This window comes from Pelobates fuscus, chromosome 4 (assembly GCF_036172605.1).
Source record: "Pelobates fuscus isolate aPelFus1 chromosome 4, aPelFus1.pri, whole genome shotgun sequence".
Classification (NCBI taxonomy): domain Eukaryota; kingdom Metazoa; phylum Chordata; class Amphibia; order Anura; family Pelobatidae; genus Pelobates; species Pelobates fuscus.
Genome location: NC_086320.1, coordinates 15,234,033 through 15,306,121, shown reverse-complemented (window position 1 = coordinate 15,306,121; position 72,089 = coordinate 15,234,033). Strand labels below are relative to the sequence as shown.

Here is a 72,089-nt window from a genome sequence, read left to right as displayed (position 1 = left end):
GCACACCACCTGGTGTGACCCCCCAGATATGCATGCAAGGTCATTCATAGACCATTACATTGATGTGGGTGTCCTCTGGGTATTTTTCATGGCACACCACCTGGGGTGACCCCCCAGATATGCTTGCGAGGTCACTCATAGACCAATATGTTGATGTGGGTGCCCTCTGGGTATTTTTCATGGCACACCACCTGGGGTGACCCCCCAGATATGCTTGCGAGGTCACTCATAGACCATTACGTTGATGTGGGTGTCCTCTGGATTACCACGGCACGCCACCCGGGGTGAACCCCGATGGAATACACGAAGTCCTACGCCTCAACTTTATCACTGATTACTGCATACATATATGGATGTTTAAACACTGCCTGGCAGTTTTACATTAAAGCAACAGTACCACCTTGCTGGATACGATTTGCAGGCAGGATCATGAGTGAACTGAGTGTATTGCGGAGTACCCTTCACAGGGATACATATCTGTACATTTACTGTACCTGGCGTACATATTGAACGTGGGTGTCCTTTGAGTAAATTTTCATGGCACAGCTCCTGGGGTGACCCCCAGACATGCATGCAATACTTGTAAGGTGCCAAAAATTATAATGTGGGTGTCCTCTGGGTTACCATGGCACACCACCTGGGATGACCCCAGTCGAATACACGTGGGCCCTGCGGCTGCAGACCTTATGGAGACAGGTCCCACGCTCTTCTATTATAAGCCTGTATAGTTACATCCGTGCATACAGCTCTAGCGTGCATTTATGGTGAACCCGGCTAACCGGACTAGCACTACCGGTCAATCGCGCCTACGCCACAGCTCCCAATGGCCGGATTAAACCAATGGAGATGACCCCTCTACACTTGACACGAGTATTTCATACACTCAGACAATCTGATGCAGGCAATTCAAGCCGCTTTACCTGGGTGACCCCCAGTGCCACCAGGAGTCTAGCACCCCTACGTGCTGACCCTCAAACACTACTCCCACTGACTACCACTATCTCCCAACAGGACGAGAACGGGTCATGGAGAACACTCTCAACCCCCTAGGACTTCTAGGCATTGATAAACGACGCAGTAGCGGCCTCAGTGGAGAAGGTTTCTTGTTATGAACTCTGCCCCAAACTGCTTGCTGGAGACCTCAGCAGCAAGATAGCGTGGCCGAGCGGTCTAAGGCACTGGATTTAGGCTCCAGTCTCTCTGGAGGCGTGGGTTCGAATCCCAGCCCCACGAGCCTTCATGTCAAAACGGCAAGGGAAGTGCTCCAACCCCCCACACCCCCTGCCACTATGGTCTAAGGCAAGTCGCCCATCGAACAGACCAAGTAGACGGAACACTGGGAATCCGCGACCCTGTCCACCACAATCTTCCGACAAAGAAGACTACTACCCACCACGCATGTTGGACATCGCCATCTGAGGAAGGGGAACGTGAGAACGACTAGTATTCGGCCCAGAAGCACAAATCCTACTATTGGACGGCGGGAACTTACCCACCACACTAACTTTAGCCCAAACCTCGCTGAAGCAAACCCTCCACACCCCTTCGGGGAAAGGTGTTTTTGGGAGGACTGGTCGGTAGCGGAACCGAACCACCAACCGCTTCATCTACTAGTGAGTCAGCCTATCACCAAGGGAACTCCTACGTGGTATGCAAACGCTTCAGGATAGAGAAAATCAACCTTCTACTAGACCTCCTGAATGATAGCGACTGGTTTACACATCTGGACCCCAAGGACACATACTTGTCAATATCCGCTACCCTAAACTACCTAGTTTTCCTCCGATCCCAGTGATGAGGACTAACACAGCAGTTTACGACTCCGTGGTACCTACAAGGCTACTGAAGCCGGTGAGGGCTCACATCCGCGAATTTGGACGTGCGATGTCTCGTGTACCTGGAATCCAGGCTACGTTTGCGGTCAAATTTGACGTTCACGTTCTGGACTCCACGGGTTTTTTGGTAGTACGCAGACAAATCGCTCCCCCATCTGTGTCGGGTCAGTTCCTCGGTTTCGACATCGACTTGGAGAACTACGTTCCGCGTCGGTCCCCGACAAGATCACCCCTATACGGATGGATATCGGACACGCTCTAAGGTTGGATACGATTCCTCTCGGAATACTCACCGGATTGTGGGATTCCTCTCCTGCTCCGTACAATCGATATTCCCTGACCCACTACACTACAGGGCCATGCATCGACTGCTGGCTAGACACGTACACGCCGGTCACTCATGTGACCACTGGATCCCACTGTCGGCAGAAGTGAGGACGGAATTCCGATGATGACTACTTCACTTGCAAACTTGGATTGGCAAATCGATCTTTGACTCTTCCTCCGGATGCGTAGTGGTGGATGAACCCATACAAATGGACCCAACCGCTCTCCACAATGGCAAGGTGCTTCGATACACATGCACACACAGGATATCGCTCCTGCTCATGACACCACTCGGACAATGCCAACCGTGGTTCCCGGATCGCCTGGGGGTGTCTCGCGGAGACCCTCTACCACTCCCTACCTTCCCTCTACTTTGGACGGGACATCAAGGGGAAGCCCATTCCTTTGTCATGGAAGGACGACTGGCACTAGTGGACTGGACGATTTCAGGGCCTCCTGAAATGTCCACGACCTAGTACCCCAACTAAGACCTCTGATGGGACTCAGGCTCCTGGCACCAGGAAATGCTATATTTCTGCCTGATCGGCCTGGAGTGTTTGGTGGGTGGAAAGGGATTCCGATCCCTTTACCGCACTTGCCCCACCGATCCTTAACTATCTGTCACACCTGGTCTCGTTGGGGCAGTCATATCGATCCCTCAACGTGATCGGATCTGCCATATCGGTGGCGCATGTTCCGGTACAGGGCGGACCAGTAGGTCAAGATCCACTGGTTTGTCGACTACTACGGGGGTGCCGAATTATCAAGACCCGGCACCCAAGTATTCACACCTCTGGCAGATGGATGTGGTGCTGTGATTCCTTGGGGGAATAGCAGGACAATCCTTGTTTGTCACTGAAACAACTTTCAGCCAATCTAGCCCTCTTGTTATGCCTCGTCTTATTTAGACGGGTGACGGACGTTAGGGCTTTCGATATGGATGTTTTTTCTCTCTCACACCAGGCGGGATTACCTTTACCATATCGAGACGAACTAAGTCCAGTTCATCTTCGGTGTCATACCCATATTTTGTGTCAGACTCCAAACTAGGTGTGGTCGGAACGCTAATGGGGTATACCGAAATCATTCCCCCTTCGTATTCATGCGACGGGTCTACTCCTGACTTCTTACGTGGAACCTCATGGAGAGGTGTCTACCGCTACACTGGCCAGATGGATCCGCTGGCTATTGCATCTAGCGGGCGTCGAACCTTGTTTCGGAGCCCACTCGGTCAAGGGAGCGGTGGCCCCACAAGTCCTTTTCGGCCGACGCTTCCCTAACCGACATTATACGATGCGCGGTTTGAGCGCAAGAGGGTACGTTTAGAACGCTCTATTTCGGCAAACATCTCATACTTCCTTCACACTGGTCAATTCTAAGCTTTAAAAATGCAAATATGAAGCCTCCTGTCATGTGGTAAAATTGAAGATTATACTAGCTTTAGTGTACTAATAATCTCAATTTTAGTAATGACAGGAGGCGAATATTTCCCACCCTATAGGATCCCTCCCATGTTTTCTCGTGTTGAACTGAATATGCCCTCTATGTTCAGGAAGGTAAGTACGTTATGGTTGTATGTTTGCTACTTAGATATGTGGCTTCAGAGACTTGTATAGGTTGAATAATTAGACATGTACCTTGAATTACGTTGTGTTTACAGATTCTTAATTATCATTGCTTTAGAATTAATATATATTGATATGTTACTCATTCTAGTATCCATTGGTATATCAGATTCTTAATGTTTATTTTATGCGGACAAGCTACCACGCCAGAGTCCTTTCACCTTTTTCTTTTTCTTACAGCGTGAACGTCTTCTCATCAAGACAAAAACTCGCCTTCCATAACTCTACATCACGGAACTACTGGAGTTGATTATTCTAATATGTTGTGGAACTGTTGACGTAATATGATTATGTTTATTGTTGCTTGTAACGGATCACCTGGCACCCCGACTGGGTACCTCCGTTAATGGATGCTCCTAGTGCTTCCTGAGGACTCCAAGCACTCTGGCAGACACCACAATCACCGAACCGATGCAGCATATGAACCTTCTCAAGCATAGGAATGCTGTAGACCGTTGAATAGGACCCATACGAATAGGCTTGTACTCCTAGCAGTCAACTGGAACAGCACTCAATAAATCCTTCCCCCAATAATGAGACGACACATCACTTTGAGGGTAAAACAGGAACTCTGGACTGGCTCATCCAGCCTGGCTTTTATTTCCAACTCACACATACAGGCCACACCCAGGGGGAGGCATAAAAGAACCAATGACATGGATGTTACCTCCCACACATCCCCTCCCCTTAGTGTGACACATAATCCCATTATGCATACAGTGTAAAATATACTTTTACACAACTTTCATAACTTTAAAACCATACATCACATTCACATAAAAATACATATCCACAATCAATCCATTCAGGGGAACAACATATTAAAAAAATGGCATGAATCCGACCAGGGGTTCAAAAGTTACTAAAAGTATCTTTTGTTCCTTTCTGGCTGGCAGAAAAACATCCCCACAATGCACCCTGGTTTCCTCCCTTCTGCCCTGGAGTTAATTGGAGAAGTAATCCAATTACCCAGGACTAAAGGCAGACTCCATTAACCACATGGTTGCAAAACAACATAAAACACTTTAAAATACATAAAGTCACATTTACACATAACACACAGACATTTCACCTATCCCCAGATAGCTGGGATCTGCACGCACAAAACTACCGAATAGCGCGCAGATCCTACTCACACAGTACAATTGCCATGGAGCTAAAGTCTTTCCCATAGTCTTTCATTATATAAATAGGCTCCATGGTATGGCTATCTGGGGTATCACATTCCCATAAAGTCTGGTCCATAGTCCAAAGGCAAGAGGCGGGCAATCAGCCCCCTCCAAGGACACGTGGCGAGGTCGGTTTCGCCACACTTCTCCCCTTTACCCCCCAGACTAACAGGGTACTTGACCTCCTGCCGGTCAGTGCCCTTGTTAGTCCAGCAGCCCACCCACAAGACAGAAACAGCAGAGCAGCCCACCCACAATAAACAGTTACTACACCTGGGTGAGGGAGAATCTTGTCCAGGTTCAGGTGCCTCACCACGGCTGTGTGGCGGACTGGTAGGCTGCCTTGGTAGGTTGCTGAGGGGGCAGAGACCAGCGGTACTCTGTCCTGTTGCCAGCACTACCACGGGAGTAGTCTGGTTGGAGCCTGGTTGCTGGAGACAGACTGTCTCCCCTTTAAATACACCGCTCTGCTGCTGGAGACCGACTGTCTCCCCTTGAGTTACACCGCTCTGCTGCTGGAGACCGACTGTCTCCCCTTGAGTTACACAACTCTGCTGCTGGAGACCGACTGTCTCCCCTTTAGTTACACAGCTCTGCTGCTGGAGACAGACTGTCTCCCCTTTGGCTAAACAGCCCTTTTGTGGGAGGGCAGGACCGACCGTCCCTACCCCCTGTGCTGGAAGTGCAGAGACCACGGTCCCATCTGCACAAGTGTGGGGCTTACAGTCTCTCCCTGGTACATTAAGCTGCCGCTGGGGAGAGGTGGTAACCAGCTCCTCTCCCATTAGAACACTCTGCCGCTGGGGAATGGAGACTGGGCTCTCTATTCCCTGTACATTAATGATCCGCTGCTGGGGAGAGGTGGTAACAATCTCCTCTCCCATGCATACTTCCCGTCTCTGCGGAGGGAGACCGACTGTCTCTCCTCCCAGCACAGAGTCCTGCTGTGGGGTAAAGGGGGCTGGGCTCTCTATTCCCTGCTGGATACTCTGCCGCTGGGGAATGGAGACCGGGCTCCCAATTCCCAACAAATCACACTGCCGCTGGGGAGGGAGGACGGCTCCTTCAGCTCCCTGTAACTTGGGCGCAGAGACCACGGTCCCATCTGCGCTGGTGTGGGGCTTACGGTCTCCCCTTGGTGGGTTAGGCTGCCGCTGGAGAGAGGGTGTAACAAGCTCCTCTCTCTGAACTGTAACCTGCCGCTGGGGATCTGGGCCGACTGCCCAGCATCCCTGTAGGGCCGGTAGAGAGACCTCGATCCCATCTCCACCTGCCATCTGTGGGTCTCTCCAGGACCAGTCTATGAGGTCCCCTACTTCTGCAACTGGTAGTGAAGCAGGGGGTACCTCTGCCGCGTTTTCCCAGCTATAGGCTAGCAGGTCTGGGTCTGCCACCCAGTTTTCCCGGTCTGCGTCCCTGCTCTGCGGCTGGCAGGAATTTAATAGTTTTACATAGTCCATCTCCAGCTCTCGTTCCATGGCAGCGAAACGGCGGAGGTCTTCTCCCAGTCCAATAGATCTCGGGCCCTGTATCATCTCACCTCGGTAATGAAAGATAGCCCAGTACCGTGACCCTGCTGGACTGCCGAAGTCGACATCCTCCACTAAGGCTTTCCACAACAGGCCAGGGCTTGTGTAGTTCTCCCCCTCTGGCTGGATGCCCTCTGCCCTCCACGTCTCTGGCTTGACAGTGCACCACCACAGTGCCCGGTATGAGGCGTCCAGGCTCAGTTCCCTTTCCACGAGGTACTCGAGTTGTCTTACCCGCTGCCCTCCAGGTTGATCTCCCAGAAGTGTCATCCGCCAGGCCATTTGTTCCTCCAACTGGTATGCGACACCAGGAAGGCGCTGCCACCGTTGATACTGGACTTCCTCCAGGGCATCGTACCATAATTCTTTCCGGACATTATCTCTCCATTCTAATTCACTCTCTTCCTCAGGTGTGTGTGTTGCCCAGGGGTCTACGAACCCCATTTTCCCAAATCTTTGTGTAGACAGGGACGCTGTAGGCACACTAGCGTCGCCCTCAATTTGTAAATCCAAACGTACTGTGTCTCCGAGCTGCTTTACCTCGCACTAGGACGCCATCCCACCGCTTGCCACCAATGTAACGGATCACCTGGCACCCCGACTGGGTACCTCCGTTAATGGATGCTCCTAGTGCTTCCTGAGGACTCCAAGCACTCTGGCAGACACCACAATCACCAAACCGATGCAGCATATGAACCTTCTCAAGCATAGGAATGCTGTAGACCGTTGAATAGGACCCATACGAATAGGCTTGTACTCCTAGCAGTCAACTGGAACAGCACTCAATAAATCCTTCCCCCAATAATGAGACGAGACATCACTTTGAGGGTAAAACAGGAACTCTGGACTGGCTCATCCAGCCTGGCTTTTATTTCCAACTCACACATACAGGCCACACCCAGGGGGAGGCATAAAAGAACCAATGACATGGATGTTACCTCCCACACATCCCCTCCCCTTAGTGTGACACATAATCCCATTATGCATACAGTGTAAAATATACTTTTACACAACTTTCATAACTTTAAAACCATACATCACATTCACATAAAAATACATATCCACAATCAATCCATTCAGGGGAACAACATATTAAAAAAATGGCATGAATCCGACCAGGGGTTCAAAAGTTACTAAAAGTATCTTTTGTTCCTTTCTGGCTGGCAGAAAAACATCCCCACAATGCACCCTGGTTTCCTCCCTTCTGCCCTGGAGTTAATTGGAGAAGTAATCCAATTACCCAGGACTAAAGGCAGACTCCATTAACCACATGGTTGCAAAACAACATAAAACACTTTAAAATACATAAAGTCACATTTACACATAACACACAGACATTTCACCTATCCCCAGATAGCTGGGATCTGCACGCACAAAACTACCGAATAGCGCGCAGATCCTACTCACACAGTACAATTGCCATGGAGCTAAAGTCTTTCCCATAGTCTTTCATTATATAAATAGGCTCCATGGTATGGCTATCTGGGGTATCACATTCCCATAAAGTCTGGTCCATAGTCCAAAGGCAAGAGGCGGGCAATCAGCCCCCTCAAAGGACACGTGGCGAGGTCGGTTTCGCCACATTGCTATTTATTGTTTCGCTTCAAAGAAAGAGGAAGTGATGTCATAGACAGGGCCTTTTATGGGCACCATATCTTTTCTCTGATTGGTTGTTACTGTTTCTATGCTGCTGGAGTTTTCAGTAAAGAAAGATATGCAAATATTCGCCTCCTGTCATTACTAAAATTAAGATTATTAGTACACTAAAGCTAGTATAATCTTCAATTATACTGACCGTATAAAGGTTGCAATGTAATTGGTGCAAATGTGAAGGAAACTATGGAAGTGGTACCTGCAACGATCATATTTCCGCATAAATATAAAGACATAATTGATATTAATTACCAAAACCAAATAGTCTGCCGAAATGAAACCTGATTGCTGGTCTCATACGAATCATGTTGTACGTAAGTTTCAAGCGTTCATGAGTTAGGACATTCGTGAGTTAGAGCGTATGAAACATAGGTAATTACTTGCACAGGCGTTGTATGGCGGGAATAGCCCGAACCAGTGATTGTCTAATAACAAATGACAATATGCAACATTAAAAGTAATTAGCAGGGAATGTCAAATGGTGGAACGCCTGAACCTGTGGTAATACGATACATGTTTAACTGGAGTTGCACAAGCGTCAGTGTAACCTGGGAGATAAAATAATCCAAATTATACAGCGTTTAATTGTTAGATTAACCTGACCCAATAAAAACAGTACATGCATAGTGTCAGGCATTGAGTAGTATTACATGGGATGCACCAATTGTAGATCCATCATAAATAAACCTGAAAACAGGACGGTAGGGAAGCTACATATTATACAGAATAAAACAGCAAATACCATAAAACCACTAGGAGGAGATACCAGCCGAATAAACTAGGTCTTCGCACTGATACATGAAAAATGTACTGGATAGTATGAGTGAACGTTTTTTGTAATCAATATGTCGTGCATGACATAATAAAATCGCTGGCATCCCTATCCTTTACCCATACAGTAGAAAAGCATAGCCTCTATAACAGCATATATTTTTTTTTTTATCCAAGTGTATTTATATGTACTGATACCGGAGAAACTGACGGAAGCCAAGCACAGAGAGATGGACACAGGTTTCTTCAGGAAGGAAGAGATTCTTTATTCGGTTCACCGATCGGGACTCAGAGGGACTAATGTCACCAAAATACAACAAGTTCTGAGCCCCGGACAATAGTGTAGGCTCCTTATATAAGCATGTAACTCCACCCATAAGTAGCTCCACCCACACATTCTCTTACCCAATCAATCGAATAAGAACTAACTTCTTGTTTGACTGCATGGCTTGCCCAGCACAATGGAGGAGGGGAATACTACATCCGGTATTCTCGCACATGCTCCGTACACTACTGATCGTATCTTTGCCACGTGCAACCAATCAACCGATACACCAGTATATGCTGGTACACATGCCACGTGGTAATCTCGGCCTACTAAATTTCTTTTTACCGAGATTCCACCACATTCCCCCCTTTGATGCCTCTGATATTTTCACAATTACGGAGGCATCACTTAACCTTAGTTTGCATATACCTCAGGTTGCCATGAACCAGACCAGACTTTGCGACTAATGACGTGAATCACTCAACATTCTTCTTCCTGCACTAGTTCTCCCTGATTTAGAGCCTCATATCTATATATGGCCATTATCTGTGCAGCAGCCTTTCTTTCTGCTATATTTTCTATAATGCCCTGCACAGACCTAACTACCAAAGGAACAAGACATGGTAGGAGAAGACACAGCATTAAGATTAGCATGACTCCACCTACCAATGCCTTAAGTCCTCCAAACTGCTCATACCAATTACCAAACCAACTACTTGGATTATACCCTTTCCATACATGCGCTAGTTGAACCATATGGCTAGTAAGCTCAGCTATTGCTTGCCCTTCATCATCTATTTGAAGACAGCAATTACTTAGGTTAAACTTCCCACATACACCTCCCTCTACTGCCAATAGATAATCCAAGGCTAATCTATTTTGGTAAACGGCTGTCCTCATCCTAGTATTATGCTTCGCTAGGAGATTGAGCGCTTGTGATGTCTCATTGGTAATTATCTCAACCACTGCCTGTAACCTTATAATGCGGTTGAGCATATATATTGGGGTTCTATATCCGAAAGTACCATCTTCTGCCCAAGTGGCTGGCCCATAATAATCTATGATACGCTGGGGAGGCCATTCATTATCTTCCCAGGTACCTATCTCTAGGGGTCCCCTTTTCTTTCTATGATTCACATCATATACCTTAACTCCCAAAGTCTCTCCTGTTTCAATAGGCAACAAGAAGAAGGATGGTTTGAGCATACCTAATACACATGCCCCTTCCCAGTCCTGTGGTAACTCCGAATAGGCCTTCTTACCACAGATCCAGTACAAATTTGCTGGGGCTTTCCAACTAGATGTGATAGATCAAACCACACGTCCTTTAAATTGGCATAATTTGCAAACGGGTTAGGTGGTTCTGAGACATTTGAAGCCGACCACCAGGTTGTATTCTTTGTAGTATCATCATAAGCTTTTTGCCCTAGACAAGTTAGTTCTCCTACAGATGTGTTAAACATTATTCCTTTTCTTGCTATGCAAACATAACCTATGATGGAGGTCTTTAATCTCCACTCAGATTTACCTCTAACACTCATTTGATAATCGGATTGTGAAGATATTATTTGTTCAACTGTCTCAGAACTGGACATTACCTCCTTTGTTTCCCAGGGCCATTGGTCTCCCATGTTAGTACCTCCACATACATAGCAGTTGGTCACATTAAGACTACCAGCAATACTTTCAGCTAAATCTATAAACAGGTTTTTAGCATTATGGGGGATCTTATTATCTACACTCATCTCTTCATAAAAAGAATGGAAAACCTGATGAGTTTGGGATGCTACGGTATCGGTCTCTATCCCTATAAATAATATTGTCCCAGGATCTAAACCCGTCCCATATATCTGGAACCCAAATAAGTTTCCGAACCTATCTAAAAATTGTTCAGGATTATTAATAAGTATATGGACTGGGTTACACTCCATAGACTTACAATACGGTTTGGTAGGCAACTTAGTAACAATCATATCCTTATCTACTGTCTGTCCCCAAGTTGCCCACCCCACACAAGACCAATATGGGCAATAATTATAATCCCTATCTGGGCATTTTGGACTTACGTACTTATTTTTACTACTGGGACAAATATACTTATCGTTAGACCCATACGTTCTCTCCCATTTAAGATCCCCACATACATTCCACGGCTTTCTACCACTTGATATCGCTTTACATGCATCAAATAGCAGAACACCCGAAGAATGTACGGTTTCTAATACTGTTTTATTTATTAGGGTCCCCTGTGGATCTCCATTCCGGAGGGTCAACCAAATCGTACGGGGTTGATACTCTGGATTGAAGCACTTAGGTTCTCCTACTCCCAAATGGCATACACTATATTCTATACCTAGGTATCTACACCTAGACACATATCCCTTACACTCATATTGTGAATGCCAAATTAGGGTCTGGGAAATATGGTTACCTGTTATAGTAGTCTTAATGCAAACCTCACAGCTAGGTGTGTCGGTACCTCTACCTTCCTGAATATAAAAAGACACAAAAATATACATTATCAAAAACACTTCTTTCGATGTCTTCATCCTCAGTCTTCGTCCGTGCGATGGCACCTCAGCTTCCAGGATGTAAGGGCTGCAAGGAATGGAGTTCTGCTCTACCCTTCACAGAGGTCCCTTCGAGACACCCTGGCTATGACACGTGGGTGAGTGGTCAGGCTTTATTATGGCCGTCAAAACACTCACTTACTAAATCTCTTTAAATACAATTGTAATTCCAATATATCCTCGTCACTCCGACTGAGTCGTGCACTTTAACCGGATCTTGCAGGGATTCTCTGGATCTGGTGTAGCTTGCCAAGAATCTACTGCTGCTGGTTTAACCCTGGAGTGATGAATCCACGGAGTCACTTCAGCCACCTTTATTGCTGTAGGGGTAGACAAAAGAACAACATAAGGACCCCTCCACTTAGGCCCTAACGGTATACTGTTCCACTCTTTAATCCACACTTGATCTCCTGGATGATAGCTATGAACAGTGGGATAAATATTCACAGTTAATCTATCTTGTATCCATTTCTGTACCTCCTCCATAGTTTTACCCAACTCTACAACCTGCTGCCGGGTAATTCCTTCTCCCAACTGACTCAAATCCAACCTTAAGTTACCAAGTACGGGAGGTGGACGCCCATACATGATTTCAAAAGGTAAAGAGAGACCCATCCTTCTGGTAGGTGTACTACGAATACGTAACAGAGCTTTAGGCAAAAGAACATTCCACTTAAGCTGAGTCTCTTGACACATCTTTGCCAACTGGTTCTTAATAGTTCTATTCATTCTTTCTACTTTACCAGAGCTCTGAGGTCTATATGCCGTATGAAGCTTCCACTTAATACCAAGCATATGAGTCAGTTGTTGTAGGCACTGATGAACAAAGGCTGGACCATTATCCGATCCTATAGAGCATGGTAGTCCATATCGGGGTATTATTTCTTGTAACAGGAATCGTACAACTTCTCCTGCTTTCTCTGTACGAGTAGGACATGCTTCTACCCAGCCTGAATAGGTACACACAACTACTAGTAGGTAGCGATGTCCACCGGATTTAGGCATTAGTGTATAGTCTATTTGAAGATCGGACATAGAGAGTCCCCCCATATACTGGACTCCCGGTGGTTTCACTGGTCCTTGCCTTGCGTTGTTCTTAGCACATATTACACATCTTCGTACAATGGCTTGAGTCAAGTTGGACAATCTTGGTATGTAAAAATGTTTTCTGAGAGATTCTTCCATACTATCTCTTCCAGAATGTGTCCCGTTGTGATAGTTCTGGACAATTTCTACAGCTAGTGATGCTGGAATAACTATTCTTCCATCTTCTAACTGATACCATTTGTTCTCCAGGTACTTCCCAGCTTCAGTCTTTAACCACTCTTCTTCTTGAGCTGTATAAACGGGAGTCCATTGAGACAGTGGAGTCGGTATAAGTGCAGCTATATGTTCCACATATTCCTGTCTTCCTGATTCAGCGGCACGCTTAGCTGCATTATCTGCCATCCGATTTACAATGGCCGCGCTTCTATCACCTTGTCTATGGTTGTTACTGCATATCCTGCATAGCGAATCCCTTCTTTCACATAACTACTGCCGTCCGTATAATACTGGACATCAGGGTTCTGGATGGGAAAATCACAAAGATCTGGTCTACTTGAAAATACTTCATCCATTACCTCCAGGCAATCATGTTGACTTTCAGTAGGTTGTGGCAAAAAGGTAGCTGGATTTAAGGTGTTAACAGTCTCTAAATGCACTCTTGGGTTTTCATACAACATAGCTTGATACTTAGTCATGCGGCTGTTACTAAACCAATGATTGCCTTTATAGTCTAGCAACGTCTGTACTGTGTGCGGGACTCGCACATAGAGTTCTTGACCCAGAGTGAGTTTATCGGCTTCAGCTACCAGAAGGGCGGCGGCAGCTACGGCTCTTAGACAAGGTGGAAGACCACTGGCCACTGCATCCAGTTGTTTTGACATATATGCAACAGGTCTTTGCCATGATCCCAAGTACTGTGTCAATACTCCCACAGCCATTCTTCTTTGCTCGTGTACATATAAGTAGAATGGACGTGTATGATCAGGTAGACCTAATGCTGGGGCACTCATCAAAGCCTTCTTCACATCTTCAAATGCCTTTTGCTGTTCAGGTGTCCACAGGAAGGGATCGTGTTCTGTACCTTTTATAGCTGCATAAAGAGGTTTCGCCAATATCGCATAACTGGGAATCCATATCCTACAGAAGCCTGCACTTGTCTTCTATTCTTGGGTATTGGTATTTGGCATACAGCTTCTTTTCTCTCTGGCCCCATTATTCTTTGACCTTCAGAGATATGGAATCCCAGATACTTGACAGTTGGCTGACACAACTGAGCTTTCTTCCTGGACACCTTGTATCCTGCCTTCCAGAGAATGTGTAGTAGATCATGTGTTGCTTGCTGACATATTTCTCTTGTAACTGCCGCTATCAACAAATCATCTACATATTGCAATAGTACACACTCTCCTGGGATGGACTTGAAATCCAGTAAGTCTTGACTTAAAGCTGATCCAAATAGGGTAGGTGAATTTTTAAACCCTTGGGGCAGTCTTGTCCAAGTCATCTGGCGTTTCAAGCCCGTTACAGCATTTTCCCATTGGAATGCGAAGATACACTGGCTTTCCGCAGCAATTCGAAGGCAAAAGAAGGCATCTTTGAGATCTAAGACAGTGAAATAGGTAGCCCCGCCCGGAATTAAAGCAAGCAGGTTATATGGATTGGGCACAACTGGGTGTATACTTACGACCGCATCATTGACTGCTCTCAAGTCCTGCACAGGGCGATACTCATCTGTACCGGGCTTTTGAACAGGCAGCAATGGGGTGTTCCAGGGGGAAGTACAGAATTTTAGGATACCATACCTTATGAACTTATCCAAGTACGATTGTATATTCTTCTTGGCCTTTTGTGGGATATGATATTGCCTTAAGCTCACTGGATAGACCCCAAGTTTCAGTTCGATTCGAATTGGTGGGATATTGCGAGCAAGTCCTGGTGGGTTGTTCTCTGCCCACGCTCCTGGTATATTAAACAAGGATTCATCACTCTTAGGGTTTTGGCTAGTCAACGCTGTATAAAGTCACCACTCTTCTTCCTTTGGTACAGATATTGTCATTATACCTGAAGGTCCCTTGAACTTTAAAGATATTTTTCCATTTGGTAGAAACGTTATCTGCGCTTGTAGTTTTGACAACAAATCACGTCCTAGCAGTTGGACTGGACATTCAGGCATATAAAGGAATTGATGTTTTACTACGTGGCCTCCCAATGTACAGAGTCGACTTTTAAGAACCGGTTTAGCAGCACTCCTTCCAGTTGCTCCTATTATGGTGATGGTTCTTCCAGATGGAGGAGCAACTAGGTCAGTCACCACCGAATGTTCAGCACCAGTATTGATCATGAACGCACTCCTTTTCCCCCTATTGATACATCGACCATAGGCTCCGCTCGGCCAAGGGGGATAGAGCCCGGTCGGTATCAATAGTCCTCCATGACCGTGTCAGCCAATCCTACAAAGTCCCTATCTTCTCTACCGCGGGATCTCTGCGCTGCTGGATAATACCTGTCTTCTCTAACACTTCCTCTATTGCTACCATTATTCCCTCCAGGACCTCCTCTACCTCTCGCTCTGCCTCTATAATTACCATATCCTGCCCTAGGTCTGTCTCTCTCATACTGTTCCCTTTGTGGACACTCACTTCTCCAATGCCCTTCTTCCCTACAGTACGCGCACTGATTCCTACTCAGGGGTTCCCTATTCCACTTACTATCGCCTTTATCTCTCCCCTATACACCTCTTTCTCCCTTCTATCTACGCCTGCGATCGCTACCGCTAGCATATCTGCCTTTCTACGCATCTTGCACTCTTCCTCTTTCTTCGTTTCTGTTTCCCTGTTCATATACACTTTATTCGCTACCTCCATTAGTTGGGTTATGGACATCCCTACGAACCCTTCTAACTTTTGTAGCTTGCGCTTTATATCTCCGTAGGCTTGGCTGACAAAGGCAGAGTTAACCATCCGGGGATTCTCAGGGGCCTCCGGATTAAAGGGGGTATACAAGCGGTATGCCTCCAATAATCGGTCATAAAAGACACTGGGCGATTCATCACATTTCTGCAATACCTCAGCCGTCTTAGACATGTTAATCGCCTTCTTTCCTCCAGCTTTCATGCCAGCAATAATAGCGTCCCTATAAGCTTTTAAATGAACCAAATCTGCGCCATTGACATTCCAATTTGGATCGACATTTGGATAATGTGCTGTGGCCCATGCTGCTGGGTTGGCCTGATTTTGTGTACGGGCCTCTTCTTCCAGCGCTTTAATTGCCGCTTGATTTATCCTAGTCCTTTCCTCGTTATTAAACAATGTCATTAATAATTGCTGGCAATCAGCCCAAGTGGGATTGTGTGTCTGGACTATTGAAGTAAACAGATCCGTCATGGATTGAGGCTTTTCAGTGTAAGAGGAGTTATTGGTCTTCCAATTAAAGAGATTAGTGGTTGTGAAAGGGACATAGACGTAGACTGGATCAGCATATTGTATCTGGCAGTCATCGTTAATGTGTGTCGGGCCAGGAGTCAATCGAAGTGGCATTTGATAATGTCGGGGTTGGAGAGTACCGGTCAGTTGTAGGGTTAATATGGGACTTCGTAGAGATGCGTCAGTTAGGGGTTCCGGTTGAGGGGTAGTAAGGCAAGGGGATGGGGAAGCTTTACTATGGGGAAGGTTGGTGAGTAAAATATTCCGGGCCGGGCTAGGGGGAGCCTGACCGGAAGCTAGATATGGCGCCAAATCTGGGTATGTGGAGTTAACGGAAGCAGGTATCGGAAGGGGAGGGTTTGAAACAAAGGGGCTGGGCTCTGAGCTAGAGGAGGAAGTAGGTGGGGACAACGGGGCAAGGGGAGGAGCATTTCCAGCAGCACCTCCTCTTCCTCATCCTGTGGAGGAGGAGTAAGGGGGCGGCATAGGGATCTCAGACTCAGGGGGCGTGTCCAAAATGGGCGTAATTACGGCCTTAGTGGACAAGCGAGTCCTGGCCACCATGAGGCGACATTGTTCCTCGTGGCATACTCGGATCCATTTTGGCGAGTCATTTACGGCCTGCCTCTGTTATGGTACTTTTTAGCAGTAAACCAAAATGTTTAGATGTCTATCTGTTCCTGTCCAAATTAAGAAAATTGAATTGCGTATATACGCTGAAGTAATTAAGTCTGACACACAGAGTTCAGGTTAAAATAACTTCGAGAAAATTTATTGGCAAGTGATTAAAAAACGGGCGCGCAGGCCCTTTTAGGAGGCATTTTGCGTCATCATTGATTATTAGAATATCAGCAAATAAACATCATTAATTGGATTAATTGCTAAGTGTCGGGATTAGTGTCCACCTATCAATATTATTAATTGGCTTAAAAACTAAGTGGTTAGTCCCGTGCCCACCCACCAAGAGGTGGGATTGTTCTGGACACGGGTGGGGACAGGGGGGTCTTGAGCGTCATTTTACACGGTCGGTGATCTCAGGCCTCGTGGCCAGGTGCAAGGTCTCTTATGAATAGAACATTTCATTACTACTGTGTTCTCATGGCCTTCAAATTATACTATGTTGCAAGTTAGGGGAAAGTCAGCAGTTCCTGAGTTAATCATGTCTTTAGAAAATACAGTCTTTGTCTATTGTATTAGATGTGCTGGGAAATTCTGTCATGTAATGTAGTTTTAAAATGTAGAAGTTAGGTTATGAGGACAAAATGGAGGAATGAAGAAGTCAGGTTAGGAGGACAAAATGGAGGGTTTGTCACAGTATGAGGTTAAAATGGAGTTAGTGCAATAATTCAATACAAGTACATTAAAGATTTTTAATAATCCCACATCAGTCCCCCCTATGAAATGTTAGATTCTAAGAGATAAAACTTTATTTAGTTAGTACCAGGAAGACGTGTTAACCCAAAGGCACAGAAACCCCGTGGCCGCTAGCTAGGTGTTAATGCAAAGTGCAAGACTGTCCCTAAATCTGACCCTAATAGGCTAACTCATCCGTCAGCATGGCTCTCGAACATCTCACACCCATGGGTGTCCCATGGCAGCTAACCCACCACTTCTCCACACGGGGCCTTTACCATTCACTGACAGATGCTGTCCCTAAGCTGGTCCCTTCCTAGAATTCCTGCACTTTATCAACAAAAGGGATCGTTTGCAGCGGTATACAGGGTGAGTTGAGATCTTGGAAATCTTGGTCATCAACTTCGAGATGGGTAAAAGTGGGTGCCGCTTGGTCAACAGTTTTCATGAGGGATTTTCTCAGACATGGGAGGATACAACAAAAGAGAAGAGCAAAGATAAAAAGAAAAATTAGTATTGCCATACCAATATGCATTAAAGCTTTTTGCCATCCTGTCATCCAACCAAACCATCTTTCCCAGGGATCTTTTATCCCAGAATTCCTTTTTAACTCTTCAGACAGGTCATTTAATTTTTCTATGGCTAATGTAACTTTACCATTAGGGCCTGTGTTTTCTGGGATATAGGTACAACATGTCATGGTGTCAGGTAAAATTTTACATACCCCTCCTTTTTCGGCTAAGATCATATCTAAGGCCATTCTATTCTGGAAGGCCATTTGGGATGTGGCCTGCAACTGTTCGGCCAATCCCTGGAGGGCATCTCTAGTATAATTAACAAAACGCTGTTGATTATAATAAATGTAATTTATCCAATTTAAATTTTTGTTTGTGGTAACTATGGCAAAAAGTGATTCAAATCCTGCAGCAACTTCATCTCTTGCTTTAAATTCATTGGGCACCCCCCTAGGCACCCCAATGGCATCAATATAAACATGAAGGTCAAAACTTCCCTTCACTGGGGCTTCGCGCTTAACCTTAGTGTGTCTGGACTCATGAGTAATGAGGTGCGTGTCAGAGATGATGTGTATGGGCATAATGGCTTTAGCCAAGGTACACTCCCCCCACCACTCCTTGTCCATCCTGGATCTTAACTGTAAATCCCCACACAACCAGTAAATATCCCCCAATGACCTAGTGTGAAACTGCAACAAGTTCATGGAGACATTTCTGTAGGTAGCACAATACCCCTTGGAGAAGTTGCCTAAGAATCTGCCAATTCCATCATAATTAGCATAACAAGTGTAATTACCTTTATATACTGTAATACCATCTGGGGGTTTGACATCCTGGGTTAGGAGTGGATACTCCTTTGTCCATGCTTTACATATGGACCTGTTAAAATCATAGTGATAGGCAAAAAGGCTCAAAACACATTCTTCTATATCTACTGGCAGGATTAAAGGCACAGTGCCCAGGTGAGGCCGGGCACCGCCACACACATAGCATGCAGTCTTATTATGCTTATTAGCATTATATTTCATCCATTCTAACCATAAATTTACATCATTAAAACCTGTTTCTGCGGCCATGGTATCTTCAAAGGTGGGATTAGCAATGGCCATCATATCTTGAAAGGTCTGGATGTGAGGTTTTAATGGATTGGGGACCATATGGGTGGCCCCTTGCCACTCAGAAGAGTTGCACATATCTTTAAGGTAGAAATGCCCTAACTTTTTATAGGAACCCTTTTTCCAATACATTCCCATTACATATTGGTCTGCATCTGTCGGACTTGGATGCTCAATGTTAAGAATTAATTTCATTGGTGTACCTCCCCCAGGCTTTCTCAAAGTCATTCTCTGGAGAAGGGATCTACCTTGATCATCTACTTTGGATAAGGCACTTTTTGGCTTGTAACCCCAGGCAGGCCCAGCATTCCATCCCGCCGCCCCCCAATGGTCACAATTGTGCCCCCATTGTTTGTCCACTACACAAACATATGGGTCTTTTGAATGGGGAATATCTCTATAGATGTTCTGAATTTGTGATGTAGGGAACGGGCATTCTACAATGTCACAATAATCAAAGGTATAGGTAGCCACATGGGTACATGATGAATTATACCAAAAGGTGTACCCACTAATATCCTTAGTAATGGCTACCTGCTGGGCCTTAATTGAACTAATTAAGGAAATTATGTACCAGAGGTACATGCTTGTGCGGTATCTGCTTCCTCTGGGGCAGGAGACTTCTTGCAATGGGAAGCGTGGATCCAATTTGGCCTGCCGGCCACTTTGACGGAGGTTGCGGTGATCAGGAGAACTTGGAATGGACCGTCAAATCTTGGTTCCAGGGTATTTTTCCGCACAAATTTCTTGACCAGAACCCAATCTCCGGGAAGCAGGCTGTGGGTACCTGTATCCAAATCGGGATCTGGAATTGAAGAGAAAACTTGGGCATCGATTTTGTTTAAGGCACTTGCAAGTTCAGTTACATAGTCTACTAAAACATCTGATTGGAGCTGTAACTGTTGCGGATAATAACAACCTAGTCTGGGTGCTGTCCCAAATAGAATCTCATATGGGGATAATGAGTGCTTCCCTCTAGGTGTGTGCCTAACGCTGAATAAAGCTATTGACAGGCTTTCTGGCCAGGGCATCTTTGTTTCTTGTGACATTTTTAACATTCTGGCTTTTAGAGTGCCATTCATGCGCTCTACTTTACCACTACTTTGCGGGTGGTAAGGGGTGTGAAAGGCTAGGGTCACCCCCAGAGCAGTCCAAATTTCTTTAGTCACTGTTGCTGTAAAAGCTGGGCCCTGATCACTTTCAATGACTTCTGGAAGTCCAAATCTACATACAATGTCTGTAAGTAGACGTTTTGCTGTTGTTTTTGCAGTGATATTGGCCACTGGGTAGGCTTCTGGCCAGCCTGAAAACATATCCACTATCACTAGTGCATATTCATGAGGCCCACTCTTGGGCATTTGTATATGGTCAATTTGAATTCTCTGGAATGGGTACATGGGTTTTGCCAGGTGTTTTGGAGGCACCTTGATTGGTTTTCCAGGATTGCATTTTGCACAAATGACACAGGCCCTACAGAAGCTGTTGATCAATGTTGTGATTCCAGGTGCTTCATAATACTTCTGTATGAGGGCGGCCATTAAGTCTTTTGACAAGTGTGCAGGTCCATGTGCCCATTGGACAACTGCTGGATATAAATTCTTTGGAAGGCAAAATTTGAAGTTGTTGTAATATACCCCATCCTTTAGGACAGCTCCTTTCTTTTTCCATTTCTGGATTTCTTCAGGGGTAATTGCAGCTTGCTGTTCTCGCAGAATTCTTAAATCAGTAGGAAGAGTTTGTAGAGCAAAAATAGGGACTTCTTCTTCTTGTCCGGACACTTCTTCATCCACTTCCTGCAAATCTCTGGCTGCTTGCTTAGCAGCCTGATCAGCCAAATGGTTGCCCTTTGCTTCATTTGTATCCAACTTCCCATGTGCCTTTACTTTCAGAACGGCCACCTCTTCGGGGAGTAGGAGGGCATCCATTAGATCCTTGATTGCAGAGCTGTGTTTGACTGGTGTGCCGGCAGTGGTAAGAAATCCTCTTGTCTTCCAGATGAGGCCGAAGTCATGTGCCACACCCAGAGCATATCTTGAATCTGTATAGATGTTGGCACGTTTTCCTTCGGCAATTTTGCATGCTGAAGTTAGGGCTTGTAATTCAGCTTCTTGCGCAGACATCGCTGGTGGCAAAGGTGATGATTTGATAACTTCATCTGTTGTGGTTACGGCATATCCTGTATGGTATCTTCCTTCTTCATCAGCATATCTTGAACCGTCCACAAACAGGGTAAAATCTGGATCTGGTAATGGATTCTCATGCACAGTTGGTAGGTGCACTGTCTCCATTTTCATCTGTTCAAAACAGTCATGAGGTGTTTCAGGGTCATAATCATTCACTATGACCAGATCTTGAAATTCTTTTTCTAGGAAGTGGCGTGGCCATGCTTCCAGAAGGTCAGTTGTTGGGTATTTGGCAATACCATTTTCCTGTAGCTGTTCTTCATCCATGGTGGCCCATAACTTTGCCATGGGCCCAAGATCATTCCATGACCTTGTCTTCAACTTGGTAACAGGAATATGTGGGATAGCAGTATCCCAATGGCGGTAGAGGTAGTTGAGTTGTTGAGGTAGTTGGACCAGGACCATGCTATTGCCTTCAGAGTCACAATAGAAATCTTGAGCAGTGAGCTTTACATCAGTCCAGTGGTAAAGTTCATCTTCATAGCAAGGTTCAGGAGTAATGTTCGGCTTGTACCACATGGTACAGAAGGCGTAATCCGGGCCTTCACAAAGAGGTGTCTCATCTTCATAAAATGTCAAATGTGGATGCATGACTTTCTTGATACATCCACAGAGCAGGTAAATGTAGGTTTCATCCGTGATAAAGCCATAATAGATACCCCCCTCAGGGAGTGGAAGAAGAGTGGACGGATTAAGAACTTGACATCTTTGGATGGAAATGTTGTCAGGTAGAAGAAGATGACATTGTAGGCGCAGGTGTCTGGCTGGGGACACGTGCTTGAGCTGGACTTGGTTGATAATGGCAGAGATGTCATGAGGGGCCAAAACAACCAAAGGGTGGCCAAGGACCAGGTCGGAAGTTCTTTCTATGAGTTCCCTTGCAGCAAAAACAGCCCTGAGGCAGGAAGGGGTCCCTCTGGCCACAATGTCCAATTGACATGAGAAATATCCAATAGGCCTCTGGCGGCCTCTTAAGTCATTAGTTTGGGTAAGAACTCCTGTAGCATGGCCTTGTCTTTCAGAGACAAATAACTTGAAAGGTTTGGTATAGTCAGGTAGGCCCAAGGCAGGAGCAGAGGCAATGGCACGTTTTAGAGAATTGAAATTGTCCAGAGCTTCATTGGTCAAACAGAATGGGTCAGACTTAAGTGCATCATAGAGAGGTTGCATAAGCAGAGAGGCTTCTGGGATCCATGCTCTGCAGTAGGAAATGAGGCCTAGGAAGGCATGAAGAGATTTTGAAGTCCTTGGAGGCGGAATATCCAGTACAGCTCTCACCCTGTCCCGAGTAAGATGTCTGGTACCTTGAGATAGGCAATGTCCAAGGAAAATTACTGAAGGTTGGCAGAATTGCAGCTTAATGAGTGAAGCTTTGCATCCTTGTTCTGCCAAATAGCACAGGAGACTAATTGAACACTTTTCAGTAGTGGGTATATCATCTCCACAGAGCAGTAAATCATCCACATACTGTAGCAAAACAACTTCTGTGTGTTCAGCTTGCCATGGGTCTAGGATGGTGCCCATGGCCTTTGCAAATTGACTTGGAGAATTTTGTGCCCCTTGGGGCATGACAGTCCAGGTATACTGTTGCATTTCATGGGTGAAAGCAAACAGGTATTGGCAGGATGGGTCCAGTGGAACACTGAAGAAGGCATTCGCCAGGTCAATGACAGTGAAATACTTTGCAGATGGTGGGACTCCAGAGAGCAGAGTATGCGGGTTTGGTACAAGAGGGGTGTCCAGGACAGTTGCTTCATTAACTGCACGGAGATCCTGGACCATCCTGTACTTATCTGGCTCACCTTTTGGAGTTTTCTTCTTTACAGGAAATAATGGAGTATTACACTCTGATTTACATTTCACTAAAGCACCCTTCTCCAAGAGTGCCTTGATGTGGATGGAAATGGCTTCAGACTGAGCTGGTTTTAAAGGATATTGTGGTTTTCTTGGTAATTTAGCTCCTGGAATAAGCCTTACCACCACAGGTGGGACATTTAGGTGACCTATGTCCTCTGGGCCTGAGGACCATAAGTGAGCAGGCACTTGGGTCATTAATATTTCTGGGAAATTGGACCTCTGTTCTGCTGCTTGCCCAGGGTCTGCTAACTGCAGCATCAGAGGTATGGAGCATAAAGCTGAGGTATCAGAATCAGATAGAGTTGTAGACATTTCTACTTGTCCATCTGGAGTGAAGGTGATAGATGCCTACAGGCGTGAGAGAACATCAGCGCCTAACAGGTTAATTGGGCAAGTGGAGGATACCACGAAACGAGCAAGCAGACTAGAGCCAACTCGTAGTGGAGTTGTTAAAGGGCTGTGTCTTGGCTGGCCATCCACTCCAACACAAGAGACATCAATATTGGACAGAAAAGATGGGTCTGGCAGGTCTTGTTCTCGCAGAACACTACGGGCTGCACCTGTGTCAACTAGAAATGTGGTTGGTTGGCCCTCAATGGGTAAAGTCACTGTAGCAAGTGGCCCCCCTCTGTCCCCTGTAGTTACTGCCATGACAGGGGTTAATGACACAGGCTTGCCAATTTCCTAATCATCAGGTTCCTCAACCAGAGGAACCGTGGTCTCGGCCTTAGGGGCCGGTGCTGGCCTGGAAGGCTTTCTTGGCTCTCTTTTAGGTTCTGGGCAATCACTTTTAAAATGTCCTTTAGCTCTACAATTGAAACAATAACCATCTTCTGGTTTGGTGCCTTTGGGAATGGGGGTGGTGCGGGACACCATGAGCGGAGCAGAACTAGGCCTTCTGGGGGTTTGGGCAGATTCTAACCCTCTAGCAACCAGGAGTAAAGTGTCCAGAGGAACAACCTTATATTCAGGGCGTGCAGCAATGATTCCTTTGCGTATGAAATCTTTAACACCTTGGACAAAAGCACCGGACAGCATTTGTGAATGGATCTTATCAGTAAGATCAAAACCTAGATCGGTGAACATCTGATACAGTCTTGCATGAAACCTTTCCACTGATTCTCCTTTATCTTGTATGACATCAGTAAGGCCAGCAGCCTGATCAGCAAGTTTGTCCTTAGCCCATTCTCTTAATTGGTTGCAAAAAGTTACTCCGGAGGGGTAATCAATATCACTGGAGAGCAGATCTGTACTGAGGTGACGGGCCATGCTGGGCCAATATGCATCCCCTGCTTTAATGGCACAAATACTCAGTAAATCACGCCATGCGGCGGAATAAGTCTTTTGAATCTGAACTATCCCTCGGTAAAAAGGCATAGGCTGTTTTTCTGGGTCAGGGAGTGATTTCATTAAAGCACTAGCTTGGGTAGGATTAAAGGCAACATATTTAGGAGGGGCCCGTTCTCCCCGACCCTTGTGTCCAAAGGGATCATCGATAGAACGATGAGCTGAGGCTCCCACAGCCTCCAATGAATCCTGGGATACCCTGTCATCCTCTTCCTCCTCTATTTCTACGATCTGGGCCCTTCTACGGGAGGGGCCCGCTTGAGGTGTCAGAACCAGGGGATGGGAGGGAGTCCCAGATGCAGGGGTGGCTTGTGGGTCGTAACCTGGGGATAGGTAGTCACCGGGAAGTACCGGCATCAGGGCTGAACTGGGGGCCGCCATATTGGAGGCGTGAAAGGAAGCTGCATTAGGATTAAGGGAAGAAGTGGCGGCCATGTTGGATGTGGGCACATCCGGGGCAGACTGTGCCGGACTGGGCATGACCGGAACCTGGGGAGTGGCTTGGGGAAGGGGTTGTGGGTAGCCGGGATAGGGCAGGGCCATGGGATATGGGAAGGGGTAGGGCCAGGCCGGGGAGGGCAGGAGAGTAGGGTGGGGATTTACATTTAAGGAGGTGGGGTATTGGACTGGGGCGGAAGTGGGCACGGGAGAGGACGAAGAAGGATTGGTGGAGGTGGGTGTAGAAGGAGGAGTCGGAGCAAGAGAGGAGGAGGTAGTTAGTTGGGTGGATACAGAAGGGAGGGTAGAGTTGTTAACGGAGAGGGAGTGTAGAGAAGAAATGGCAGATGAGATGTTAGGATTAGGCGCAGAGGGTAGTGCAGGGATGGATGAGGATGATGGGAGTGTTAGAGGTGGAAAAGGGGAAAAGAAAGATCCGTCAGAATTCAGGACCGGGCAGACAGGGGAGGTGACGGGATGGGCATCGGGAGGATTGGGAGTGGGGAACATAGTCAGCTGGCTATCACCTATTGCTGACTGAACCTTGGGGATAGACATCCCCTGGGCGCCATTTTGGGGCCCTGGCTGAGGAAATACCCCAGCAACACAATTATTATGATACACAAACAATCTCACACCTTTGTGATTTATTTCTTCCTCAACCCAACCTTCTTGCTGAATAGCCTTCGCTACTCTGTACCATGCTTCAGCAGTCTTTAATAAATCATCTGTAAGCTTGCCTTTCTTCTCTGTCAGTAATCTACGCCAGCTTTCTGGTTGTAATCTACCACATGAAGGCACAGCAATTTTACATACTTTAGCAATTCTTTCAACACCTTTAACCATTTCCTCTCCCTCTCTGTCTTCAACTAAATCACATGCGAGCCAGCCCCTACCGGGCTTGCCCAATTCCTGCCCCATATTCCCCCTCCCCCCTATACCAGCGTCCTAGATATAGGGATAGACAAGGGAAAAGGAACAAGAACGTCTACAATGCTCGACTGCCACTCGGGGAAAGGGGTGGGTCCCCCCTCAAGTGCGTCTTCCCAAAACGTAGACTAGTCACTGAATCCGCCTACCCGGGGTGGTAGACACGGATTGGAGCGAGGTGAGAAGTGTGTGACCAATCACTTCTCTTTCAAGAGAAATGGGAGTGGATAGTATAATAGTATAGGAAGTGTAGAAAGATGAAAGGTAAGGAAAATCCTTAGAGACAGACACAGGAGTTCATGAGACTCCTAATTAAACAAACAAAACAACAATACAATTGAAATACAGTGCATGCATCACAGTTCAAATAAAAACAACAGTAAACCTTTCCTTTACTCGTGTGCTTACTCCAAAGTCACCTCCCTCAACCCCGTAGTGTCTCCACACGGAGAACGACTTCCTTAAGTCTCACTACCAAAGGCCACGGAAAACAACTGACACCGGTCCGAGATCCGTTAGCCTCCCTCGTTACAGCAGCCCACAGAAAGTGGCCACTTCTATCCTCACTCTCGTAGTGCCCCTATGAAACCCACTCATAAGTCCCACTACCCCGTGGTGATGAAGACAGCAATGCCTGCCCAAATTCACACACCACAAATAAAAAATTGGAATGGCTCCAGCCTAGCGCTCAAAGCTGGAGGGTACCACCTCTCTGCAAGCAGAGTTACGTGCACAATGAAGTTAGCTAGGCTATCAAGGTGACACAAAGAAGGATCCCCAGGAAACTATGAATCTACACAATCTCCACAGACCCAACTAGCCTCTTTTTCCATACAGCCACAGCCACGAGGCTCCTAAAAGAGGTAAACAGGCAAAGAAGACCCCCAGGCAAATCTCCACAGGTCAACCCCCCTTTTTCCCTACAACCACAGCCACGTGGTCCCTAAAAGGAGTAAAACAGGCAAACAGGACTCCAGGCAAATCCCCCGGGTCCACCCCCCTTTAACCCAAAAGGGGTAGGCAAGCAAACAGTCAAAACAGAGAACCCCAGGCAAGACCCCCGCAGGCTCACCCCCTTTTATCCCAAAAAGAGGAAAACAATTAAAACAGAGAACCCCAGGCAAGACCCCCGCAGGCTCACCCCCCTTTATCTCAAAAAGAGGAAAACAGGCAAAACAGAGAACCCCAGGCAAGACCCCCGCAGGCTCACCCCCCTTTATCTCAAAAAGAGGAAAACAGGCAAATAGTTCAAACACACCCAGGCAACAGATAGACTAAATGCAGGTAAATAAGTGAGTAACGAGACACCGGGCAAGATTTTACCTGTCTTTGATGTCCTCCCGGGAAGCAGTCACAGACACGTGGACGGGTCAATCAAAGGGGCCGGAACATACCGGTGGCTCTGCAGAAGTCTCTACCGTGTACCTGGAGGTGATCAGTCTCCTTTCCTTCCCCCTGGATTCCTCCGTCCAACCGCGTCTTCCTTAGGACGGCTCACCGGCCGGACATAGCCCGATGCCCCACGTTGGGCGCCAAGTTGTTATGGTACTTTTTAGCAGTAAACCAAAATGTTTAGATGTCTATCTGTTCCTGTCCAAATTAAGAAAATTGAATTGCGTATATACGCTGAAGTAATTAAGTCTGACACACAGAGTTCAGGTTAAAATAACTTCGAGAAAATTTATTGGCAAGTGATTAAAAAACGGGCGCGCAGGCCCTTTTAAGAGGCATTTTGCGTCATCATTGATTATTAGAATATCAGCAAATAAACATCATTAATTGGATTAATTGCTAAGTGTCGGGATTAGTGTCCACCTATCAATATTATTAATTGGCTTAAAAACTAAGTGGTTAGTCCCGTGCCCACCCACCAAGAGGTGGGATTGTTCTGGACACGGGTGGGGACAGGGGGGTCTTGAGCGTCATTTTACACGGTCGGTGATCTCAGGCCTCGTGGCCAGGTGCAAGGTCTCTTATGAATAGAACATTTCATTACTACTGTGTTCTCATGGCCTTCAAATTATACTATGTTGCAAGTTAGGGGAAAGTCAGCAGTTCCTGAGTTAATCATGTCTTTAGAAAATACAGTCTTTGTCTATTGTATTAGATGTGCTGGGAAATTCTGTCATGTAATGTAGTTTTAAAATGTAGAAGTTAGGTTATGAGGACAAAATGGAGGAATGAAGAAGTCAGGTTAGGAGGACAAAATGGAGGGTTTGTCACAGTATGAGGTTAAAATGGAGTTAGTGCAATAATTCAATACAAGTACATTAAAGATTTTTAATAATCCCACATCACCTCCAACAATCAATATATGGAAACTGGCCGTAAAGTTCAGTCCTACCTGATACAGCCACGTGTACACGCTGTACCAGATTAGGATCCAAACTGCCACGTGGTGGCCATGCGGCAACCAAAGTAGGCCATTCCCTACTACACAATGTAATCAGGCGTGCTGGAGACATCTTTACCCCAAAATCACATGCTTTATATCCCTTTTTAAAATTCTTTATCATACATCCTAAGGGATCCAAAATCGTCGAATCCGACGCGCCCATACTTAACAATGGAGCGTCGTTTCCAACAGAAACTATACAAACACTCTACCAACGGTCACACCCGTTCCCTCGGCAACAGCACCACGTGGTACAGTTACTAAGTGAAACGCACACAACAAAACACTCAGGGAATTCCCGTACACACAGCTGTTACGCCAGTCACTAAGTAACTAATACTGTGCCCTTTGGCGAAACTATACGGTCACCCACGCTATAATTCCCTATATTTGAATTACCCGTCTATAACATACCCCAGTAACATCGTCTTTGCAAACAGTAGTTATAGTACGGTTAGCATAGGTTAAAGTACAATTTAAAGTCACAGTACAATTAGTAGTGGTTATGGTGTTAAAACATGCAACATAGACGACAATTATTAGTACTTATTTACAGTGTCAGTAATTATACATGGTTATGGTACCGTGCGCTATAATACAGTTACACACTATTCACACTCTCGCTAGACGGCAGAGCTCATGCTATCTAGCAAGATATACACGCTACTACAACAATCTTTAACACATATACAATTCCCAACTAATCTATTGGCCAGTACCTTGATGGACTACCTAAAACTATCTACATACGTTTTAGTTAGCCACACTGCCCAAGCACCACATATAGCGAACTAGAGGGCGGAATTTACAACAGTACCCTCTTAGTCTATCTACTCTATCAATAGTCTAGTGGGTTCAAAATTTACACGCCTTCCCACTTAGCCAAGATAGGTTGAGATCTAGCGGACCGAATTTACACAGGCGCCGCTTAGTCTCCCGGTCCCTCCGACCTAGCGAACAAAATATACACCCTAGAACGCTAGTCTAGACAAGACACCGGTGTCTGGCTAGGGCTATTTACACCAGAACCCCGTCTGACTCCAAACCAAAATTAAACGGGCTTACTAAAGGGCGTTTAATTGAGCGTGCGCCTTCGCTCCTTCCCTCCATTGGAGGGGGCAGATTCCAAATAACCCCTTATGGGCCTACCGCACAATCGGTATCTAATACCCCTAGTGGGTCCGCCGTCTAAAACAGCGGTCGTCTTACCTCCTCGTTCCTGAACCTGAGTTCACACTCATCGACGAGGACACCCCAGCACTTACTACGTAGAGGCCGATGATCTCCTGGACAACAAACCAGTGGCGCCGAGACGAAGGGAGGTCCACGCAGAAGTTCAGGGGTGCAGCCGTAGAGAACGTGGGCAAAGATAGACCGTCTCACGCCTCTGCTTCTCAGCTACCGTTGAACGATGAGCTTCCCGGCCAATGCACCAAATGATACCGGAGAAACTGACGGAAGCCAAGCACAGAGAGATGGACACAGGTTTCTTCAGGAAGGAAGAGATTCTTTATTCAGTTCACCGATCGGGACTCAGAGGGACTAATCTCACCAAAATACAACAAGTTCTGAGCCCCGGACAATAGTGTAGGCTCCTTATATAAGCATATAACTCCTTCCATAAGTAGCTCCACCCACACATTATCTTACCCAATCAATCGAATAAGATCTAACTTCCTGTTTGACCGCATGATTTGCCCAGCACAATGGGGGAGGGGAATACTACATCCGGTATTCTCGCACATGCTCCGTACACTACTGATCGTATCTTTGCCACGTGCAACCAACCGACCGATACACCAGTATATGCACGTACACATGCCACGTGGTAATCTCGGCCTACTACATTTATTTTTACCGAGATTCCACCACATTAGTATGTATGTCTATGTATGTGTGTATGTCTGTGTGCATATGTCCGTGTGTGTGTGTCAGCCAGTATGCCTGTGTGTGTGTGTGTGTGTGTGTGTGTCAGTCTGTCTGTCTGTGTGAGTCAGCATGCCTGTAACAGTGTGTGTGTGTGTGTGTTTGTGTGTGTGTGTCTGTCAGTGAGTGTGTCTGTTTAGGTGACTGTGCCCCCCCCCCCCCCCCCGCCCAATTTCAATCACATGGGAAAGGTATTTTTACTGTCCTCTTGGTGCAATGGGCCACTTGACTGTATTTACCCCAAGGCCTAAGGCTGCCAGCCCTCCCCTGCTGTGATGTTATGTTATTGTGCATTTGGTTCCTGTTTCTTGTTTGTTTTATTGTGTTCACATCTTTAAAGAAAGAGGATGAGTTAACGGGGGGTTACTATTATACTGGGAGTGGCTTATATCACTATTTATATCATATTTTTCTTACCGTTTTTTGTTTTCTTTGCTGCTATTGGTGGACAGTAAAGAAAGGGTTAAGCAATACTCGCCTCCGTGTCTTTAATAAAATCATGAGTTTTCGTCATGTATTCAAAAAATTGTGTAATTATAATGATTTTTATTAAAAGCTGCACTTTTTGTAAAAGGGTAAAAGGAAAAACAGGACACTATTCACACCTAAAGCACTTCTGCACGCTGAAATGCTTTAGGTGTTTGAGGGGTCCCTTTAAACAAAAAGAAAGACAGTGAAAGCGGCTTACCTGTTACAGAAAATCGGTCGCTCTTTTAGAAAAATATTGTCAGAAAAATAGACTCACTCTTGCACCTCTTTCTTTATACACGAACTATGCTACTATTTCTGTTTCTAAAACACAATTTCTAAAATGACAACAGAGGTGCAGCACAAGACTGTTACAAAAGGAACAAATAGGAAAAATGTCCTGCAAATTAAGGAAAATAGCCCCGTTTTATAAATCACGCCATTTCTTTTCTCACCCATAATTATTATAATATATAGATTTTTCAAAGACAGAGTGTTGTGTATAGTGTAACATTACAAAGGAATAAAGTATAAAAAAGGAAACAAATTTTTTCATAGTTTTGCTTATAATAATTTCTATTCATGTATTGGAAGTAAAAAAAAAAAAAGAAAAGCCTCAGAATACATTCACTTTGTCCTAATTGGTAAAATGCCCAATACGCACAGAATGTCAAACTGTTTTGGAAGGTACAGGACAAATATTGCAAGGAGTGATTGCCCCACACTGAATGGGGCAAAACCACCCAATTTGCCCCATTCGGTACAGGGCCATTCAAACTTTAAAAATAAAATAAATATATATATGCTAAAAAAAATTATCTTGCATGGCAAAAAGGCATATTGCACAATGAATTACACAGCATTAACATACTACATACAGGGTTAGAGTGAGAGCTTAATTTGCTCAATGACTTGTTTATCCATCTTTGAGAGAGGGTAATGTAGGATGTAGCAGCATTAAGGGGTTGGGGAACTAAAGAGCAAATGTACTGTTTTGGAAGCAATGCCATGTGGTGGAAGAGGAAAGTTTCAGGGGTCCTGCGAACAATAATACCAGTAATGGAGTTGAGAAGGTGGGTGAGTGTGGCAGACCGCTCATTAAGAGACCTGAATGTCACCACCAAGGCTCTCCTTTCCCCTTCAAAGTATTCCATTCAGCACAGTAGTCAGTGACTAAAGGCAGCCCACAGGAACCCCTCATATTTTACATCCCCGCATAACTCTGATCTGAGCACCCAAGTTGGGAAAATAACGCTTGGATCCATGCAGAATTGGAGAATTGCCACAGGTGTAAAGATTTGACCGGCCGCTGGCAGTATCTATGTCCAAAAGAGTTCCAAGATGAATAGGACTTTGGCCAGTCAAATATCAGGAGCTCTTGTGGACTGAAAAATGGGCGCTCCCACTGGCTCTCAGGGAGTGATTGTTCATAAGAGTCTCTAACATGTTCCCTCCAAAGAGCGCTCACCTAGCTACTCAGAAAGGGGAGGAAAAAAGGGGTGGACATTAGCCAGGTATAGTGACCGGTTGTGACTGGGATAAAGTTCCATAACTTTTGGGTGTAAGTCCCAACATAGTCTTTGTAGCGGAGAGTTGATATCTCACAGCTATTCTCCACTTAAGATCCCAGTGAGGCTCAGGAACAAGGCAATTATAAATCCACAAGCAAGGTTTCCAGCAGGCAAAGTAATACAGCAATATCCCAACAGCAATCCCAATAACTGGACGACACACAGTTTCAGGAGCAGAACTAACAATCTTTATTCCACAGTGCCTTATAAAGCATGCTCCCATGCAAGGGAGGGATTCACATCAATTAGGACAGTAACCAATAATGTAACTGTTACCTCCCACACCTCTCCTCCCCTCAGAGTGACTCATAATCCCCTTAACTATACTGTACATTTACCCCAAACCTGGATGTACCCCTAAACTAGTACATAGCATCAATATTAGGGTACCGCCAGGTAGCCCTGATCTGGGTGAATAATATATCCAAAATTCACCCAGATCGAACCAGGGGTTCAGTAGTTAGATGGAGGGTGAAGTTTGACCGACCGCACACGAGGTGGTATCCGAAAAGGGTTCCATGCGTTTGGGCCCTGCGGTCGGTCTCCGTTCGGTAGCAAAAACATACAGTAATACTAGCCATCCACACTTAAATTCACCTGTATTATAGTACTCTGGTTTGGTACTTTATTTCTACCGAATGGGGGTTCGTTAGGTCCCTCCGTTCGGGAGTTACGGAGCTCTGGAGGTCTCAGCGGTGTTTGGATGTTTGAGTGTCCGATTTGAGTTCCAGACACTCGACGACCAAACACCGCTGAGATTTTTATGTGTAAGATGGCCGCCGCACGTGGTTCATATACCGAACAGCGGCCACCCAGGCATTAACAATTACAGTTTAAGTTGCGGTTTGCGAGAAGTGTGAACGTCTAACGAGGCGCACACTTCTCACTGGGGTGGTCTAATGGTTCGGTAGTTTTATTCCCATGAAACTACCGAACCCACATACGAAAGCATACAGAAATACATGAATACAATAAACGAATATAGTCAAATATGCAGGTTATAGGACAGGCTTAATACATTCCGCTACAGTCTTTGCATCTCTCTGGATTCTGTAGGCAGGCGTGAGAAGAGGCGGTCTCGGTCGGTTATGTGGGGAGATCCAGGGGTTGCGGACAACATCTCTGGGAAAGGAGTGTGATTGAGACTGGATGTTCCATCACAGTGGGCTTTAACCAATACTGTTTGATTGTTGACAAGTGTCAGCAAAGATGGACAAACATCAGCACTGCATCTCCGGCAGAATCAGGATGGGTCAGGATATGTTTTTAAGTTTTTTGGGGGGTGAAATGCCATTTGATCAGAAGGTTAACGTTAATTTGCATAGCAGTATTGGAGTGTGCCACCATAAAAATCATAGAAACAGAATGTGACAGATAAGAACCATTCGGACCCATCTCCTCTGCCCATTCCTGCTCCAGTCCTTTTCAGATTAAAAAAAGGTTAATATAGGTGGTTTAATATAAATATATATATATATATATATATATATATATATTACACATACTTATGGTGTATTTTTCATGTTTAAATAAATTGATCATCACTTTTGTTACTTATATGCTATAGAGAGGGAGTTTGTGTGTTCTTTGTTTTTATAGAGAGTTTCTCCACTTTGAGAGTTCCCAGTTACAGACAATGAAAATAGTGTGTCTCGAAATTGACCAATGGAATGTATATGTAACGTGTGCACCACAGGAATAAGGGAATGCAAGTGGATACAAAGCTTGGACTGCATCATTTGGAAGGAAGGAGGGTGCTTTCATGATTAATGGAAGATGGATATCTAGGACGCTATTCCTGGCATTAAAATTGAGGTCCTAGGGACAGTGGATATTTCAACTTAATTTGCTCTTCCCCTAATGAATTACAATAGACATGAAGATAATACATCGAGATTTATCATCTCATTGTTTTGTAACTGGATGTTTGCGCCATTTAATACCCCATAGCGTTTGATGGATACAATTTGCTATAGTCAGCAGTTGTATCTAGACCACTCTAGGTACCCTATTATGTTTGTAAGTGCATATAGGTAATGCAGTTCATACTTTAAATGGTTTACTAATACTTTCAGAATGCAGTAGAAAAAGAGGAGGAAAGCTCAAGTCATTGTACAGAACACTGGTGAGACCTCACTTGGAATAGTGTACGCAGTACTGGAGACCAGGGCCAGACTGCAGACACAAAGCAGCCCTGGAAGAAAATCTATGCCATCCCCATAATTCATTGCACCATATATTGTTGCATGTAATATGCAAAGCTATGTCTTGCCACCCCAGAGGATTGAGTGATATATATATATAAATTGCTTTTGCTAATATAAAGATTGTTCCTGTCAGAGTAAGACGATTAATTATACAGTAAGCATACTCACATGCAGACAGACAATCTCACTGACACACAGCCTCATAGACAAACAATCTCACTGACATACATAAGCTCATTGACATACAAAACAAGCTCACTCGCAGGCACACACACACACCTCTTAATGTAGTGGTTCTTGTGTCTATACCCTGTCCCTGCAGGCTTTTCAATGTAAACACTGTAGCCCCAAGGAGCCAAAGCACAGCTTAGCGGAGGAGGGCCTTGACAGGGGTGAGGAGGCGGGCCTAGGAGGAGCCGGCTAGGACTGGTGGATTGTGGGAGAAAGGGGGTTGGTCTACTTAAGTAGTTAGCCATTTTGGATAGAGCACATTTAATTTCTTACCTAGAGTTTGTGTGCACCCTGGTGCTCACTGCTTTGCTGGGTAGGGTTTTTTCCCCTTTTGTCTCCTCTGCAGGGCCATGGAAGACGTGGAGAGGTTGCTGGCTGGAGTCCGGGCGGCGGCGCTGCGTCAGGACGCGGGCTGAGTGCAGGCCCAGCTAGACCAGCTCTTGACGGCGGTGGCAGGAAGGGATGGCAGCGGAGGGAGGCCAACGCGGGCCAGGAGGCCCCCACGACGCCTAATTCCAGGGACCGGACCGGAGGAGGGAGGCGCCGGCGGGCTGGAGGCAGTGGGCGGCAGCAGCGGCAACAGCAGGCCTGTGGGCCCTGTGGTTGAGGCCCCGCCTCCCACGGCGCAGCCAGGGCGTCGGCGAGGAGCTTCCCGGCGGGTGGCGGCCGGGGAGGCAGGCGGCGCGCCTCCTGGAGCGGGTGGGGTGGCGCCAGGAGCAGGAACGCAAGCGGCGAACGAACGGCCCTCTGCAAGGCTAGGAAGGTCTGGGGCGCGGCCCATGAGGGCGCCCCCACCACTGGAGGCCGAAAGGGACGGGGCCAGGGGCAGGACGGCCCGGAGCAGGCCCCAGGCGAGCCAGACACAGCAGGCAAGTGCTATGGGCCCTCCAAGGGACCCCCTTGGTGTGTCGGATGCGGGGGGTACGCAGCTGAGGGACAGTGCCCGGGCAGTAAGGGGGAGGAGGGGGCTGATTTCCCCTAGGAGGCCGGTGGCAGGAGAGGAAGGGCCACATGGGGGGCCGGTTAGTCGTAGGCAGAGGGGGGAGGTTGGGGGGCAGGCTGACACTGTACGGGGGTCCGGTAGCCGGGAGGCCGGAGAGGGGGAGCCGGGGGGTAAGTGTGGAGCGGGCATCGTATTCAGGCAGGCCCGGTGGTTCTGGGAGGATGGTGGGGCAGGGGGCGACAGAGGTAAAGGGAGGGGGGCATAGGAGCAGTTTTTCTGGGCTCAGTGGGGGTGAGGATGGAGGGGCCCGCGGTAGCCCAGGGGCCAAGAGGGGGAGGCTTAGGCGGGTCAGGTCCAGTGATAGGTCGGGTTCCAGGTCTAGCGGCGATAGCCTCTCCCCGGTTAGGGGTTAGGGGCAGGTGGGCATCCTGGGAGGCGGCGGAGGCGCCGTAGGTCTTCGTCCGCTGGTTCAGCGGGGGGTAGGTCGGGGTCCCCTAGGCATGGTCGACGGGGCAGGCTTCATGGGGAGCGGATAGGAGTTGTAGCCCGCGGGGCGGGGCCTCGGGATGGCAGTGGTGAGACAGCAAGCAGTGGGAGGCCTTGGCGGCTGGCAGGCGCTCCCTGGGTCGGGACGGGAGGGTGGGCGAGGAACAGTACACCCTGCCCAGGACTTCTCCTCGTTTCAGATCTCGGAGCCACTCCTCATCAGTGTTCGTGAGGCACCGGGTGGCCTCCCCGGTTGGCGGGACTTCACTGGACGTTGCTCATCCTGGAAGCACAGCGGTTCCCATCGCAGCCCCGGGCGCTTCTGGATCAAGGGGCTTGGCCGGTGAGTCCAGCGAATCGCTGCATTCCAGCACGCTAGTGCAAACACTGCAATCACTACTACACTCACTGGGGGCGGGGGGTGGTTCAGGGGACAGCATAGGGCAGGTGTGGGCACAAGGGACGGCAGCAGGGGGGCCCAGTGTGGGGACCTCAGTGGTATCGGCAAGCAGCGAGGGGGCGGGAGCCGGGCCCGACGCGGGGGATGCAGGGAACGAGCGGGTAGAACTAACCGGGGGGGTGTCAGACGCGGCATGCAGCACGCGTACGTATCGTTTGCTGGCCCACCTCAAGCAGGAAGTGAAAGAAAAAATCTGGAAGGGGGAGTTTTGCGAGATCTTCTCCCTCCTCCTTCAAGGAGGAGGACAAAAAAGATGAGAAGAAGGAAGAAGAGAAACGGAAACGGTATCGCAAGATACCGAAATCCTTTGGGAATTGGTTGAGGGCGTTTTGCGTCTTGGCCAGCGTGATAGGGGAGAAGTCGCCAGGCGTGTGCTCTTCCCTGTTTTGCTACTTGGACAGGATTTGGGAGGCATACCGCACTTATGGCGGGCTGGCATGGTGGCCGTATGACGAACAGTTCCGGCAGCGGCTGGCGGCTAATCCGGGTATGAGGTGGGACCAGATGGACCTGCCTCTCTGGATGAAGTTGATGATGGCGCAAAAGGCGCAACCCTTTCAGCACACGGCTGGCGCAAAAGGTCAGTCCGCCTCACAAAAGGCTTTTCAATGAAGGCCAATGCAAATGGGGTGCTTCCTGCCAATTTAAGCAGGAATGCTTGGGCTGTGGGGGGGCGCACGGGTTGCAGCGCTGTTTCAAGAAAGGTAAGTCAGGGGGAGCAGGAGCTTCTTCCGCGGCCCCGGGGGCTCACCCCGGTAAAAAACTAGATGCGATGGAGCCCTGGCTAAGCCGCTACGGTAATAGGGCGGACGCCGAGCTCCTCAGGATTGGGTTCGGGCAGGGTTTCTTTATCCCGTTCCAGGGCAGGGACGGCACGGGATGCCTGCGTAATTTAAAATCGGTGGCGGAATTTCCAGAAGTGGTACGGGACAAGCAAGTTATGTTGGGTAGGATGGCGGGACCGTTTCGGGCACCACCAATAGAGGGCCTCAGGGTTTCCCCTCTCGGGGTGGTCTCTAAGAAGGAGCTGGGGAAGTTTAGGCTCATTCACCACCTATCCTACCCTAAGGGCGGGTCGGTGAATGATGAAATCGATAGGGAGCTGTGCTTGGTCTCTTATGCATCATTCGACCAGGCGGTCGAGCTGGTTAAGAGGGCCGGGCGTGGAGCTCTTATGGCAAAGGTTGACATCGAAGCGGCTTTTCGTCGACTCCCTGTCCACCCGGCATGTCACCACCTGCTAGGGTGTTTTTTCGAAGGGGGCTTTTACGTGGACTTGTGCCTCCCAATGGGATGTTCCATTTTTTGCTCCTACTTTGAAAAGCTTAGTTCTTTTCTTGAATGGGTGGTGCGGGTTAAAGCGGGGGAGAGAGCGGTGGTGCACTACTTGGATGATTTCTTCTGTGTAGGGCCGGCCGACTCCCCGGCTTGCCTGCACCTACTGAGGACCATTGAATGGGTGGCGGGCCGATTTGGGGTTCAACTAGTGGCGGATAAGACGGAGGGCCCGACCGGGTGCCTCAGCTTCTTGGGGTTGGAGATAGATTCTGCGCTCGGGGAATGCCGACTGCCGCTGTCCAAATTGGAGGGACTGCGGTCTACGGTGGGTGCGGTGCGGCAGGCGTGCAAGGTGACGCTTCAGCGGCTGCAATCGCTGATAGGGATGCTCAACTTCGCCTGCCGGGTAATTCCGATGGGCAGGGTGTTTAGCCGCAGCCTGTTGGCAGCTACTGCAGGGGTGCGGTCCCCGCACCATTTCATACGGGTATCCTCATCCATGCGGATATGCGGACAGGACATACAGAAACACTTTTGAAACCCTTGTAATTCGAGTGCCATATATTGTCATTGCACAATAGCATAAGATGCAGACAAATGTCTATATAATGGATTTGGGAGCAAAGCAATGATTCAAGTTTACTGGAAGATATTGCGTCATAAGAAGTTTAGAATTATTTTACTTCTATCAATCTAAAGGATTTAAAATTTGTGGTATTTTGTTTGAAGAAACATGGGGGAAATCACACTAGGGGAATTGTGGTTTACCACCTCAACCTACAGAGGAGGTTACCTCTGAGAATGGAAAAATGGCTATCCTACCTGCCTAACTGTAGGAGTCTCACAAGATCAATAGGTGGGAGTAGAATTTCAGTTCGACCACACTGGCCTCAGTGCCGAATTCTCATGTGTTCTGTGCTTCTGCCAAAATGTTACCCTTACTGCAGTGTCCAGGGATTAGCTATACTGTAGTTGTGCAAGTTGGTCTCTCGTTCTTTATTTTTTGACATGCCCGGATGAACAAACTAATGCCACTAAACCGTTTACCCACATAACATGATGTACCCTATACACCCTGCATGTATAGATCACATGCTCAAGCCAGATGCAAACTAGAGCTCAGCTACTGCATAACAGCAACCATTTTTTTCCTGGGCTAGACCCTCTGTCATTTTATCTGGATTGTAAAAGATGTGGTATCAGTAGGAAGAAAACCCATGCAGGTTTACTGTATAGCATACAGTTTCCATACACTGTAAGTGGTGTAAGTTTACTATAACATAGGGGAGCTTTGGATTTCTCTGCTGGAATGAAAGCAACAGGATACGGATTTTTTTTTTATTTTTTTTATTTGCCTTAACTTACATCCCAAACAGGTATATCTGAAGGCATCCATAACAGATTATGCTAGTCTAGAGATACACAAGATCCAATTAGAGCCAAAGAGGGACCAGTCCCATTGATTTCCCAAGGCAGACATTTTGAAAGTGCCTGCCAGCCATGTTGGGTTTGCTGCCTTGTTGGTATAGATGTTGCATGCCCAGGTAGAGGGCTGCTGCCATTAAATGGACACACTGCTCTCAATACGCTTTGGGTCCAGATACAGGTACTGCAGCTTCACATTCTGGTTCCTTGCTTTGATCTCCTTTGAGATCTGATCCAGCTCATGTTGGAATTCCTTAACGTGTTGCCGTGGTTTCTCTTCTGTGAATCTCTCATTGGTGTAATTTCCTAGGGGCCTCTGGAAGGGAGAAATATTGGATTATTAGCTACAGATGCAAGGCTTTCAGTTTATGCTCAGATATTGATACAGAGGTGTACTAGATAACAAATTTCTAGATTGTCACGAGGCCCCACATGTAGTTTGTGGGTCAGAGGATAGCCTAGGTAAGGCAAATCAAATATGAATGTCTGTGTGTAGATTTAGTTAGTGAGTAGAGGTTATAGGATAATCTATGTATTATCATGTTGACTAGGAGGACTGGAAATGTAGCACTGAAGGTTGCCTATCCCTTGTAAGAACAGTCCTGATACCATTACAATTAAGGTTTGCCTACTAGGTCTCTGTTATCAATGCAGGATGGATTTGCTAGACAGGGTAGTTTGCAGTTTTGGATCCCATTCTGGATAAGACATGTCAGGCAGTGGACACCAGTAAGAGAGAAGAGGTCCAGGCACATTAGAATCAAAGGAACACTGTCAAGCTTGACAGAGACCCAATCTTGGGTTGAAACATTGCAGTGTTCTTTTTCTTCTAAATAATGTGCCTGAAGCTATTAAGTGCCTGGACCTCGTGTGTCTACCATAGTTGATTTGTGCTGGCCCATGGTCTAGTTTAGCACCTTTTGGCTTGGGTGCAGTTTCTATTGCCATCTTGTAAGACAGCACAATAGCCTCACTTCCTGTCTTTGAAGGTAGACAATTATACATTAATTATTTTGGTGTAGTGCAGGGTCTTTTCACCACTTGGGTTATGAGCTGCATTTAAGGGGCTTTTATACATTTCCTTTTGGGTTGGTTCCTTTTCTCTGCAATTTATTGCTACCTGAATCCCATGGCACGCCATAGAGCAAACTGCTTACCAGTTATGGGTGCCAAACCTCAGGAGAAACAGTTCTGATAATACTCTAGGGTTAATATAATCTTTAAGGAAATTTTATATTGAAATTTAGTGTTTGGTAAATTCAAACTGGCATATAGTTTAGGATGGAGCACAGCAGGGTGTACCAGTAAAAGGACTGAGATTGTCCTTCCACAGGTTTGCTGAAGCCTAGTTCTATTAAGTGAATGTCATTTTCTACAGGTTTTCACAAGTTAATATGAATGCATTTTAACTATTCAAGTGTCAGTTATAGCCAGCTCTTTGCTTCCCACCCTATGCATGGGAAACCCTGGAGAAGAGATTCATGGAACCCATGATATATTGACGATTCAGAACAGTACTCACAGTTCCTCAGAATACCCACCTTGTCCTCTGGTTCATGGCTGAGGAGCCACACAGTGGCCATGGCCAGGGTAGTTGTATTGACTTCTGGTAAGGTATCCAAGATGGTTTGATAAGTTGCCCCTTTCCCAGAAGGAGGTGGCTTCCTCATAGATGAGGGACCGTTGGGCATCCAACCATAAAAGTCAAACTGTTATGGAGAGTCACAAGTAGCAGATTAGAGAAATTTTATTTGCATTTTAGCAACTATTGAAAATACAAGATTGTGCAACAATATACAGTCTTTAGGTTTAAACTTCAATAAGACAAGTACTACATGTTTGAATGACATATTTGAAAACATACATGAGCAGTGGCAGAAGCAGCATGTCATCCTACTTCAACATGACATTTGCCTTAATTTGAAACTAGAAGAGAGACTGCCATCTTAAATGTTGTGTGCTATTCCGTCTGGACAAAGTAAGGTTGATCATTCAGTTTAGCCAAAATCATTGTACTTTCTAATAACATGGATGATCCTGCTGAGATTTATAGAGGCATAGTTTGGGAATACACAATAAAGTGACAGGATAGTCATTCAAAGCTAATGCCCCATTAAATACACAGTATAGTTCATTATGCTCTGTAGCAGGTCAGGGCTCCTTGCATGTCCAAATTCACCAGTTTTGTTGAAAGGAATATGACTCAATGTGAGATTGTGAAAGCCAATGCTGCATTGTCAGCCACCAAACATGCATTTCACAAGGCACCTTGGAACCTCCCAGCATTAAATGAGTGCAATATGTGTGCCCTAGCAACTTTAAATTATACAGAATTGCCAAGACATTTATACCATTAAAGAAGCACTCCCAGAACCACAGCTACTACAATGTGCTGGGAGACCTGCAGTCCCATTGCTAATGGGGTGGGGGGGGAAATGGGTAAACATGGTTTACAGTTTGACCCTTAGTCCATTGTCTCCTTGATTCAAGGTCTCATTCTGCTTTAGATACATGTAGGGAGACTTTTGAAAACGTTTTGTCAGCTGAAAAAAAATCCACAGGAACGTTGCTGATCCAGGCAATGTGACTCCTTACAGAAGGAGTTATGTAATATATAAAGGAGAACGGAGCAGTGAGAAACTAATGCCATATCACTATCCAATCCCCAAACACGGTTTTCACCAAGCTCCCAACATATTCCAGAAGTCTGCACATTTTAATCACTCACCTGGCCACTGTTGACAGCAGCATGCTGCCCAGAACACGTGAAGATCACCATGGTCAAGTACTTCATGAGCTCATCCCGGGTCCCCAGAGAAGATGGAATTCCTGTGAGCACAGATTAATGTCCATGAGATGCATTTTAACCATATACCTGTATCAATATAGGGATTACTATTCAGTCTATTTTGTCTGAGATACCCCTCGGGTGTTTAATGTGATCAAATGTCAGTTTAGTCCAACATTTATAATATCCCAGTTGTAGTGATTTTAGGATTTAATAGCCATTTCAAAAAGCTAATGTTGGCCTTTTAAGAGCAATAGAGGTAGATACCCAGTTATTCCAGAAAAAAGCCACATTATGCTTTGTCAGGCATATGGATTAGTGAACAAGATCTATAAAGAAGACCAAGTAATTTAATACGCATACACAGTACAAGAAGAAACATGAAACATTTAGGATCTATCCCACCCATGAGCATATTTACCAGATGATTTACGCTCCAAGAATCCTTCCTTGAAGACTTCTGCTGCCCAAGCTTGAAGTTCAGGATCTTTAGTGACCATTTCATCACTCTTGTAATAGTAATTGACAATGCTTGACACCAGCCTGGTTCAGAAGAGAAGCAGATTTTAGAATGAGGTGAAGAATGGTGGGAGAGCCATGTTTTAAATATTAATTCCAATGATTCCCTGGGGCTGGTAGTCTTTGTTAGATGATTAAACAGTTAGGATTGTTTGATTGAGTAGATACAAGGAATTACCTCTCCACAGCCTTCCAGACCTTCATGCCATCTTCTCTATAGTAGTAATTTGGAATAGAAGCCACTCCTCTGGCTTTGATATTGTCAGGGAGACACAGGGCACTATAGGTAACATCTCCCAATGCTTTTCTAAGCAGGACAGGTACACCGCCATTTCCTGTTACATTAGACTGAGAAGAAAGAATTACATTTCTCTAGAAGACAAGGGATCTAGACCATTAAAACAGACTGCATTGTCCCTTTAATACTAGAAGCTAAATTGGTCATTGTGAGTCACCACAAGGTATTCTATAGTGTCAGACAGGCAACCAAAACAAGAACCCAGTTTAAGTTATAATACTGGAAAGGGTGGCAAGAGGACTATTGATGGAAGCTGACGTTACAAGTTCAGCATGAATTCCATAGTGCATATTTGACCTACATAGATCTGAAGGCAACTGTAGAGTAGACTCACCTGATCAAAAATGCCTCCAGGTCCTAGAAGCTCACTTCTGGCAAGGGTATTGATTTCCAAAGTATAACGGAAATGAGGAACAAGAAGCTAGGAGAAGAGGAGAGCATTAGATGCATAGTAAGGTTATTCATGCTGTAATAGATGCCTACATATGGCTTGAAAATGTATTCCAATTAGATCAGGCAAGCTATCCAGAAGCCAATACACATAAGATTGCTTAACAGTTTGCGACAGAAGTCATCCTACATGTTAGTGTCTGGATCACTGCAACATGGTCAGTGAGAGGAGCATATATTCGCCATGGAATCCGTTTCAAGTTAGTTGGTTAGAAAACGGATTATGCAAAGTTAAACATAGTCGTCAACTTACTTTTCAAAGCAATGTTTTATTAAGACAACCAGTTCACTTTATGGCCAGTGCTGGATTAAGATTGTCTAGTCTTTTGAATTACATAGATAGCCAGAGAATCATGGGAGTTGTAGTTCAGCAACATCTGGGGGGCCAGAGTTTGAGGACCCCTGGTCTAGAGCAAGGATAGGCAACCTTCAGCACTCCAGACGTTGGACTACATTTCCCATGATGCTTGTGTGTCAATTACCAATGGCAGCAGTTGTTTCAATTATATAAAGCTACAACCAACTGCCACAGCACAATCTTGGTCTACATTTTGCAACACTGAATGAAACAGGTAGGTTCTATACAAAACTGCACTTTCTACCTTAAAATGTAAGGGCATCCCCACTGTAGGATTTTTTTTCTACCATATTGCCTTTTCTTTCCCAGTTATAGCTCAGAATTTTGATTCAGACAGGGTCCAACATTGATACAGGAGTATTGCACTGACCAGAATCATTAAACAAATCTCTCAATGTTACTATGCAACAGCCTACCTGTTGATTAGGCATTCCTACCTTGTAAACTGGATGTCCAATTGGAAGTTGTCTGGAGGTCGCAATGCTAAAGACCTCAGCAAACAGGTGGGTGCAGAGCAGATGAGGTCCAGCCTGGTGCACCTGAAATTCTGCATTGCGCACCCACATTTTAGCAAGGGTCCAGTCCCATTTTGAATCATTGGGAAGGAAGATTGGGTTTTGGGGTCCTGGGACTTGTCCCAACTGCAACAGAAGTGAGACAAGTGACAAACCACTTTAGGGTATCACTGCCAAGAGATAAAATCATGTATACCTGCCAACATTTTAAGCTGACAAATTGGAAAACTAGTCTTAATGGTGGGGCCATTATGAGAACTTTTAGGTGACAAATAGGTCATTTCAAGAATAATTAGGTTACAGACCAACGTCACATTTATTGTAGTTTAAAGACACATTGCTGAAAGTATTATATCTGAGGAGCTATGTTATACAGAGACAATATGGAGCTCATAAGAAAGGGACAATAGGCTTGAGATGAGCAACTGAGGGATATATATATATATTAAAGTGAGGTATGCATGTTTCTGTACAAGCATGAACATTGGGCTTTATTGTATTCATTGCACATTACAGTACCACTACACAGATGGCATAAACAAGGTTTTCCCAAAAGTAATTTAAAGTTACAGATATGTGTGCTATACACACCCACCCCACCTCTTGTAGCAAACCAGGGCACATTAGATTTATTCCTCATCTTTGACAGGCCTAAGCTATACTGGAGTTCCAGATAAGCAAGTTAGATAATTGCATAATGCCAGACTATTGTGGGTTCAGACAGTGAGTTGCTTCCTGATTGTATTTTAGAAATTTGTCACAAGAATGAGACACCAGCTCTAGAACATTTCTGTACAGCACCCCACCCCAGATACCAGTTCTAATCCATTTAGAAGAAACCACTACTGTGATCCAGCATACCTGGATGGCTATTGGGAGGAGATGATCCAGAGGGTTTTTCCACAGGAGGCATAGAGGAGCAGTGAGGTATTGCTGCTTGCCATTAATTACATTTGCAGGGACTCCATCCAGAATCTTGTAGTCAGCCAGAAAGACATTACCACTCTGAAAAGAATATGGTGAGGTTGGGTTTTATGAAGGTCCATTTGGCATGTCCATTTGTTTTAATGCTAATATTTACACAGTGAAAAGAAAATCATGGAATTGATCTGTGGAACCATTTGTTTTTATGATGGCAAATAATGGCTTTTCTATTAAGTAAACAAAACTGCAAAATTGAGAAAGTCTTAGTTTTGACTCTTTGCTGTTTTGTAGATTGCTCCCCAGTTTGCCGTTTTGTATATCACACATTCACATGCAGCATATACATGCACTTTTTGCCACTGCCACATCCTATGGAAGGCCATTCCAGGTATCTACTATCTTTTTCATATCACAAACTTCCAGTGGAAGTGGTAGAGGCCAACAGTGAATTTATATAGAATGCGATACATGAAAGTAGATGTATTAAAGTTGAGAAAAGCGATTTGGAAGATGGCCCCCTAGTTTGCTAAACAGCTGCCTGAAAGACCAAAATAGAAAAAGCAGATAGTGTTCCCAAATAAAAAGTACCAATTCATAGATATCTGCTGAACTGCACCCTTACAATATTTTGTAATAAAGATGGTCAAGCTGTGTTCCATACAACCTGACATTTTAAAGCTTAATTAAAACAAAGATGAATTATGTCCATGTACAGGTCTATTTGGCAGATTTAGTAATACTACCACTTAATCATAGCCTTAGCTATAAAGGGACATGCAAGCGCTATATTGCAAGTTACAGGACTAGAACCAACAATTCCCTCTTTCCATTAACATTGGAATATCACGGTACTGAAAGACATGTCCCTTCTGTTAGTTTAGTCAATGTGACTGGATTGGTGTTTGAAGTGAGATAGGATGATGATGTTGACCGTGTGATGTTTATCCAGATAAAACGATTATAAGCTACAACCTTCAATGTTTATTAATCTCAGAAGCTCCCCTACCCAGTGGCATACACATGACCTATGGGGCCCCGGTGCGAAAATTGATCCCGGGGCCCCCCCCCCGCACGCTTACTCTGCGCAGGCCGAGGCCGCAACACATGGCGGCGGGCACCTGGTCGCAGGGGTTGCGACCCCTGCGACCGCGGTATGTACACCAGTGCATGCAGATGCACACACACTTAACCCCTTAAGGACCAAACTTCTGTAATAAAAAGGGAATCATGACATGTCCTTAAGGGGTTAAAGGACCACTACAGACACCCAGATCACATCATCTCAATGAAGTGGTATGGGTGTCAGGTCCCTCTAGTTTTAACCCTGCAGCTAAAAGAGAAAACTTTCAGAGAAACTGCTATGTTTCACCGAGGGTTAATCCAGCCTCTAGCGGCTGTCTCACTGACAGCCGCTAGAGGAGCTTCCGCGATTCTAAGACACTGAACGTCCATAGGAAAGCATTGAGTAATGCTTTCCTATGGGCGGTTTGAATGCGCGCACGGCTCTTGCTGTGCATGCGCATTCGGAGCTGAGCGGCGGAGGGATCCAGCGCCAAGGGAGTCCGGCGCTGGAGAAAGGTAAGTGCTGAAGACACACACTCACGAACAGACACATACACACATTTACTGACAGAGACACTCAGTGACATACATACACACATCAAACACTCAGTAACAGACACACTCACTCATTTTTTTTTATTTAATCCCCCCAGCCTCACCTTTTGGAGTGCTGAGGGGATTCCCTGGGGTCCAGTGGTGCTGCTGGGCTCCAGGGGGGCCGGTCACCCGGCGGGCAGGCAGGCTGGCCGGTGCACGAGGGAGCACTCTCCCCTGAGTGCTTCCTCTTCAGCTCCCTCGCGCGCCGCGTACTGATACCAGCGCCGGAAGATGACGTCAGGGTGTAAGCAGGGCCAGCCTCGGGGGGCCCCCCCAGGAGAAGAGGCTGGCCCAGTGCCAATGCCCCATACCCGGTCTGCCAGCCCGGCCACGCTACATTCTGTGACCGGTAGGAGGGGATCGCATCCCCTCCTGCCGGTCACCCTGTAATTGCGGCCCGGGCTGGTGCACACTCGGCGGCCGCGCACCGGCCACCTAGTGTGCCGGCCCACCGGGAAATTTCCCGGTGTCCCGGTGGGCCAGTCCGGCCCTGATTCCAGGTATCTACTATCCTTTTCATATCACAACCTTCCAGTGGAAGTGGTAGAGGCCAACAGTGAATTTATATAGAACGTGATACATGAAAGTAGATGTATTAACGTTGAGAAAAGCTGTTTGGAAGATGGCCCCCTAGTTTGCTAAACAGCTGCCTGAAAGACCAAAATAGAAAAAGCAGATAGTGTTCCCAAATAAAGGTACCAAATTCATACAATGTCTGCTGAACTGCACCTTACGATATTTTGTAATAAAGATGACCAAGTTGTGTTCCATACAACCTGAAATTTTAAAGCTTAATTAAAACAAAGATGAATTATGTCCATGTACAGGTCTATTTGGCAGATTGAGTAATGTTTTACAAGAAAGGAAGGTCATTGCATCTACCACTTAATCATGGTCTTAGCTATACAGGGACATGCAAGCGCTATATTGCAAGTTACAGGACTAGAACCAACAATTCCCTCTTTCCATTAACGTTGGAATATCACGGTACTGAAAGACATGTCCCTTCTGTTAGTTTAGCCAATGTGACTGGATTTGTGTTTGAAGTGGGATAGGTTAATGCAAGTTTGGCCGTGTGATGTTTATCCAGATACAAAGATTGTAAGATACAACCTTCAATGTTTATTAATCTCAGCAGTATATAGTAAGATTATAAATCCATCTCACAAACCATTGTGAAATTCACTACCAGGGAAGAAGATAAAAATCCAGCCATCTAAGCCACATTGAAGGACTGGAATAAACCTGTCCACTTTGTATAGGTTTTACTGTAAGAAAGTCTCACCTCCAATTCCTTCTGGAGGTTTGTGGTTGTCCCCAGAGAGGCAGCCACCATCTCTTGAACCACTGGGAAGTGGTCAGGAATTTTGGTACATTTTTGTAATATCACAGGGCATACTCCATTCAAATATTGGTAGCCAAAGAAAGTGTCCTCCTGCCACATCTGGGTCACCAGTACTGTGGAAGAAAGACCAAGTTTTAATTGCTGGGACAAGGGCATTTATATTAGAGGTGGCAAGACAATACAAGGAGTTTTTCAAGAGTGAAGACAATAGGTTAAGAGGGCTTTAGTGTCACAGCAAGAGTCTATGCAATATATGGATTTGGCCAATATGCCCTTCCCGCCACCATTAGAGCTTCCCAAGAGACTAAAGAATGAACAAACCAGAGTTATGGGTCTTTTGGTACAGGAAAACCTTATGGATATCATTTAGATCAGTCCAAGGGTCTTTGGATTGGAGAAAGCCTCTGAGCTGCAGTTCTAATCCCCTGTTAAAAATAAAGTAATTAAACAATATAATAATCCTGGTGTGTTTGAGAGAATATATATATATATATATATATATATATATATATATATATATATATATATATATATATATATATATATATATAAACCAGATAAGGCCCAGACCCAGCTAGAACTAATTGAAAGCCTAGTTTGGTGAGGCATAATCCCAGCTGTGTTATGACACTAGAGGTTTATTTTCTCATGGTGCTTTGATTGTGGCATTTTATTTGGTGGAGCAGGAGAGGAACCCAGGTGCCATTTTCTTTTGCTTGAACCACTCACTGTTGTGTACACACCATTAGTGATTTGTCAGGATTAGTAGTTGTGGAAACTCATATCCAGCATGTGTTACTACAAGGAAAGTTACTTTAGCAGAATGACTCAATGTTTTAAAGTAATAGGAGTGTTCTATGCATGATGAAGGGGAACCCAAGCCATTTGTCATTATCTAGTGGTTTTCATCTACACATTAGTAAAGAGATTATGTTCCCCATCCTTTGCAACCAACGTTTGGTTTTTCTACAGTTGTGACATTTAGAGAGTTACCCCCTCAATCTGGGAGCCTTCTGTTATTCACTCCTATTCTCTTGATCCAGTTTGGGCACCATCAGGTTTCCTCCACCTGGATTGCCTCATAACAGGATCTGATGTTCTTAAGAAGCCAGCCATTGCTGGCAGTATCCAGTTTTGTATAGAAGCCTCAATACATACGTTGCAACCACAGAGAATCCGAAATTGGCGTATTTCTGGAAGGAGTATTTTGCATCACGAGGAAGATCTTTGGAAGATTCAGCATCAATACAGTGAGGGGCACTTTCTGCATAGACCTTCCACCTGCAATGAGGAGACCTTTAGTTGTAGCATATATATCTATAAAACCTCTTAATCTCAATATTTAACTACAACTCCCAGAAACCCATGTTATATGGAGTGAGATATTCAATATGTTTATTACTGGTATTAATAAAGTGCCAACAGATTCTGCAGCGTTGTACAACTAGTGGAGGATGTACAATATACACAGACAAATACAAAAAGGTAGGGAGGGCCCTACAGTAGAAACTGGTTTATTGGCTTACAACTACCAGAATCACTACCGTTTGAGGGGAAGAATATGGCATAACATGGCTATAATGTGAGCCCAGTGATTGCTCTGCGATATGGTGAGCTCACAGCAGAGACAAAGACTAAATATTTGCACAAGCTTCGTGTAGTCTACATACATTTAGCAAGATATTGAACTAGTTTACACCACACCAGCTCAATGGAAAGGTCTTGTGTAAAAGAAAATGGGGGAAAAACCCACAAAGAGAGGAGATCTCTCAGTTTCATACAGCTATTACTGGGTTCATGGATTGTAGCCTCAAATCAGTGTAAGATAGTGGATGGTCAGTCCAATAAGCAATACACACGTACGTTACCACAGCTCACTCCTTGCATGTTAACAATTATATTCCAAAATGATGATGGAATATATGCAAAGTCAGCAATGTGTTTTGTTCAAGACCTTGATACAATGTTTTGATAAACAGAATGGGTTAATTGCCAACTGTTGGCATACAGTGACTAGCTCCATCACAACTGCAGCCAAGTAGAAATTCTGCTCATTTTGGAATACGGTAAGTATTTTGTAAACTAGCAAGTAGTGAGCAGAGCTTAGTCTGCATGTAGCCAATATCGGTTAGTTTGTATGGTCTCACAATGCTACAGTGTGGGGTGTGCTTTAGCTACTTGGCTTTTATAACAGATTGACTGAAGACATGTGTTAATATATAACACCTTATAGGAGTGATCTAACCCCATTAGCACTCAGTTATAGGTATGTCTGTAGCAGGTTATGTCACGGCAAGGGTGCATAATTTATTACACTATGAAATATTATCCTTTAGTGTAATTTGTGTAGTAAATTGGACAAATTACAGAGATGCTATTGCTGAGGTCAACAGGGGTTACATCTTTTGAAGCTGGAACCCCCCAACAGAGGTCAGATGACAGAAGGGGTAGTATGAAAGTTCTACACTTGGAAAAAGTCTGAATGTCTCTTCATCCATTTGGCATGTACCTTGTAAACGATAGTTCAATCCTTTTGATATGGTAACGGGATTAGTTTCATTAAGATCCTTGTGTTCCAATATCTTATCCAAGTGAAACATTAATACTTAACCACAGGTTAATAATGAAGCCTCATTTTGATTATATTTGGAATGGGACAAGCCCAATCTCTTAATTAAGCCTAAACATGAGTTGCACAACTTAAACCGTGTGGCAGGAGTTGTGATGTCTGTCCTATTGGATCGTGGGCAGGACGTGCAACATGTCTATGGAATGGGAAAATAACAAATTCATAGAGGCAATTATTATTTCTGTGGCAAGTACAGTAGGAGATAACACCAAGAGTTTATATTTGGCTTGTGGTTTCTGGAACAAAGGAGGTGGTCACTTAGAATCACTATAGGTACGCCTTGGCTCCACCCCTAGGCGAGGTGTGATAATCCACAGGGTATATCTCCTGTGATCCTGAAGGGTGGTAGTGTACTTGCTTGGGGGCCAGAACCTAATTCTAAGTGAGTCACCATCTTTCCTTGCCAGAGACCCCCTGGACAGAAGTTGAACTTTGAAAACCCTAAGTGAGTAATTAGGACTTCTGTAATTTATCCTTTGTTTTTTACCTGTTGGTGTAAATAATTTGTTTATCATATACTGTTATATGCACTGTGACCATTTTTTGCTCATAATAAACACTCATTTATTAAGTTCTGCCTTTGTCTGGTTAAGAATCACGTTACCTGAAGAGACACGTTAGTATTTTTGTAATTCCTTAAATATTGTACCAAGTAATATTTGGTGGGTTTTATTGTGGATTTACCTGGGGGACCAAGACACCCCATCTATAAATTGTCTTGGTGGTGGCGTTAAAATAGTAATAGTTATATTGTGTTTAAGTGTGGGTGGTGTTAAAAAGGGGGATTTTGTCATTATTTCCAGTCTAGTGCAGACAAATAGTGTACTTTAACCCTTTCACCACCACAACTACGTCACGCACACTCTTGGAGTAGGGTGCGTTCATGACAGGTTAAATAGGTCATTCTGACTTGGACAGTTTTATACCAGCCATGTAGGTGTGATTGCCATTCTGGTTCTATTCTAGGTTTCAGATCACCGTATTGTAAAGTTACTTTACATTATATATAGAAAGCCCCAGTAGGGCACTAAAACCGCATTAGGAAATCCATAGAACAAGAGTTAAGGAAACCCAGAGCACTTTGCATGTCAGAAATATATCCAGTTAGTAAAGCCAGTGTCACTTACCTATAGATTGCTCTATTCCTATCCAGCTCGACTTTTCTCTGCTGTACAAGGAGTGGGTTCACATCTCCAGTCAAAATTATCCCTGGCGAGGGAAAGCAGAGAGGGGTTACACACCAAGTGAATATAATGGCTGAGACTGCCAGTTTGCAAGCATTAGTAAGATTCCATGAGAGAATGCCCATATCCCTCAGGTAGCTTAGAAGCCTTAGATTATCCTTCAAAGCATTAACAGTTGCTGAAGAGGGTTGTCTATGGAATTGATTCTAAGACAGTCTGCAATTTGTGAACAGTGATATTAAGCTGTGGGTCACGTGATATTTAAATGCCCTTATTGCTACAAAGAATGGAGCCATCAAGACTACAAATCATATAGAAGAGCACCCGTTGTCCAGGACCGTTTACAAATAAAGCCATTTAGTAGATGTACATAAAGCATTTATAAATTGTGGGATATATCTAGAGACAGCAGGCAACAGATCTCTTCTCTGCAGCCTTTACAAACCCTCCCCTTCTATCCCAGCCCAGACTTTGTGGCTGCCCAGTCAGAAGTCTGAGCAATTGCTACATCTTTAGTCTAGCTTCACAGAGCTAAACAAACCAGGTAGCAATGGATAGGTTGTATGGTTGGGAGCCAGGGGTTGTAACAACTTATAACTAGTGTAATTGAGTGGGTCAGGAGTTTCACATAAAAAAAAAAACAAAAAAAAAACACACACACGATGTTAATGACAGCCTTACCTTTCCCTTCTGGAATTTCTATGTTTGTATATCCAGTAACCCACAGGTAGTAAGGGAATCTACTGCTCTTCCCATTGGGACTGATCACATCAATATACTGGCAGCACCATGGGTTCTCTTTTGGGCCAGACTTCTCCTTGTACAGACGAACCAGTAGGATTTCTCCAAGTTCTCTTGGGCTGCCAATATCAAATTTAGTTACCTGAAGAGGGATAGAATGAAAGTTGGGATGGGCTTAGATCCATGGTTTACGTGGAGCTTTTATTTATGCTGCATGGATACATGAGCTCTACAACCATTATGGTAAGACATCCCCGTTAGGACTGCAGATGTTTGGGACTGTATATCCCCTGATGACTTTCCACAATACCTACTTAGTAGATCTACTCAAACATGGGTTCAGTTATTTTTTTAAATTGTTAACATCTTTGATATTTTGGAAAAGCTGCAGACCCTCTTGTCTGAAGCCACTAAAAGACCGACCCTTCTAGCCCAGCCTGACAGGTGACCAGTCAGAGGCCTCCCATTGAAAAACCTAATTTTGAGCAACAAGTGTGCATACTTGCAGGCACATGTGCTACATTCTAGGTAGTCAGAGAGAAGTGGGTAAAATCAGCCCTGTTGGGTGCACACAGGCTTGCTCAAGTAGAACTAATGGAATCTTGAAGGTAACCTTCCTGTCCGATTGAATGCCTGCAGTTTACATAAGCTCCTGACATGAAGCACTTGAGCGAAGAACCTGTGTATACAGGCCCTTTAAAAGCCTGACCACCAGATTTCCATTTATTATCTAAATCATCTAATCATGATGCTTGGAGTGTGCCTACTATATAGTCTTTAACCCCTTAAGGACCAAACTTCTGGAATAAAAGGGAATCACGACATGTCATGTGTCCTTAAGGGGTTAAACACGGATTATAGGACAGGTACAAAAGACCACAGTCCCATGTCTAAGGACCAGGTGGTTTAAAACATGTAAGGAAGATTTTTTTACTTTTGGTTTCCCCAGTTTGTCTATTTAAATTGTAGAATAAACCGCTCGTTATGGATTTGAAACACTTTTCCTGGCATTTTTTTTTCTTTGCATTACAAGAGAGCACAACCTAGGACAATAATAACCATGACAGGCGCATAGTCACCATATGTGCGCTGTCAAGCCCCTTTCCATTAAGCTGCACTTGTTCCATAGGGTTACAGTCTGAATACCCAAAGAGTCCACACACACACACACACACACACATATAAAACAAAAGTTACATATAAAAAAAAAAAAAGACAACACTCACAGATTTAGCATGGAATTTCTCTCCCAGAAGCTGTTTAGGACTTTCTCCATTAACCCCTATAAGAGCTATAGAGATGATATCAGTGCTGCCAGAGCCTATCTGCTCTCCAGTGGCTACCAGTACTTGGTATGTTATCATGGCTAGTGGCAACCGTTCTTCAAATCTGTCCTAGAGCTTTCAGGGATACAGCTTATTATAGAGTACCCCCCATTTATACATAGTACACCTGTACTAGCCCTCCCCTAAATCTGCTCTCAACGAGCCAACTTCCTAATTAATCAGAAAGGGCTGAGAGCCAGGAATGTTATTCAATACAATCTCAATGCAGTGTGGATTAGCACATTTTGTGAAAATCATCTTGTTTCAAGTGAATTGGCAATTCTTATATTGCTTTAACTTTTCCAAATTCTCTGCATTTGTTGTATCTGAAGCCGTTTTGGCATTTTAGCTATTAGAGTTATTTACTAAAGTGGGAAATGTTGAGAAGTCAAAGTGAAGTTCAAATGTAAGACCAAAGCAGCTGACTTACAAACATTTCCCCAAGTTAAAGGGACACTCCAGGCACCCAGACCACTTCTGCTCATTGGAGTGGTCTGGGTGCCAACTCCCACTACCCTTAACCCTGCAACTGTAATTATTGCAGTTTTTCATAAACTGCAATATTTACATTGCAGGGTTAACTCCACCTCTAGTGGCTGTCTATTAGACAGCCACTAGAGGTCACTTCCTTGTTTCTAGCACAGGTTTCCTGTGCTAGAGCGTCGCTGGACGTCCTCACGCTGTGTGAGGACCTCCAGCGTCGCTCAAAACCCCATAGGAAAGCATTGAAATGATTTTTCAATGCTTTCCTATGGGGAGACGTAATGCGCATGCGCGGCATTTCCGCGCATGCGCATTACGTCTCCTCGGCCGGTGAGCGAGATTAGTCTCGCCCACCGGCCGACGTAAGCACTAGGAGGAGCGTCGCGGAGGCGGAGACAGCGGCGAGGGACATCGCCGCTGTCCCAGGTAAGTGACTGAAGGGGTTTTTACCCCTTCAGTAACCGGGGATTGGTGGGTGGGAGGGAGAGGGACCCTCCAGTGCCAGAAAAACTGATTGTTTTTCTGGCACTGGAGTTTCCCTTTAACTATGCTCCCAGTTCTGCTGTTTTGGTCTAAAATGTTAAATTCACTTTGAATTCCTGACAAAATAAATAAACTGTATGTGTTTGTTCCCACATCATTGAACTCATTGGGGTTTTTTATAAAATTGGAACATTCGCTGTTATTTTGGTTTTTCATGTTTTCCTCGTGATTTGTCTGTTGGTTCTATTCAAAATATAGGATGAATGAGTAATATTACAAGGGAAAAAAAGATGCATTCACACTATGAAGGATTTTTTTTTTTATTCCTTGAAGGGTACACTCCATTGAAAAAGTAAAAAAAAAAAAAAAAATCAGTAATTATATTTTTTTAAATTGGAGTTATATCTAAAAACATATTGTAAATTCTGCAGTTCTCATGTCTGCTGCCTTTGCAAGCCCTCCTCTACTAACCCCACTCAGATTCTCTGTGATTGTCTAATTAAAGACTTCCCAATGCAGCTCAATAAGATGTCTTTGCAAGGCAGGAGCTCTGGGTAATTGCTGCCCCCTTGAGTTTAGTTCCACTGAGTTAACCACTTCAGCTTTTAGGATCTGGTACATTCTTTTAAATAAAAATGAAGATAGTGAAAGCTACTTACCTGTTTTGGGAAATGCATCACTATACACAGTTTTAGATAAATGTGTCAGGAAAAAAACCCACTCTGTAAAAGTCTAACTCTTTAAAGGGACACTATAGTCACCCAGACCACTTCAGCTCCATGAAGTGAACTGGGTGCCAGGTCCCTCAGGTTTTAACCCTTCACATGTAAACATAGCAGTTTCAGGGAAACTGCTATGTTTACATTTGGTGTTAATCCAGCCTCTAGTGGCTGTCTTCTGGACAGCCACTAGAGGCACATCTGCGAGGCTGGAGGCGAATATCACCTCCATCGCGCAGAGCGTCCATAGGAAGGCATGCGCATTCAGCTCTGCTGACATCGGGCGGGGAGGAGAGGTCTCCAGCGCCGAGGGAGCCCGGTGCTGGATTAAAGTAATTGGCTTTAACCCCTTCAGCGCCACGGGAGGGGAACCCTGAGGGTGGGGGCACCCTCAGGGCACTATAGTGTCAGGAAAAGCGCTTTGTTTTCCTGACACTAGAGTGATCCTTTATAAGTTTAACTTTTAAAGGATATAGAGGTGCGGGAAAAAAAACTGTTGGGAAGAGGGCAAACAGGAAAAATGTGGTGCAAACTAAGTAAAATACTAGAACAAACAGAAGATACAACACAATTGTGACATGGAAGCAGCCACTTTTTATAAAGCACACCCTTTCTTTGTAAGTGCCCCTATACTTATTACATATGGATTTTTGTAAAAGACAGGTGGGACTTACTTCTCATACCAAAATTATACATTTGTAGAAAGTAGATCCCACTAGGCATCTTAAAGTCCAGCCCCAGAGATGTTGATAAACTACAACTCCCATGATTCTCTGGGAGAATTTAAGTATTTTTTTTATGGGGCATATCAGAGAACCACAGGGTTGTTCACTGAAGACTGAAATGCTCTGTAATGAATGGGGCACAGGGATATTCAGACTTTTTCAAAATTCTTCTTTCTCATAACTAAAAAAATACCAAACAAAAATCCATAAAAAAAGATTCATCCTTTAAAAAAACAAAACGAAAAACAAAAAAATAAAAGATGCAATGCCAGAGTAATCCAATTGTTTTCCACTGAGAGCTCCATGTGGACTAACTCCCTATTCCTTTTATTGTCAGATAGAGCACTCTGAAAGGGTGGCTTTCAATTCAAATGACAAAAAAAAAAAATTGTAACTGTATCACCCAAGCCATAACATCTTCACGTGATTTCATTAAAAAATACAAACATTGGTGGCTTGTACTATAAACGGGACATGATGGAGCCTGTTAATCTTAGCCAGGAAAACAATTCTTATTTTTTTAAGTCTGCTACACGGGATTTTCCTATAATTTTTATACTTTTTTCAATGGTGGTTATGGGGGTAAACTTGTCCTCTGTGTCCCCGTGTAGATCTACTTCTACTCTTGAAACATTGGTAGATACTCATTGTTTGATAGAAGACACAAAGAACATGAAAACTAAATGTATCGATGTATACAATTTGCAACAACAGAGAAAAAAAATGCTTATTTGTACCACACTTTTTTGAAGAATAAATAGCTAGTAATTAAGTTAGATTTTACGATGATCATTTCAAATGATTTTTTAATCATTTTTTTGTTTCAATAAATCTTTGCATTTTCTAAAAAGAAACAAATTCACGGGGCGCACATTCTTGGAAACAATTTGTTGTACAGTTGATAGTTGATAGCTTTTGTCAAGATCTCAGCTATTCTTCTAAAATTCATTCATTTTTTTTATTCGTTTTCAGATGAAGCACATTAGAGAAATAAAAGAACAGTGGATGGAATAATTGGCACAAGTCAATAATTACTGTATTGGCATTTCTATGTTGCTTGTCATTTTCAGCCTGTCAGGTTCAATAAATTATCAGAATTATGTCCCTCTCTTGTCTTTGATATTGACACTTCAAATGTCCATTCTTTATCCAACTTGTACTCAAAGGATCTGGGACATGTTTCAATGTGATTCTATTCTGTTTAAATAAATGCTGCATTTAACGATCCAGTATGGGCTGTTTGTTATCATTTATATTTTATACTCTGTAGACAATTAAGCACGTAATCTAATCTCATCTCTCTCACAGTCTTCCTTTGCTGTAATTACGTATTTACTTTTTAGTTGGCAAAACAACTTTTTACATTTTAATTAGCTGTAATAATGTTTAAAGCACAGCTTTGGTTTATTTATAAAGGACATTATTTCTGTTAAATGTTTTCTAAATCTGATCAGAGAGGGACAGAAACCCATTGTTCTATAGGTGCTGTGTGGAGACGAATTCTCTGCCAGTCCCATAGTACATCTGTTTCCTAATTACCCTTTCTTTTTGCTGAGACAGTGTAAAACTAAAGTGTTACACGAATAATTCACAATGAACCATTCTGCAATGTGAATATGGAAAGTGATATCTGACTTTGGAGAGTCCAGTATGGCTCCATCCCTGCAGGATATTATTGAAGAATCTCTCAAAACAGTTTTGCCTGTGGTTAATGAACCATAACATGGGGAAAATCAGTGTTTTGACTACCGTTGGGTGGAGCATGGACTGGGCATAATTGGAGACCAAGATATTGGTGACAGAAAGCTTAGAAGAAGACAGAACCCAAAATATTTTAACTGTGAATGCTGAACTAGCTAACCATTTCCACACAGTTCCAAAATAACGCAAATAGTTTAAATAACCTTTACAATAGCCTTCTCTTGGATCAACAGCAACAAAATATGTGTTTTAAGGGTTGAACTCAAGGGACTTGAGTCTTTTTTCAATCAAGATCACTAGACTCGAATTTTCAGAATAACAGTTGGCATGTAACTGTGAAGTTTTTTGTTGTTGTTCACAGCCCACTCCCTAAGACACTATGGCTAAGGTGGAGTTACGCTCACTTTCACATACCAGGAGAAGTGAGTAGAAAGTGGCAGTTGATCGCATCCAGCCTGTAACTGCCCGTTATCACTGGTATGAATTTGGTATTGAGTAAGGTATGGCATAACTCCGCAGGTTCCATGCTGCTGGAGACTCTGTTTCACTGTTAAATCGTTCAAAAGCAGTTTAACAATAAAGCAGGGCATGGTGTCTGGGGACTCCATACATCATAACCACTTCAATAAAATGAAGCAATTAAAGTGCATTAGTCAAGCATCACAGAGGCCTTACTTTAAGTGTTGGGAGAGCATTTCTCAAAAATGGTTAGACACAAACCAATAAACAAGGGGGGCATCACCCCAAACACTCGTTGCCAGCTAAACCAGCACAAGGGTGTTGTTTTTTCACTCCATCCTCTCCTTCTCCCCTAATATCCAATCAATCTCCAAATCATGTCGCTTCCATCTCAAAAACATAGGTGCTGGTCCATGCTCTTTTTCTCTCTTGCCTTGACTACTGCAATACCCTTCTCAGTTCAGCTCTTACATGTTCCCAGATTGCACCGCTGCAATCTATAATGAATGTGGCGGCGAGGCTCATTTTCCTATCCGCTCGCTCCTCCCACGCCTCCCCGCTCTGTCAGTCCCTGCATTGGCTTCCAGTTAGATATAGGGCTCAATTTCAAATTCTAGTGCTTCCTTACAAGTCCCTACATAATGCTGCTCCAACCTACCTATCCTCCCTAATACACAGGTATGTCCCGTTTAGGCCCCTGCGCTCTACCAAAGACCTACGTATATTCTCTGTCCGTACTCCCACCTCTAATGCTTGCCTCCAAGATTTCTCCTGGGCTGCACCTCTTCTGTAGAACACCCTTCCCTTCTCCGTAAGACTTTCACCCAGTCTCCACTCATTCAAAAAAGCATTGAAAACTCACTTCTTCAAGAAAGCATATCAATTAAACTGTTAGCAGGTTTTTATTCCCCCCACCCCATGACTCCTCTCCTGCAATTGTCAAAAATTACCTACTAAGCCCTCAGTGAATACTTTACTAACAACCTACTTTGTATCCCTACTTTTACCCTTTGTGTCATTTTACCCCACTCCCTCTAGAATGTAAGCTCATGGAGCAGGGCCCTCCACCTCTCTGTTCCTGTATGTCCAGTTGTCTGGTTACAATTACATGTCTGTTAGTCCACCCATTGTACAGCACTACGGAATATAAATAATAAAATAATAATAATAATTACATTGGTTTCTATGGTGACTGATTAATATTTAACATTTTGCTCCACAACTGCACATTTTTAACGTGCTTATTATAAATGTTTGTACTAAGTAAACTTTTTATGTTTCCAGAAGAAATAATTCCTTTTTAGCTCAGGAACGTTCAGCTTCTGTTTATTCTAAATGGAAACAAATCATATTTCAGACATTTACACGACTAAACAATAATTACAAACCCTTAATATAGCCTCGGGTTGTTTAGCAGTCTCTGGCTTTTGCTTGTTTTTACATAAATAACCCTTATTGAGTTAATATTACAAGTGCTCTGTAATTCCCAGCTAGCTGTTATATTGCCAGAAACGGGGACTACTAAAATCAGTCAATAGGCTAACACAATGGAGGCAGTAAGCTGTCGCTGTGTGGGTTGGGAACTGCCAATAGGAACCCTTGTAATTAAAATTCAGCTCGGTTCTTTGGATTGCTGAATTAAATGTGGGTGTTTTCAGTTTTGCTCATTCGAACTGAACTTCACATAATTCAAAGCTGGAGAAATAAAGAAAGCAGTTTGTTTTGTTTAATGCATGGATTCACACACGGATCCGTCCCTGTAACATGTGTGCAATTACAAGAGAAATTAATTGAACCCTGTATGGGATACTCCGCAGTGTACTTGAAATGTCATTGAAAAGTTTAACAGTGAATCATTTTAATTTTAATCAAAAACATTGCGCGCATCCGCCCCTACTTAACGCCAGATGCGACTAAGGTGTTGGTCCGTTCCACTGTCCTTTCTCGCCTTGACTACTGTAATCCGCTTCTCAGTGGTCTTACGTGCTCCCAACTTGCGCTGTTACAGTCCATAATGAATGCGGCGGCGAGGCTAATCTTCCTGTCCGCCCGCACCTCCCATGTCTCACCCTTCTGTCAGTCCCTATATTGGCTTCCTATAAAATATAGAGCTCAATTTCAAATTCTGGTTCTTGATTTCAAATCGCTACATAATACTGCTTACGTCTATCTTCTGTCCGTACTCCCACCTCTGATGCTCACCTTCAAGATTTCTCAATTCCTGTGGAACTCGCTTCCCTCCTCCGTTAGATGCTCACCTAGTCTCCACTCCTTCAAAAAATCGTTAAAAACCCACTTCTTCATAAAAGCGTATCAATTAAACTGTTAATAGCTCCCAACTGATTCCTCTTCTGCAACTGTCACTAGTCTAATAATATCCTTACCTTTTTGTGTAATTTTACCCACTCCCTCTAGCATGTAAGCTCATTGAGCAGGGCCCTCAACCCCTCTATTCCTGTGTGTCCAAGTTGTCTGGTTACAACTACATGTCTGTTCGTCCACCCGTTGTAAAGCACTGCGGAATTTGATGGCAATATATAAATATAATATTAATAATAATAATAATAATGCTGTGATAGAGGGTTTGCATGTTTGAAGCATACAGGTGATACTCGCAAAAATTTGAATTTTGTGCAAAAGTTCATTTATTTCAGTAATGCAACGTAAAAGGGGAAACTAATATATGAGATAGACGCATTACATGCAAAGCAAGATAGTTCAAGCCGTGATTTGTCATAAGTGCGATGATTATGGCTTGCAGCTCATGAAAACCCCAAATCCACAATCTCAGTAAATTAGAATATTACATGGAATCAATAAAAGAAGGAGTGTACATAGAACAATATCGGACCTCTGAAAAGTATAAGCATGCATATGGACTCAGTACTTGGTTTGGGCCCCTTTTGCAGCAATTACTGCCTCAATGCGATGTGGTATGGAAGCTATCAGGCTGTGGCACTGCTGAGGTGTTATGGAAGACCAGGATGCTTCAATAGCAGCCTTCAGCTCTTCTGCATTGTTCGGTCTCATGTCTCTCATCTTTCTCTTGGCAATGCCCCATAGATTCTCTACGGGGTTCAGGTCAGGCAAATTTGATGGCCAATCAAGCACAGTAATCCCACGGTCATGGAACCAGGCTTTGGTGCTTTTGGCAGTGTGGGCAGGTGCCAAGTCCTGCTGGAAAATTAAGTCAGCATCCCCATAAAGCTCGTCTGCGGCAGGAAGCATGAAGTGCTCCAAAATCTCCTGGTAGACGGCTGCATTGACCCTGGACTTAATGAAGCACAGTGGACCAACACCAGCAGATGACATGGCTCCCCAAATCAACACAGACTGTGGAAACTTCACACTGGACTTCAAGCATTTTGCAGTGTGTGCCTCTCCATTCTTCCTCCAGACTCTGGGTCCTTGCTTTCCAAATGAGATGCAAAAGTTGCTCTCATCAGAAAAGAGGACTTTGGACCACTGAGCAACAGACCAGGTCTGTTTTTCTTTAGCCCAGGTAAGACACTTCTGACGTTGTTTGTTGTTCATGAGCGGCTTGACAAGAGGAATACGACATCTGAAGCCCATGTCCAGGATCCGTCTGTGTGTGGTGGCTCTTGATGCACTGTCTCCAGCCTCAGTCCACTCCTTGTGAAAGTCCCCAACACTTTTGAATGGCCTCTCCAGGCTGCGGTCATCCCTGCTGCTTGTGCACCTTTTTCTTCCACACTTTTCCCTTCCACATAATTTTCTATTAATGTGCTTTGATACAGCACTTTGGGAACATCCAACTTCCTTTGCAATTACCTTTTGAGGCTTTCCCTCCTTGTGGAGGGTGTCAATGATGGTTTTCTGTACACCTGTCAGGTCAGCAGTCTTCCCCATGATTGTGATTCCTACTGAACCAGACTGAGAGACCATTTAAAGGCTCAGAAACCCTTTGCAGGTGTTATGGCTTACTTAGCTGATTAGAGTGGAACCTTTTCACAATATTCTAATTTACTGAGATTGTGGATTTGGGGTTTTCATGAGCTGTAAGCCATAATCATCGCACTTATGACAAATCACAGCTTGAACTATCTTGCTTTGCCTGTAATGCGTCCATCTCATATATTAGTTTCCCCTTTTACGTTGCATTACTGAAATAAATTAACTTTTGCACGATATTCAAAATTTTCAAGTATCACCTGTATATCTCAGTTTTAGTTGGTTTTAATTAGAGGGTAACAGTGACATCATTTATTTGGTGGACATGAGCCAGGATCAGCTGAATTTAACCTTTGAACCATGACAGATGCATTTGCCTAAACTCATGTTCACCTCTATCTGGACCAAACACAGGCCTCAATTTAATATTTTTGCATAAGCTTTTCAAATATATATATTTTTTATTAAAATATCTAAAATATATGATATATAGATCAATACATACATTTTTTTTTTAAATAATTTTCAAACTATTAAATCATTTAAAAAAAATAATTTTAAAAGCTGAAAAATATTAAATCGATGCTCCTTTTAGCACAGGCTAATGCAGACATTATACTGAGAATCTTAGCTGAATCTCTTACATGTTATTTAATGCATATTACACATGACATGGATTATGAAATCCTTTACTTACCATATCCAGTTACATAGGAGTGTTCATCTGTTATTTATACATTCGAATTAGCAAAAATGACAAACTATTGTGGGTATATTCCTACTGCACCTAAATTCCATGCAAGATGACACAAAACCAAACCAAAAACAAAAGCATGCTTGAAACATAACACGTTAAATGATATTCCAGGTAAGTTTATTTCTTTCTTTACAGAGTTTTTGTAGAATATTGCATATTCTATGTTTCTATTGATTATGTATGGATTTCTGGATTGACATAAGTAACAGATGGTTTCACAGTCGCAAGGCTTTCTTTGTCTGAGAAATCTAGGATGTGGATTGGGGTTCTTGTCCTTATATGGCTAGGGCTATATGTTTATTTTCCTTGTCTGATATCATTTCTAAAACAGCTGGTTTTCTCCAGTGTTATGTCTACTTTATGATAATCACCAGAGGGGGCTCTATACCAGCCATGATCCCAGGGCGTTGTGCACAGCCATCCTGAAGGACGTTACAGGGAGGCCCACTTTTGGAACGCATAACAACGCAAGGAGGAACACATCTTACTTCTGGTTACACTTATGGACATACGAGCAACAGCTGAGTTAAACAAAGGAAGATTATATCTACGGGAAAGGTGATCCAGGTGAGGAAGAGTCCGATAGGAAATAAGAAGACGCACATTGGACCACCAATGAACTCAGGGAATAGCCCTATTTAAGGAGACTTGAAGGTGGGGGTTGTTAGGCTGCTTTTTTGTGGCATTTTGTCATTCTGTGATTTGTTTTTATTGTAAGGTCCCTAAGGAAGTCCTATTTTTAAGGACGAAACGCGTAGGACCGACCATATTTGTAACGGAATGCAGTATAATAGTACACGATATCCGTTGGTATCTTCAGGAAATCCACAGTCAGAGTAGAAAGCACGGCAATATCCCCAATCCTCCCAATAACCGGACGAAACACAGTTTGGGAGTCAACTAACTGGCTTTATTCACAGCTGGCATATTTATACAGTTCCCCATGCAAGGGGTTTCCATACAGTAAATCCAGGGGATTTCTCCCATCATGCAATGTGACTTTCCCAGCAGGCATTGCTGCACGAGAAGGATACTCCCACTAAAATGGACGATTAAGTGGATTATCCCCTCGTGCAGCAAAACTGACAATTTACTTTAAAATACATATTTCACACAATATTCGGTACTTTGGAATAACCGAACGTTCGGTAGGTAGCTGGGGTCGAAGCGCATGCTTTGTGAGAATACCGCTCTGATCCCAGCTGAATTAACCGAACGCCGCACAGAATACATTTAAACATTGAAGTTAGTTTAAAAGTACCGAATAAGTATGGGGAACATAATGTACCGAACGCGGAACTCCCGAACGCTATGGAAGTCCAGCGGTGTTCGGATCATTGAGTAGCCGTTTTCAGTTCCAGGCTCTCGACGACCGAACACCGCTGCAGAGACAAAGGATCCAAGATGGCCGACCGCCGCATGGTCGGTAGCCGAACGACGGCCACCTAGGAGAGCCCTTAATTACCGATTGCAACAATGTTGCAATCGGTTAATTGGTGCCACACGACCTGTGAATGTGTGGTCGACCTGGGGAGCCCGCATTCGTATGGCGAACGGCCAGGATAGCCGTGTTTCGTCGTACTAATGCTTTGTGTGCTGGCAGCGTACGGCTGCCAGCATGCGAACGGCCATAATACAACACATATACATTTAACGGTACACAATATGCAGTCAGCCTACGGACAACCTGTAATGAATATAGTTCAGAAGTGGCTAGGTTTGCCACAATGCTCCCCCAGAACCAAGCTGGCATACACAGTCTGATCCCAACGGATCGGCTTGGGGATGTCCGGGAGAGTACTCACAGATCACTTCTCGAGTTCAGTCTGTCTGGATAACCCGTCAGCGTTACCGTTTTGTTTTCCTGGCCGATAATGGATGGTAAAGTCAAAGGGCTGCAGCGCCAAACTCCAGCGCAGCAGCCTGGCATTGTCTCCAGATACACGGTTTAGCCACACCAACGGGTTATGATCTGTGAGTAAGGAAAAAGGTTGTCCGTACAAATATGGCTGTAACTTTTTAAGGGCCCACACCACGGCCAGGCATTCTTTCTCAATGGCGGCGTAGCTCACTTCACGAGGCAGCAACTTGCGGCTTAAGTAAGCTACGGGGTGTTCTCCACCATCGGCTCCCACTTGGCTCAGTACTGCCCCCAATCCAAACATTGAAGCGTCTGTGTGAACAAGAAATCTTTTAGTTGGATCAGGAGCAGTTAACACAGGAGCATTAGTTAGAGCTGTCTTGAGTTGTTGGAATGCCTGCTCACACTCTGGGGCCCAGACAACCAGTCGGGGAAGGTTCTTTTTAGTCAGGTCCGTTAGGGGTTTGGCCAGTGTGCTATAGTCGGGAACAAACTTTCTGTAATAGCCGGCCGTCCCTAAGAACGCCAGCACTTGAGTCTTAGTCCTGGGGGTAGGCCACTTTGCTACGGCCTCAATCTTGGCTGGCTCGGGTCTCTGCTGCCCACACCCTACTCGGTGTCCCAGATACTGCACCTCGGCCATACCTATGTGACACTTGCTAGGCTTTAACGTTAACCCAGCCTCCCCAATACGATCTAGGATCGCCCCTATATGGTGTAGGTGGTCTTCCCAGGTCTGGCTAAAGATGGCTATGTCATCTAGATAGGCACAGGCATATTCCTGAAAACCATCCAGTAGCCGATCTACCATCCGCTGAAAGGTAGCCGGAGCGTTTTTCATTCCGAAAGGCATGACCTTGAACTGGTACAGGCCAAACGGAGTGACAAACGCCGACTTGGGGATGGCGTCATCGGCTAGAGGAATTTGCCAGTATCCCTTACACAAGTCAATGGTAGTGAGATACTGGCCCCGTGCCATCTTATCTAACAGCTCGTCTATCCGGGGCATCGGGTAGGCATCAGACACCGTTTTGTCATTTAGCCTCGAGTAGTCGACACAGAATCGGGTGGTGCCATCCTTTTTAGGTACCAGGACTACCGGCGATGCCCAGGGGCTATCGGAGGGTTCGATAACCCCTAGCTGTAACATTTCATCTAGTTCGGCTTTCATATGGGTACGGACTGATTCCGGAACCCTATATGGAGCCTGCCGCATAGGTAGCTGTCCCGGGGTTTCCACTCGGTGGGTGGCTAGCGGAGTGTACCCAGGTAAATTGGAGAAGGTAGCCCCTTTGGCTACAATCAGCGCTTGTACTTGGGCACGCTCCTGGGGGGTTAGCCGCTCCCCCAGCTGAACTCCCCGGGAGGGCTCTATCGGTTCCTCTGGTTCTAGTAGGTCAGGTAAGGGTAGGTTCTCCTGATCCTCTAAGGAGGAGGCACAGATTGCCGTCACATCCTCGATCCTCTCATGGTAGGGTTTGAGCATGTTCACGTGGAGCATGCGTCTCTTCCCTACCCCTGAGCAGGGGCCAATCACATAAGTAGTGTCGCATCGCTGCTCCACTACCTGGTATGGGCCTTGCCAGACGGCCTGCAGCTTATCTGTGCGGACGGGTTTTAAAATTAAAACCTTCTGTCCCACCTGAAAGCTGCGGTCTCGGGCTCCCCTATCGTACCAGCGTCGCTGGCGTTTCTGGGCCGCCTGGAGGTTGGTGTGCACAGCCTGAGTTAGCGCCTCCAGACGGTCCCTGAACTCCAGTACGTATGATACGATAGGGGTTTCGTTAGTAGTACTCTCTCCCTCCCAGTGTTCCCTAATCAAGTTTAAGGGTCCCCGCACCCTCCTCCCAAATAGTAACTCAAACGGTGAGAATCCGGTCGACTCCTGGGGAACTTCTCTATACGCAAAGAGTAGGTGAGGTAGGAACCTCTCCCAGTCTTTGTGGGTCTCCCCGAACGTCCGAAGCATCTGCTTCAGCGTCCCGTTGAACCTCTCACATAGTCCATTGGACTGGGGGTGGTAGGCGGAATTAACTATTGGCTTAATGCCACATACCTTCCACATATGTTGGGTAACTTCGGCCGTAAATTGGGTGCCTCGGTCCGATATTATCTCTTGGGGGAACCCTACCCGGGAAAACACTTTAATTAAAGCTTCAGCTACGGTCTCCGCATGGATATTAGTGAGGGCCACAGCTTCGGGGTACCTGGTGGCGTAGTCCACTACAGTTAAAATGTACCTTTTGCCAGAGGGACTGGGTTTTGGCAGGGGCCCTACGATATCCACCGCTACCCTGCTGAAGGGTTCTGCGATAATGGGTAGGGGACATAGCTTGGCCTTGTGGCGATCCCCTCGCTTACCTACTCGCTGGCAGACGTCGCAGGAGGTGCAATACTGGCGCACATCCTGAGAGATCCCGGGCCAGAAAAAGGCATGCGTTAATCGGTATCGGGTACGGGTCATCCCTAGGTGTCCTGACAAGGGGATATCATGAGCGATTCTAAGCAGCTCCTGCCTATACTTCTGCGGTACCACTAGCTGTTTGTTAGTCAGGGTGACCGATCCCCCCACATCTTTAGCCGTGACCCGGTATAATAACTCTTTTTCCCATGTGTACCGCTCCCCCTCTAGCCCTGCTTGGTCCGCTTGTGCCCGGTCCCTATATATTTGGAGGGTAGGGTCTGTCTGGACTTCGGTCGCAAAGGTAGTCGGGGTATCCCAGGACATGGGTGTCGGTTGGGGGTCATGGTCTCTTACCTGAGCCTCAGAGTGTATCGGTGTAGCCGTGGTGCGAGCCTGCTGCCGGGTGGTTACGGGGTGGGCCTCTTGGTATGGAGCCTGGGGAATAAAAGCGGAAGTCATCTGGCCCAAGTCATTCCCCAGCACAACATCTGCAGGTAAATTCTGCATAAGCCCCACTTCCACAGTGCCCTCTCCCACACCCCAATCCAAATGTACCTTGGCGGTGGGTAGCCGGTATACTGCTCCCCCGGCCACCCGTACTGCCACTGAGCCGCCAGTGTGGGTTGCGCCTGGTACCAAATGTGGTGCAACCAAAGTTAGAGTGGCTCCCGAATCCCGGAGCCCTTGTACCTCCTTCCCCTCCAGGGTTACTAGCTGCCGGTGATGTTGCCGGTTGACGGTGGCTCGGACCGACATTACTTCGTGGAGCACCCCTAGAGGCTCCTCGATTTGAGCGCTCAGCAATTCCTGGGTGGCGGGTGCTACCTGGTAGTGGTGCGCAGCAGCCCTTGGTGCTAAATTTTGTCGCACCTGATTCCACGCTTGTCGGCTCCGGTTTTGGGTGCACTCCCGAGAAATGTGTCCCCACTGCTTGCAGGTGTGACACTGAATGTTAGCCTGGCCGTTGTATCGGGAGGGGGGTGGTGGAGTATTCAGTGCTGGCCTGTGCAGGGGTACGGTGGGGCCGGTAGGAGTAAAAGTATTGGGTGGCCCGGTAATCCGAGGGAGAGTCTTATTCTGGGGTCCGTGATGCCTCCTGGCATCAAAATGCTGATCCGCCAATCTAGCGGCTTCGGGTAGGGTGAGTGGTTTACGGTCTCTCACCCATTCTTGTGCCTCTGGGGACAAACCATTAAAGAACTGTTCCAGCAGCATTAACTGTCGCAACTCCTCCATATTCGTAGCGTTGCTGGCCTGTATCCAGCCTAATGATGCTTGATCCAGTTTGTGCGCCCACTCTGCGTGAGAATCTTTCTCAGGTTTGCGCAAGCCCCTGAACTTGCGCCGGTACGCCTCTGGGGTAATAGCATACCTCTCCAAGATCGCCCTCTTTACTTTAGGGTAATCTTTGCTGTCCTCTCGAGGCACAGCACGGTAGGCTTCAGCTGCCCTACCCGATAATTTGCCTGCCAGCAGCGGCACCCATACTGCGGGTTCCAAATCGTGCAAATCGCACAGCCGCTCAAAATCCTGCAAATACCCATCAATCTCGTCCTTTTCTTCACAAAATGCTTTAAATGCGTGATGTGGGACTTTGGGCTTTACCTGTCCGTAGGTGGAGGCAGTAACAGACTCTGCCCTAGGCGGTGTCTCTGGGGTGCGGGTCGTCATCACATAATCATGTACATCTGATACCAGCACGGTCAATATTTCCAAAGGTACTGGTTGCGGTAGAAACGCCAACCTGGTTCGTAGCTCTTTCTGGAATGGGGTCTCTTCCATGGCTGGTGGAGGTGTAGCGCTGCGGGCTCTGTCTCCCTCCATCAGTTCAGCGATCAGCACAGCCTTAGATTTGTTGCTGGCTATCTTACCCCTGGCTTCCAGTAGCTCTTTTAAAGTCTGTCGTTTCAGTATGGTATAATCAATCTCCATACGAATTGCCCTTGCTTTCCTTGTTCGGTAGTTCCAGTTTACACGAACGCTGCTTTTCGGCTGTAAGGTTCGGATCCCGTCGCTTGCCACCAATTGTAACGGAATGCAGTATAATAGTACACGATATCCGTTGGTATCTTCAGGAAATCCACAGTCAGAGTAGAAAGCACGGCAATATCCCCAATCCTCCCAATAACCGGACGAAACACAGTTTGGGAGTCAACTAACTGGCTTTATTCACAGCTGGCATATTTATACAGTTCCCCATGCAAGGGGTTTCCATACAGTAAATCCAGGGGATTTCTCCCATCATGCAATGTGACTTTCCCAGCAGGCATTGCTGCACGAGAAGGATACTCCCACTAAAATGGACGATTAAGTGGATTATCCCCTCGTGCAGCAAAACTGACAATTTACTTTAAAATACATATTTCACACAATATTCGGTACTTTGGAATAACCGAACGTTCGGTAGGTAGCTGGGGTCGAAGCGCATACTTCGTGAGAATACCGCTCTGATCCCAGCTGAATTAACCGAACGCCGCACAGAATACATTTAAACATTGAAGTTAGTTTAAAAGTACCGAATAAGTATGGGGAACATAATGTACCGAACGCGGAACTCCCGAACGCTCTGGAAGTCCAGCGGTGTTCGGATCATTGAGTAGCCGTTTTCAGTTCCAGGCTCTCGACGACCGAACACCGCTGCAGAGACAAAGGATCCAAGATGGCCGACCGCCGCATGGTCGGTAGCCGAACGACGGCCACCTAGGAGAGCCCTTAATTACCGATTGCAACAGTGTTGCAATCGGTTAATTGGTGCCACACGACCTGTGAATGTGTGGTCGACCTGGGGAGCCCGCATTCGTACGGCGAACGGCCAGGATAGTCGTGTTTCGTCGTACTAATGCTTTGTGTGCTGGCAGGGTACGGCTGCCAGCATGCGAACGGCCATAATACAACACATATACATTTAACGGTACACAATAGGCAGTCAGCCTACGGACAACCTGTAATGAATATAGTTCAGAAGTGGCTAGGTTTGCCACAATATTCTTATTATTTATTTTAAAGAATTTTAATGCTGTATCCAATAAAAGCTGCTTTTTTCAACTAACCACCCGAAGTCCTGTATCTTAGTGGTGAAAGTCCAGGGAAGTGGACAACAGGCCCCCGCCACCATCTGGGGAGGCACCTTATGAACGCCCAATTACGCTACTTTCTTCTTAGTGCATCTAATTATAGCACACATAATCTTGTTATGTGGATTTACACTATGTTTGTATATCTTTTTATTTTTTAGACAATCAGCTGTTCTCCTATCTTGTTGTACATACTTTAGTTGATGTGAGATCCAGGGGCGTATTAGCCGCGAGGCAAACAAGGCATTTGCCTTGGGCGACATTTTCCAGGGGGCGGCAAAAAAAGCCGCCCCCAAATGCCCAAGGCAAATGCCTTGTTAGCCTTGCGGCTAACAGACATGCCGGCGGGCTCCTGGGCGGTGGGGCGGCGCTGGTGGGCGGCCGGCGACGGAGCACTTCCCCTGAGCTGTCTGCTCAGCTCCCTCGCCAGCCGCAGAGTGAGGCTGGGAGGCGGAGCCGGAATATGACGTCATATTCCGGCTCCCAGCCTCACTCTGAGGCGCGCGAGGGAGCTGAGCAGACAGCTCAGGGGAAGTGCTCCCTCGCCGGCCGCCCAGCCCGCCAGGCAGTGCCGCCCGATCGCCCAGCAGCCACTGGACCACCAGGGAGGAAGAGACCCCCCCCCCCCAGCATTCCCAAAGATAAGGAGGCGGGGGGGGGGGTGTTAAATAAAAAAAAAATGTGTTAAATTTTTTTTTTTTTAAATGTGTTAAAAATACATTTAAAAAAATGTGTTAAAAATAAATGTAAAAAAAATTTGTTAAAAAAAAATTTCAAAAAATGTGTTAATGTGGGTGGGTGAGTGTGTGTCTCTGTCTGTTAGTGTCTGTGTCTGTTAGTGTCTGTGTCTGTTAGTGTTTGTGTCTGTTAGTGTTTGTGTCTGTTAGTGTTAGTGTCTGTGTCTGTTAGTGTCTGTTAGTGTGTGTGTGTGTTTGTCTGTCTGACTGTGTGTGTCTGTTAGTGTGTGTCTGTTAGTGTGTGTGTTTGCCTGTGAGTGTGTGTATGTTAGTGAGTGTGTGTGTCTGCTAGTTTGTGTCTGCTAGTGAGTGAGTGTGTGTCTGTTAGTGAGTGTGTTTGTCTGTTACTGAGTGTGAGTGTGTCTGTTAGCGTGTGTGTGTTTCTGTTAGCGAGTGTGTGTTTCTGTTAGCTAGTGTATGCGTATCTGTCAGTGAATGTGTGTGTATTTAGAATGCGGGACGGGGGGAAAGGTTGGGTGGGGGTGGCGCGGGGTGGGGGGAATGGGGGGGCGCCTGAGTTTTGTCCTGCCTAGGGCAGCACAAAACCAGGATACACCACTGGTGAGATCACCAACTGGGGGTGATCTTAGGGAGGCTGACCACTTTACATTTGGAGGAGTATAACTTTGTTATCACCATTTTATTGTATATTTGGTGGGGGTGTACAACAATTTATAGAACCATTGTGTTTTCAG

The 72,089-nt window shown here is 45.3% G+C and overlaps 1 protein-coding gene across 1 annotated transcript; it reads right to left on the bottom strand.

The window, feature by feature from the left end:
• Positions 1–39,278: 39,278 nt before the first annotated feature.
• On the bottom strand, positions 39,279–54,150 carry LOC134607705 (hydroperoxide isomerase ALOXE3-like). The gene is made up of 14 exons (XM_063450246.1): positions 53,981–54,150; positions 52,695–52,896; positions 51,957–52,038; positions 49,359–49,481; positions 48,522–48,625; positions 48,141–48,313; positions 45,134–45,277; positions 44,195–44,398; positions 43,284–43,370; positions 42,830–42,999; positions 42,554–42,675; positions 42,073–42,173; positions 40,886–41,053; positions 39,279–39,660 (listed from the first exon to the last, which is right to left on the bottom strand). The coding sequence occupies exons 1-14, from the start codon at positions 54,116–54,118 to the stop codon at positions 39,481–39,483; spliced, it is 1,998 nt and encodes a 665-aa protein (XP_063306316.1). The 5' UTR covers positions 54,119–54,150; the 3' UTR covers positions 39,279–39,480.
• Between the last annotated feature and the right edge of the window lie 17,939 nt (positions 54,151–72,089).

Bases quoted from the DNA above. Each gene is read 5' to 3' on its own strand.
- LOC134607705 (XM_063450246.1), bottom strand. From the start codon at position 54,118: ATGATAACATACCAAGTACTGGTAGCCACTGGAGAGCAGATAGGCTCT. The intron at 48,626-49,358 runs GTATGTATTGAG...TATTTTTAACAG, and splicing joins GGATTCTCTGTGGTTGCAAC to GGGATTAGAACTGCAGCTCA. The intron at 48,314-48,521 runs GTTTGTTCATTC...TTTCTTCCACAG, and splicing joins CCAAAAGACCCATAACTCTG to TACTGGTGACCCAGATGTGG.